At 44.5% G+C, this 72,089-nt stretch overlaps 2 protein-coding genes and 1 pseudogene across 4 annotated transcripts in view; 2 read left to right on the top strand and 1 right to left on the bottom strand.

The window, feature by feature from the left end:
• Positions 1 to 11,415, bottom strand: part of LOC146041838 (C-X-C chemokine receptor type 3-2-like) — an 11,891-nt gene extending 476 nt beyond the window's left edge. Inside the window, exons 1-2 of the mRNA XM_083161721.1 lie at positions 11,265 to 11,415; positions 1 to 722 (exon numbers count right to left, since the gene is read on the bottom strand). The exon at positions 1 to 722 is cut by the window's left edge and continues 476 nt beyond it. Of these exons, the coding sequence (XP_083017847.1) occupies positions 1 to 722; positions 11,265 to 11,303 (761 nt within the window). The 5' untranslated portion in view covers positions 11,304 to 11,415. The remainder of the gene's footprint in view (positions 723 to 11,264) is intronic.
• A 6,407-nt stretch (positions 11,416 to 17,822) lies between these two features.
• LOC146042529 (sulfotransferase 2B1-like) lies at positions 17,823 to 70,901 on the top strand. Of its 3 annotated transcripts, none has more exons than XM_083162577.1 (7): positions 17,823 to 17,905; positions 37,018 to 37,159; positions 55,210 to 55,418; positions 56,753 to 56,879; positions 58,818 to 58,912; positions 67,363 to 67,543; positions 70,565 to 70,901. In XM_083162577.1, the coding sequence occupies exons 2-7, from the start codon at positions 37,024 to 37,026 to the stop codon at positions 70,681 to 70,683; spliced, it is 867 nt and encodes a 288-aa protein (XP_083018703.1). In that variant the 5' UTR covers positions 17,823 to 17,905; positions 37,018 to 37,023; the 3' UTR covers positions 70,684 to 70,901. The 3 variants fall into 3 exon arrangements, with proteins under 3 accessions (XP_083018703.1, XP_083018702.1, XP_083018704.1); XM_083162576.1 differs by lacking the exon at positions 17,823 to 17,905 and adding an exon at positions 32,059 to 32,223 and having other exon boundaries at positions 70,565 to 70,900; XM_083162578.1 differs by lacking the exon at positions 17,823 to 17,905 and adding an exon at positions 33,106 to 33,281.
• LOC146043814 (5S ribosomal RNA) lies at positions 63,537 to 63,655 on the top strand (annotated as a pseudogene).
• Positions 70,902 to 72,089: the final 1,188 nt, after the last annotated feature.

The following is a 72,089-nucleotide window of genomic DNA, read 5'->3' as shown; positions in this document are numbered from 1 at the left end:
ACAAACACAAAAAGAAGAACACAAATGACCAACTGAGACCTTCTTGAGTGATTTAGCCTGGACCTTTGAAGTGTACAAAATATCTGTGAGTAGAAGAACAACATGAAAACCAATGGAAAGACGAAGGCAAATGCAAGGTCTATCAGCTGGAGTGCAATCCTCCATGAGTCAGGTTGATCTGGGTGAAAATTGTAAAAGCAAACTGGTTTCTTGGTCAGCGGGTTAACTCCGGCCTCTCGAAAGTAAAACTCATGCCAGGAGAGGACGCAGGAGAATCCCCAGATGAGAACACAGATCAGTATTGTGTGGATGGGTCTTTGATTTTTATGAACCTCCACCGCGTGAACAATTGAGAAGTAGCGATTTATACTGATTGAAACCAAGAAGAAAATGCTGCTGTACATATTTATAGTAAACAAGGCTCCCAATAACTTACAGGGCACATAGCCAAACATCCAACCATGGACATACTGGACGGCCCAGAAGGGAAGAGTAAGTCCAAGCAGGAGGTCAGATAAGGCCAGCTGGAATAAATAGTGATCAGCCAGATGCCAAGGAGAACGTCGGCTCATGAGTACATTGAGCACCAGTCCATTTCCCAGTAGATCCAACACGAACACCACTGCTATTGCTGCTGGGATGACATATTTTATAAACGCACTGGTTGGCACGGTGTCACAAGGCGAGGTGTCCGCAGAAGGTGGGTCCTCATAGGTTTCATCCTGAAGACATAATAGAGTAGATTATTAGCAGTACTATTTTTCTGGAAAAATAGGTGCAGGAACTCCAGGTCTGGGGGTGGATCAATTAAATAAAAAATAATATATATATATAATAAAGAGAAGGAGGGAGAGATAGATGTATATATTGTATTTAGAAACAAAGGCACTCACAGGTGACTTTTAAAATAAAACTTATCTTATGGAAAGTACATTTTTAGTTCCTGATGATGTCATATTTAATTAGAGGTTCAGGAACTGTGTTCCTGCTGGTTCCTGCTGAAAAATAGCACTGGTTATTAGCACTCAGCTGCATAAACCAACCTGCTGCAGGACACCTGAAATGGGATAGGTTCGGTGAAGAGAACATTTCATCATGCAAATGAGTTCAATGTCTTACTGTTGTTAAATACTACAGGTGGTAAAGAGATTTTTACATTTTACACTTTAAAAACACAAAATTAACAAAATGACAAAATAATCTGGGCAATTAGATACTAATTGTAAAGTTAAAGTTAAGTTCATATTTATTGATCAAAGGAAATGTGTAGGATATACCCGCCAAATACCATTTTCGGGAGTATCCGAAAATGTTAAGGATCCAAAGGACTTACCATATCTTTGCTATATGTCATGGTTCATACATTTTCGATTACAAATCATCACCCATAGCTTTCTATGGAGGTTGCTATGCAGCCAGATTTGCCAATTTCTGGGAATGCAAAGCTTTCTAAAGATTGGCCTTGGAAGCCAATGCCATGGGATACTATTGCACAGATTCTTTTCAGTGAGGGATCCTTCAGAACCCTCTCCGTCAGTTCCCAATAATGCATGTGCATTAGCCACAGAGGTACTGAAGCTATAACTATGCCACAGTCTCCTCTCTGGGACAGGCTCTCATTGGAGCCCATGTTCCAGCAGGAGGACACTGCTAAGTTTTCACATTGTGCATTTAGGTGACTGATCTCCACTGCTGTGCTCTTAAAAAGTTCCCAGAGCAGCACTACGTGACCACCACATGGCATCATGCACTCCTTAGGTGCTGCCAGCCCCAGCAACAGCTGCCACTGCCATCACCATGGATGGAATGGGCTGCAGGGTATATGGCTGGACCAGCATTTTCTGCTGAGCTGCTCTCTGAGCCCCGCAAACCCCTACACTGAGATAATGCAGCTGGACAACATCACATAACTGCTATTTGGAGAGTTTCCTGGACAGGAGCGGCTCATACATTGTCACCAATATCATACCCTCCAACATGACCCATTCCATTAGGTACAAAATTCTCTGTTCCTGGACTTCCCTGCCAGTGGCAGTTACAGTCCAATATTCAAAAAGGGGAGCCACACCAGCTGCCATCCCAAACATCACTGAGAGTTGATGTGACCCCCCCTCTTTGAATATTGGACTGTGCTGTAGGCTCACATCTGTAACTGCCACTGGCAGGGAAGTCCAGGAACAGAGAATTTTGTACCTAATGGAATGGGTCATGTTGGAGGGTATGCAATCTCTTGTCCCACTTTGCGTTCAAGCTCAGTCTCTGGCTCTCCAGAATGAGCACGAGGAGCTTTACAAACATCTCCCTTGTCTCTGCTTGTCAACATTATTTACCAGTAGGCGCCTTGTGCACACAAGAAGAATTACAATTTAATTAATATAAAAATAAATAACATACAGAAAGGAATTTGAAAGGAATTCTACCCCCTGGTTGAGACCGAGGACCAGGAGAAGAATTTGCCCAGTGTGAGCTCCGACACCCTCCTACACAGTGGTCCCCGCTAGAACTCACCAGCTGAGACACGGAGTGTCGCTTTTGACGAGACACCGCCCACTTGCCATCCCGGCGGCGTACGGCAGGAGCGTTCACGTAACAACACCGAGAGGACACTCCCGCCCGCCACAGTGTTCAGCGACTCACACCCGGCTCGCTGGCCGGTGTAGCTGCTTCCCACCATCAAACACTGCAGGCGTGTGGTGGAAGAGTGCACCCACGCACCCCATTGGGACCTGCTGAGAACCCCACGACATAGATCAGGGAGGCAAACCATCACTTTGGTCCATACCGGCCAAAGGTAACAACCAAGTGCCGATTTCAAATCTAACTCCATGGTCAAGGAGTTTTTCAGGAACTTACTTGCGGATTACAGTTCCACGTTTGGGAGGACTTACATAAAATCCCCCCCATCCCCCTATTGTTGCCCCCCATTACAGCCCTGGGAATTCCACTCCCATCATTCAGGACAATAACACCTGTTCAATCTGTGCGCACACCTGAGCATTCAACCGGGACCTGGTAACTATATGTTACTTTTAAACAGCACTATATTGATACATATGTTTTAAATTGTTTATTGCATGCATGCATATTATTCTGTATGTTATTTATTTTTATATTAATTAAATTGTAATTCTTCTTGTGTGCACAAGGCGCTTACTGGTATTTTTCCTTAAATCTTGTTCTCCTTTTGAGGGCAGCATCCCTCTCCCAGAGGGCAGCCATTTGCACACAGCACCTATACACTTGCCCCTAGCGCTCAAAGTTTATTGTTCTTTTTTCTGCTTGTCCACATTACCCTAGAACAGTGGTTCCCAAACTTTTTTGTATCACGGCACCCTAGAGTATCAGAATTTTTTTCATGGCACCCCTAGGCCAAAAGTTAGATCCCAAGAACTTCATAAAAAAATATAATTAAATGTTGCACTTATATAACATCCTTAGGTCCAGTTATGTGGTGAGGAACATGATTCACTTCTGTTTATCCACATATTTTATAATTGGAAGCCACAAGCACTGATTTTCCTTATTACATTGACCATATATAATTTGAATTTGTCCTGGACCACCAACCCAGGGCACCCCTGCAAGTGCTCCGAGGCACCCCTGGGAGCCTAGGTGCACAGTTTGGGAACCACTGCCCTAGAAGATGTCAAAAATAATTTCTCATGTCATTAAAATCTCTACCAATAGATATTAATGTATTGGATATTTCTGTTGATATAATGTGATCCAAATTGATATAATATAACACAATGAGAATCATACTTACCTACTTTTTATCCCCCCCCCTGTCAGAGGGGGAAGCCTGGTGTCGTGGCTCTGCCCCCCTGCTATACAGCACCATAAAAACAGGCACTGTATGGGCAGGGGTTAATATGACACAATTCAGCGTGAATAAGATCATCAGGTCCCCCCTCGAGCCGCCCACATGTGCTCTGTACATGGGAAACTATGGGTGATGCAGAAGACTTGCCCACCAGGCCAGAGGTGGATTGTGACCTCTTATGACTCTAGGCAAGATATCGGATTGGGACCCTCCAACAATCCATAGCACTATATGTTTGCTGCTGATTGCAGGCGGCATGGATAGAGTACCACGGTGCGTGCACAGTCTACCAATAAATGCTCAGCCGCGTGAACATCGGCACTGCAAATATATCTGAATCCGGGTCTTGGTCTTTTGGAATTAGCTTAATACCTGTGTCACATTTAAAGTAAACTGACTGCCTGCTTTACTTAACATTTTTTATCCTATCAAAGAACATGTGTAGGCGGGTTCATGTGATGTGATGATGTCACACGGTAGTCCCATAATGCCCCTCTGGGAATGTTTTGGATAGCCAGGATATCTTTCTGGGGCCTGCCTAGGTTGCTTTGTGGAAAATCCGCCTCTGTTCCCGGCTGTTCCTGGAGGGTAGACACGTAAGTGAGTATCCTATGATTAATTTTTATAAGGAACCATGTTGGTGTAAAATAATGGTCATCCTTTCTGCTATATTAAGTGCAGGGATACACAGCCAATATAATATGATATGACATCTTGAGAAAGGTCCACTAACCGAAATGCGTCGATGCCACTGGAGAAGAGTGAACAGCCATAGACCCTCGGATGTATGTATTGGACTCTTTTTAAATATTTTTCGTTTTTTATATATTTTTTAGTTTTGTTTTTATTATATTGTTTTTTTTAAAAACAACTGGTCTATTTTATGGTACTTGCTGTACACTGTGGATGCCCTGGATGGGACATTTTTTATCTTATGGATTGTCTGGATTAAAAATTGGAATTTTTGATATCTTTCTAAAAAATAGTTTGGGCTACAAGTTCTTTCATGTGAGACCCTTTGATAAAGAAACTGCTACACGCTTTGTATCACCGTGCTAAGCGGTGAGTAAGGTGCGTCACCTAAACCTTTAGCTTACCTTACATCTAAATTAGTACTAAGGTGATTACCTATACACTTTGGCATATCTTTCTTCTCCACATATATATCGGATGAGGGGAATGTGCCTGAGAAGATTTTAGGACTTCATCCTTGCAAAGAAACCTTGATGAGCGGACCACTGAACCCACAAGGGTGAGTTGGGTTACGCCCATCAATTTCCCACTATAAGACCATTAGCACTAAGGGTGAGGTGTACTGTAAAGCCTGTACAATAAAAACCTCAATCCCATATTTAACAACGATCATCTTCTGATATATGGATTATTGATTTTTCTTCCGAGAATCTCTGGAAAAGTACATCGTAATGAGACACATGAGAACGGAGAACAATTAAAGAAACCTTTCTATGTTTTGATACCACAAAAAACTCAGTGAGTAGGGGTACGCCCACATTTTTCAAAGATACCTTGATATACGTTTTATATATACACTTTTGGTAAGCGAGGTACGCTAAATTTTGGCACCTCACATATCAAATTTTTCCTGGTGCACTACAATTCTACACATTGTATATTTCTCTTCCTCTTTCGAGCACATTGGAGAAAGTATTCTTCACATCAAATAGAGGAATACCATATAACCACTATCACGAGAAAAGATACCTTTACAGGCTTCGTACCACCTCATTTTAACGTGAGTCTTGTACACTTAACCAATTTCACTTCACTGAAAAGTACCTACAGTGTTTCACTATAAGGATTTAAGATAAATAATCACACACACTAACATCAATTTTTTATTTATTCTTTCTTTACGGACACTTACGTTGATTGGAAAACGGACACTGAGATTGGATCTCGACACATTCAAAAATTATATCAAGGAAGAAGACCTCAAAACAGCATTTGAGTATACCCTGCGCCTCATTGTTTAAACGTTCCATCTTTTTGTGTTCAATATGATATGCTTGTCTGTCAGTGTAATGTGATGGCCACTTTTACTGGAATTATATGTAGGTCATCACAGCAGCAGGTCTATCATACAGTATGATATCAGGGCCATTATGTTTTATTTTTTCGGTACTCTTTACCTAGCACGGCGCCCATCGTGGGGATCGCGGGCAGTACATTAACGGCCGCGACGCAATGCCCGCGATCCCCACGATTTCCCATAGGGTTCAATGTTAAATTTAGTGCTGGCCGCGATTTTACATTCAATGCTTCAATGGCCGCGATTTGGCCATAGGAATCAATGTTAAATGGGCCACAGAGCCCAAATAGGCACAATTAACACTTAAATGTCCCCCCAAATTTGTAACGCCACCCCACGATCCACGCCAACCCGAAGCGTGGCGAGCGCAGCGAGCCCGCGAGGGGTGGCGGTACGCGTCCTCCGACCTTTTCATACCCCCACTATCCACGTCGGCGTGGAGTTGAGAATAGAATAGTGTGGCGAGCGCAGCGAGCCACCGAGCCCGAAGCGCGGCGAGTGGACGCGGATACCTGTGAAGCCCGCGTAGGGCCACGTTTACCTGTGAAGGTATCCGCGTCCCCTCGCGGGGCTCGCTGCGCTCGCCACGCTTCGGGCTCGGTGGCTCGCTGCGCTCGCCACACTATTCTATTCTCAACTCCACGCCGACGTGGATAGTGGGGTTATGAAAAGGTCGGAGGACGCGTACCGCCACCCCTCGCGGGCTCGCTGCGCTCGCCACGCTTCGGGTTGGCGTGGATCGTAGGGTGGCGTTACAAATTTGGGGGGACATTTAAGTGTTAATTGTGCCTATTTGGGCTCTGTGGCACATTTAACATTGATTCCTATGGCCAAATCGCGGCCATTGAAGCATTGAATGTAAAATCGCGGGCAGCACTAAATTTAACATTGAACCCTATGGGAAATCGTGGGGATCGCGGGCATCGCGTCGCGGCCGTTAATGTACTGACCGTGATGCCCGCGATCCCCACGATTTCTTTACCCGCGACGCCCGCGATGGAGATCGGGGGCGCCGTGCTAGGTAAAGAGTACCATTTTTTCCTACTAAGGGCAATATATTTGAATGTTTTCTGTAATATAAAGCAGTCCTCTCCACTCCCCACCTCAAACAATCAATCCTATAGGAGGATGGGCTCTTTGGGGAGAGGACGGAGCTAAAATGACGCAAATCTCGTCATTTAGTAACACCCCCTCCCCAAAGAGCCGTGAATCATGACATTTAAAGGAGAGGAGGCAGGTCTTAATGATGGCAAGCCCCACCCCCACACCACGGTAAAAGCGTCAGAAAGTCTCCTCTCTGGACTTCTCCCAGAGCGGAGAACTTTAAGGTAGGCAAGTATGATCCACACTTATTTCTTAATGCCTTTTTCCTGTCTCTGTGGGGCAGATGTATTAAGCCTGGTGCAGAGATTAAGTGGTGATAAAGCATACCCTCCAAGATCTGAAGGGCAAAAATCGTTACACATTCGAAAAGGGGCATGGTCAATGTGTAAAGGGGCGTGGTCATGGGAAAGTGTTGTGTTGTGTGTGTGTGTGGCCCGATCCCCCCCATTTTATATGAATAATGCATCAGGGTCATATAGGAAATAGCACCTGGAAAGGGTATTTATCAGAACACTATTTGTCTTCTAACTCATTTTTAATTAAAACTTGATTTTTATATGAATGCACTTTATATAAATATTCAAAAGGATTTAAGCTATGTGTATGACTGAGAAAGTAACTACAGTATCCACATGACTGTCTTACCAGATCAGCAGCGCACACAATTGCCTGTAATATATTACTTACTATTAGCAGGCATGTACAGCTTAAAAAAATTAGAATGAAAACTGCTGCTTAGAAATGTCTCCTATTCACAATGCGGACACTATGGTACCGGACATTTTACCGGACACAGGCTGTGCCAACTGGTGTTCCTGGCTCCGGGAAAATGTCTGTGCAGCGGGGACAGAAAATCTATCATTTTCTATACTCATTGGTGAGACGTTTCCGGCAAGGTAAGCATTTCCCTCTGTCCGACCTGCAATGCACCCTTGGGAATGGGTGAATTGCGGGCAGAAAAAAGGTACATTCGGTACACTTGAATTTTGCCGGTACAGACCGTTAAAAAACGGTACTGTACCGGCAAAATCGGTACTGTTGGAGGGTATGATAAAGTAGAAGGAAATAACGCACCAGCCAATCAGCTATGTTTTAAAAATGACAGTTGATTGGCTGGTGCATTATCTCCTTCCACTTTATCGCTTGACTAGGCTTAATACATCTGCCCCTGTGTCTTTATTGACTTAAGGTTGAAGGTCATGTGATCCATACACAGCGCACAAAATAATGTTAGGAGTTTTATTTTACCAGACTGTAAATTGTACTGTTTCATTTAGTTTACTGGGTCATTAGGCTTCAAATGCTAAGTCTGTAACCCGGAATATGTCAGGTATTCACCACAAGTGATTTAAGTAGTACAGTAAGTGGAATTTTCAGAATGACTCACCAATAATCCTAGACTCGTGTAAAGTAAAAAAATAAATAAAATATAAAAAAGGTCTGGCTAAAGTCTTTTAATAGGGATGAGGCTATTGTCAAATTTGTCCAGGTGACAAAATAAAAGCCAGGACAATGAATAGCCCACTTTCCTAGAAAGATGATCCACAGTAATTCATTTTAACTTTAAAGGTCCATACACACTGGACGATTTTGCCCAGCGTGTATGCTGACCGATGATGGGCTTTCATCCGTTTTACTGATATTTCCAGGGATGGATGACTTTCCATAATAGGATGCTATGGAAAGCCGTCCACCTCATCTCTCATCTGCTGGTAATACCAGAAGATGAGAGGCAGGAGCCGGAGATGGTGCGGGAGCAGGGCATAAAGTGGTCATGCAGAGGTAGGGGGAACTCATTTCGCTATGCCACCTAATTACGCACCCTCCCCCCATTAGGCAGAGACAGGGCCATAGGTAGAGTTTTTGGCATCTCCCCTGAAGACTACAATGCTTTTATGTGAAAATTACTGTGGAGGCTAAAATGTTTCACCTCACCGTGAGGTGGTGGAACTCAGTTTAACCCCTGTGCGGGAGCGTGCATAAGCGATCACCGCTTGTCGCTTGGCTGTACACAGTGGCCGACTTTTGTGGGTCAGGAAAGCAAGATATGGCAAAGTTGCATAACAGTTTCACAGCCACTAACACTAGCAATTCCGACACCGCCAGGGTCCTAAAAAGAGGTCAGTGTGTCAGGTCATCATAACATAAAGGAGGTAGAGGACATAGGTTTTAAAAAAAAAAAACGGTGGTCAGATCCGGGAGCCCACCACAGACAGGTGTATGCCGATCACACCATGGGCCCGCCACAGAGAGGTGTATGCCGGGCACACCATGGGCCCGCCACAGAGAGGTGTATGCCGGGCACACCATGGGCCCATCACAGACAGGTGTATGCCGGTCACACCATGGGCCCACCACAGACAGGTGTATGCCGGTCACACCATGGGCCCACCACAGACAGGTGTATGCCAGTCACACCATGGGCCCACCACAGACAGGTGTATGCTGGTCACACCATGGGCCCACTACAGACAGGTGTATGCTGGTCACACCATGGGCCCACCACAGACAGGTGTATGCCGGTCACACCATGGGCCCACCACAGACAGGTGTATGCCGGTCACACCACGGGCCCACCACAGACAGGTGTATGCCGGGCACACCATGGGCCCACCACAGACAGGTGTATGCCGGTCACACCATGGGCCCACCACAGACAGGTGTATGCCGGTCACACCATGGGCCCACCACAGACAGGTGTATGCCGGTCACACCATGGGCCCACCACAGACAGGTGTATGCCGGGCACACCATGGGCCCACCACAGACAGGTGTATGCCGGTCACACCATGGGCCCGCCACAGACAGGTGTATGCAGGGCACACCATGGGCCGACCACAGACAGGTGTATGCCAGTCACACCATGGGCATAGCGAGCGGTTAAGCTTAAAACAAAAGAAGGGTACCTTAGCTAGTACAATCTTAAACAATTCTGTTCATTTGGAAACAATATTAGCCAGTTAAATATTTCATATCTTCTGTACTCTCTGCTATCTCAGCTGTGGCTTTTTTGAGGTGCAGGATGATTCCCCCACTTATTGCAGCCGTGAGTAATATCTCATTCACAAATCTGCTCCTATTTGAATTGAAACATAAATGTCATATTTATTTGGTTTTGTTTCACCTTAGAAATAAACGTTCATTATAATGATCAGAATTATTTTAAATATACAGACTTGCTTAATGTAAATACAGAGCACTTGCTATATATTTATGATTAATAAGTGAAATAAAACACTATCGCTAAGGGTGCGTTCAAAATTGAGACCTTCCACACCATGAAAAATATCTAATATAAAAATAGTGATTTCTGTATTTGACGTCCACACTTGTTGTTTGTTTACAATTATATTGTACATATCCCGGCATAACATACTTAGGGGGTGATTCAGTCCTGGTCGCCCAGGTCTGAATTCGCTCCCGCGGCCGAAGGGACAGACCCCCTGCACAAATGCCTTCGGCTAGTATCACACTAGCAGGGCATGCAAATGCTGGGATTTGCATGGTGGGGATGGGCGTACAGTTGGCCGGCGGCATTTACCTACAAACATATGCAGCCTAGCGAATAGGTCTGAATCAGGACCTAACTCTCTTATACTTACCCCAAGCTCTTTCCTGGACAACAATACATTGCCAATTAGGAACAGCCGTACTCTAATAACTTCCCTGCCTACGGATTATGGGTAATTCACTATAGCTTCTAAACATGGAAAGAGGTGATCAGATTCTGTCTAACATTTCTCTATTGCATCCTAGAAAACGATAGACATAATTTGATTTGTTGTTATCACCTTCTTTTATTTCTAGTAGCTTTAGCAGGGGAATAGCTAGAATTTTGTGGGCCCCTTAGCAAAATTTTGAAAGCCCCCCCCCCAACCTTTAAAAACACCAATGCTTTTTTTTTTTGTATTTAGGAATGGTGGCGAGGATAGGGGCTGTCCGGATTGAGCCGCCAGTAAATGATATAGTAATTAAACGTACAGACTCTCTCCCTCACGTCTGAGGAGGAAGCCTGTTTGTGCAGTGCAGCTGCTTTGTCATCTTGAGGATGCTTAAAATGACTGACTATGGAGATAATGTTAAAAATAACAATGTGGGTTTACAAAATAAGCATTCTCATTTATTACCCACAGTGTTGTGTACATATATATATCTATGCATTCACGCTGCTGCCTTTTTGTGCATCCCCACACTTTCTTCTTCTAGGCTATAAGCACATTGTACACCTTCCTCTTTTTTTAATACTTCCCAATACTACAGTATGTAGCTTAGATCTTAAGTACTTACTTCATAGTCAGCAGTGTTGCCTATAGTGATGAAATCCATACTTCAGTAACGGCCTGTGGTATTGTCAGAAGCTGATGAGAGAGAGGACACCTGTACTCCTGCAGTCAGAACAGAAGACTGAGGATATGATAACAGTGGGAGTCTATAAGAGGGAAGTGGCTTGTGTCAGAAACATTGTTTGATGTGGTCAGGGCCGGTGCAAAGCTTGTCAGCACCCTAGGCAAATCTTTAGCAACCCCCATGTGGATGATGACGATGTTGAGGATGATGTTGTTTGTTTCAAGGCACCAACGGAGACAGTTGTTGTCCGGGGTATGAAAAAGCCCATTCTCATGCCAGGGCAAAAGAAATCCACCTCGTATGTATGGAATTATTTCTACCCAAATCCGGACAACAACTGCCAAGCCGTGTGTAGCGTTTGCAAAGCTATTGTAAGTAGAGGTAAGGACGTGCAGCACCTTGGGACCTCCTCACTGTTACGTCACTTGCAGTGCATCCATCAGAAGTTTTTGTCAAAAGAAACTGTGAACAAACATGTAGCAGCCCGCCTAGCATCACCGTCCTGCTCCCCTGTCTCTTTTAGCTCCAAGGGCCTGCAATCTCCTCAAACACCTGCATCATCCACATCCTCATCGATTATCGGATTGGGAAGTAGTCCTGCACCCAATGTCATGAGCCTGACTGAATCCTCTCCTATCCTGGATTCCTCAGAACATCCTTAAGAGCTACACCTGTTGCTTCTGCTGCTGCTGCTGCTGGTGCTGCTGCTTCCAGGAAGGGGACCAGGAATGGTAGTCTGGATCAGTTAACCAAGCAACTGACTGTAAAGCAATCCTTTACAAGGGGGATGAAGTATGCCAGCAGTCACCCCGTTGCACAGCGTATTACAGACGCCTTAACAACTATGTTGGTATTAGACGTGCGTCCAGTATCCGCAATTAATTTTGTGGGTTTTACCGAGTTGCTTGAGGTCCTGTGTCCCCGGTACCAAATTCCATCTAGGTTCCACTTCTCCAGGAAGGCAATACCCAGACTGTACATTCCCATTGTCATTCAGAGGCAGACTACTCTGTGTATCACGGGTTTCAGTAAAAGGCATACAGCTGAAAACCTCCTAGAAAAACTACGGGAAGTCATTGCGCAATGGCTTACCCCACTTGAACTCTCCACGGGATTTGTGGTATCCGACAATGCCACCAATACATTACATCTGGGCAAATTCCAACATGTCCCATGTTTTGCTCACACATTAAATTTGGTGATGCAACATTTCTTGAAATATGACAGGGGTGTTAAAGAGATGTTGGCAGTTGTCCAGAAAATTTGTGGAGATTTTTGCCATTCTGCAAGTGCGTGCAGGAGATTGCAAAACTTGCAGGAAATGCAAAATTTGCCCTGCCATCAGCTGAAGCAAGAGGTGGTCATGAGGTGGAATTCCACCTTATATATGCTTCAGCGGATGGAGGAGCAGCAAAAGGTCATCCAAAGCTACACCTCGACCTATGACGTAGGGAGAGGAATGGGAATGCACCTGAGTCAAGCTCAATGGAGAATATTTTCCATTTTGTGCAAGATCCTGAAGCCCTTCGTGGTTGCTACACGCGAAGTTAGTTCTGACACTGCCAGCTTGAGTCAGGTCATTCCCTTGATAGGCCTTTTGCAAAAGCAGTTGGAGAAATTGAAGGAGGAGTTGAAGCAGAGTGAATCTGCTAAATATGTAGGACTAGTAGATCACGCCCTTAATTCACTTTGCAAGGATCCAAGGGTTGTCGATCTCTTAAAATCAGATCATTATATTTTGGCGACAATACTGGATCCTAGGTTTAAGTCTTACATTGTGTCTTTGTTACCAATGGGCACAAATCTGCAGAGGTGCAAAGACCTCTTGGTCCAAAAATTGTCAGCTGAAGCGGAAAGTGGCAGGCACACAACTTCTCCTTCAGTTTCTCACACTGGGGTTGTGAGGAAAAAACTAAATTCCTAAGAGACCCACTGCTATTCAGTCCGGATTTATATTTGACATCTGGTCTGGACTGAAGGAGCTTCCTACCATAATGGACATGTCTACTGCTACTGCCTATGATGCTATCACAATTGATAGAATGGTGGATGATTACTTTAGCAATAGCATCGATATAGGTATGTCAGACTGTCCATTCTATTGTTGGAAAGAAAAAAAGGCAAAGTGGCGGCCTTTGCACAAACTGGCTTTGCTTTATTTAAGTTGCCCAACCTCCAGTGTATATTCTGAGAGAGTCTTCAGCGCAGCTGGGAACATTGCTAGCGATCGGCGTAGGAGGTTACTTCCACAAAACGTGGAGAAGATGATGTTCATAAAAATGAATTTCAAATTCCAACAACTGGACCTCCTTTACCAGCACTTATGTCCTAATACACACAGTCCTCCTGTATTGGTTGACTCCAGCGCCGACAAATTAATTGGGTGTGAAGAAGAGGATGAGGGTGTGGAATCGGATGCTGAGGATGACGTCTCGTAAAACCAGTTTGTGGACTGCCCATTGCCAGCTTGTTGACAATTTCATCTTGCACCTCTTTGTATTTTTTGCTCTTTGGAGCATTTTTTTTCTTTTTTTTATGATGACATCTTGTAAAGCCAGTTTGTGCACTGCCCATTGCCAGCTTGTTTTGTGGGAGCCCAAACAAGTCAATCGTTTCAGCCATATGTGACAGTCCCTGCCGCTGATTTCCCTGTCGCTGAAACGATTGGTTTGTTAAACTGTGCATGCCCTGTATACAACATAAGGGTGGGTGGGAGGGCCCAAGGACAATTTCATCTTGCACCTCTTTGTATTTTTTGATCTTTGGAGCATTTCTCTTTTTTGGGGGTAGTTTATTAAACTGCCACCCTGTAGTGCTGCTCTGCTTCCAAGATGTGCCAGGTTGGAAGTGTAAGGTCCACATGTATGTGATGCCCACTGCTGTCGCTTAGCTTAGTCATCCAGCTACCTCGGTATAACCTTAATGAGTGGAAACTAATGTTGCTGAGGTCAATAATACTTTAGGGGCATAAATAGGCCCGAATTCTGTTATTTTAGCCATTTTTAGCATTTTTTTAAAAAAATCCAAAATCAAAACCAAAACCCGCAAGGGTGGTTTTGCCAAAACCAATCCAGATCCCAAAAACACAAAGGGAGATCCAGATCTAAAACCAAAACCCGAAAAAGTGGGGCGCCGCACATTTCTACTGATTACCTGGTGCTGCTGGCCTGAAGGCACTGGTCGTCGCTGCTGCAGCTGGCGCCCTAATTCCGCTGCCACTGATGATGGGCGAGCGGCTGCAGCGCATGGGGAGGAAGTGCTTCCATTCATCCTGCTCCACCACAACTGTGGAAATATGTTTAAAAAAACAACAAAAAAGAATGGTGCTGGGTGAACTACTCACGGAACCCACTGCTGCCACCAATGCTTAATGTAAATGTTAAATGTTGGGCTGAACAAGGGGCGCCTTCCAGTGACCGCCACCTTAGGTATCTGCCTAAACTGCCTAATGGTAGCTCTGGCCCTGGACGTGGTTCTAAAACAGCATATATACGTAATAGTTGTCTACCCTCCTGCATTCTGCAGGAGACTCCTTGAATAGTAGCAATCTCCAGACTACCTGCAATCTCCTTGATTTTACCAAGTTATGCAGCTGTTTTGGGGGGAAAAAAATCAGAGAAATCAGAGATTTAAATGGAATCATCAGTGACATTTCCCGGCATGTGGTTATAAAGCAAAATGATCCATATGGCTACCTGCATTTTAAATAAGGTTTCTCGTGGCCACTACCATTTGTAAAACACAATGGGGGAAATTTACTAAGATGTGTATTCTACTTCACATGTGATGTTGCTATGGGCAACCAATCAGAATCTACTTATTTATTTAGCTCCCTCTAGAAGATAGTAGACAGGATCTGATTGGTTGCCCATAGCAACATCACATGTAAAGTAGAATACACACCTTAGTAAATTTCTCCCAATACATGAACAAGCCCTGACATGTAACAGTGTGTTTTTAGATCAGTGGTTCCCAAACTTGTTTGAATCATGGCGCCCTAGAGTATCATAAATATTTTCATGAAACCTCTACGCCAAAAGTTTCTTCTTAAGAAACTTAGAAAGAAATATTAAATTATTTAAATTGTGTTTATATGTCATCCTGGGATTCCTTTATGGGGTGAGGAACAAGATTGGCAGCCACCATCTCTGCGTTTGCTATTTAAATTGACCATTGACCTTTTGGGAAGGGGTGGGGGTGAAATATAATAGGGTGAGAGAATCAGAAAGTGAGAGCTTTGTAAGAAATCTCCAGGTTTTTTTTAAGCAGCAATCATTTACACTGCAAAACCAGTTTGATCTTGAAGTGTAAATGATTGCCGCTTTAAAAAAAAACTGCAGATTTATTACAAAGCTCTCACTTTCTGAATCTCTCATCCTATTACATTTCGCCTAAGGTTTTTTTTTTCATAGAAGATTTTTAACACTCAAGCACAGAAGAACAAAATACAACATTTTAAAAATGAAATATTTTAAAGTGGAAGACCATGTAAAATCGCAAAGCGGGCTCAATGACTGCTAAGACGTATATGGGCCAAATGTAATAGTTTTTTTTTGAAGAATCCAAAAATCATTTGCTATTTCTGGCAAGTTTTTAGTAACGTGAATGTGCGATTTTTTTTTTCATATTGTGATTTTTTTTTTTGTAACGGGAATGTGCGGTTTTCCTGTGAAAGTTAAAACAAAAGCGTGCCCCCCCTCCCCAACGAGCATAACCAGCCCCAGGTTCTTTGAGTTGGTCCTGGTTTCAGAAATATGGGTGAAAAATTGATTAGGGTGCCCCGTATTTTAAAAACCAGCTCCACAGGGCCGGTGCAAGGCACCGGAGCGCCCCAGGCGAGTCGGGCTGGGGGCGCCCCGGTGCCGGGGGGGGGGGGGGTACGGTACCTGGCGTTCGGCGCTGTCTAAATCTGGCGGCGGAGGCAGCGGGGGTCCCTGCAGTCTATTAAAAATCATGAGCGCTATCCGCCGGGCTATGCGGAAGCGCTTCTAGTGTGAAAACACTGGCAGCACGCTGATTGGCTGCCAGAGTTTTCACACTAGAAGCGCTTCCGCATAGCCCGGCGGATAGCGCTCGTGATTTTTAATAGACTGCAGGGACCCCCGCTGCCTCCGCCGCCAGCTTTAAATAGACAGCGCCGTAGCTAGGTCAGGTAACCGGGCGGCATTTTCCGCCCTCCAGTGGCCGGCGCCCTAGGCAAATGCCTAGGTTTGCCTAGTGGTGGCGCCGGCCCTGCAGCTCCACACAACTCCCAGCAGGTCCCGCTCCCCGGGACTTAGGCTGATTGCTTGTACAGTATCTGAGAGATATGCAGAGAGACACACAGTAACATGTGTCTCGCTGCTAATGCCGCACAATCCCGTTATACCTAACTTTCATTTTTGGGAGTGGAGATTTCCACGAGTTGCCGGCAGTGGAATGTACTATGGACCAGGGCCGGACTGGGACCAAAAATCGGCCCTGGCATTTTGAGCACACGGGCCCACCTGCTGTGGCCACACAGTCCCACCTGCTTGTGACCTCCATTCACGATATTGTGGCAAGCTGGTGGGGCAGTGGCGTAGCTATAATGCGGCAGCCACCGCAGCGGCTTGGGGGAGCCAGTGCTGGCTGGGCGCACTCAAAGTACCTAACCCGAGCAGCTGTTGTGAATGCTCCAGTCTACAGAATACTGCTCTCTTGAAACCTTTTTACTCTTTGTGTAGGGGGCATGGAGGCAGCAAGACAGCAGGGAGACCTACAGATGGGGCAGGTCCCATCTTGGCAGCCGCCATCCCCCGCCAGCGCCATATCGATGGCGAGAAGGGGACGCGCGCACACGAGAGGCGCGCGCGTCCCCTTCCGACGGCGCTTCCGTCGCTTCCCCCGGGTCACCACCGGCTTGTCGGCGGTCACCCGGGGTCCCCGCCGCCTGCCCGCACCCCCCCCCCCTAACCCTGTCCATCTCCCTGAGGCGGAGACGGACAGGGTTTCCGACGACGGAGACTGAGACGCGCGTGCGCGTGAGACGCATGCGAGTCTCAGTCTGATGGATGGCGAGGCTGCTGGCGGATCGCCAGCGGGGACGTTCTGGCGATCCGCCAGCCAGGATGTAGCCTGCCCCATCTGTATACTGCAGGTGCGGTCGCTGAAACTTGAAGCAATTAAGAGGCAGAGGCTGCCTCACAGTTGCGTAGACAAGTATTTGCAGCTCCCCTCTGTGCATTTATTTCTGCACAGAGCTTCTGCTGCATAATAGGACACCCACATTTTCTTTTTTATTGGTGGATGCAGGGAGAGAGGGGCTGGAATATTGCAGGGTTGCCGACTTTATAATTCCCAGAGAGGATAGTTCCAGCAGCCGCTCAGGGGGTGGGGCTTAAGTGTGATGTCACTATATATATATTACCTGTAATTGGTACGTTTCTGATAAAGCAAGTAGCTATACAATGGGGAGGAGTATAATTATCTTTGTCATCTGAGTTATTCTATGAAGTGAATACAGAGTGAACTCTTCTGTAGTTCACAAGTACAAGGTCTACAGCAAACAAGCAGCTTATCCAGTACTTGGGAACCAGGAAAACGAAGTCACTGAGCTGAAGGTAAATCATTCTATTATACTTTTTCACTCTTTAATCATAATTATAGTTTAACACACAGTAATAGCCACACTACTGTTAAAATATATTGTGTATTCAATCTTAGAATTGTATTGACTTTTGACTAATGATTTATTTAAGAGTACATCTAAAGGTGTGTACGCACGGCAGGATATGCCGCGAGATGCGAGTCCCGACGCGATCAGATCGCATCAGGACTCGCATCTCACGGCATGACAGAGGGGAACAATTTACACTATATAGTGCAGATCTGCACTATATAGTGTTGCCTGCCCTCTCTATCTGGCTGCCAATATGCGCTCACACGGGAGCACGCATCGGCAGCGCATCGGGATCGGAAGCCCTAAAAAAGCATGCGATTTGCATGCGATTTTGCTTCCGATGTTCCCTATATCGGGAACATCGAAAGCCAAATCTAACCATGTGTACACACTATGGGCCTTATTCTGATCGGATCGGTGAAACGTGCGTACGGTTTGTCACACCCTGCGTTTCCCGTGCGCTCACAGTGAGCGTAAGTCCGCCCACAGAACAGCCGCACACGGACGGTAACAGACACTGACAATGGGGAGTGGCATTCACTTGAGCATACGCCACCGTGCACGGACGGATCTCATCCGTTTTCACACCGACACCTTCCGTATATCTGAGCGTACGCCACAGTGCAAGTAGAAATTGAGACCAAAAACCTCCTTGTTGCTCTTAGATGTGGTTTATGTGTCTTTTTCCTAATAAAATACTGGTATGTTTGTGTTACAGTGAAAAAGTTGACACATGTCGACTTCTGTAAATTGAGTGTTCTGCTTTTTACAGTACAGTATACAAAAACACTTTCTGAATGGGTGTAGATGGTTATTGCAGCATTGCTTATTGCATTCAGGTGTATGTAATTTACTTGTATTCGGCATTAATTAGCAGACCCAGTTGTATGTCATTTACTTGTATTCGGCATTAATTAGCAGACCCAGGCGTCCGCTCTCATGCGGTAGCTCTAAGAGTGGTCAGGAGCACTCTTTGGCGTCTGCCTGTTTTTGTGCCAAAATGCATGGTACGTTCACCGATCGAGGCGGTTGTGGCACTGTGCATTTTGTGTGCACACCCCCGTGTACACCCATGTTTACGCCCAGTTTTCCTCATTATTCCGGCCGCTCCCATAAAAACGCCCACATGCCGCCCACAATGACTGTACTCTTGTGGACAGGTTTTTTCAAACCGTCCGTGAGCGGTGTGAGGTCGCCGCACATGCGCATAGCAAAAGCTACGCATGCGCAGATGAACCGACCGCGTACGGTAAAGTGCTTATCTTATGTGATGGTAGGAGGTTAGGTCACCTAACCTCCTACCATCACATAAGATAAGCACTTTATTGAACTTAACTGAACTTTTTTACAACGTGCCTTATTGTTTTTTATTTTTACTCATATATCCTCTTTTTTTTATTATATGTGCTTTTTATTATATGTCCATCTATACCTTTTAATTGTCATCTAAATAAATGTATTCTTTATAATCAATTTAATTTCTTAAACGCACAGTAATTGGTCGCCGTTTTCTTAGTTTTATGCTATATGCTTTATCCACCCAATTATAGCTTCTTGATACTAGTGCTCTAAACTGCATTACTATATATATTTTCTTTAATTCTGCAGGTGTGTATTTAATAAAACTTTTGTGCTATTTACTGTAGGGCATGCAAGTAATTGTTGTGGCCTCATCTAGAGTTTTCTTTTACATATATATATATATATATATATATATATATATATATATATAGAGAGAGAGAGAGAGAGAGAGAGAGAGAGAGAGAGAGAGAGAGAGAGAGAGAGAGAGAGAGAGAGAACAGACTCTAGTTTCCCGCCACAGATATTTTAGTTGGGCTGCCTGGCTTACAAATTCCCCTGTTGGATGGGGGATGGATAGGATGTGGGAAACAATTGTAAGATGGCGCCCTTTAAGGTGACCTTACAGATTAGGTCAAACAAGCCTTCAAGTAATCCTTAAACTTTCTAAAAGTAAATAAAGTAAAGTCCATGAATTTTCAAGCGTTTATTAAAAGTCTCTTTTTTTCCACTCGGTATTGGTGGTTGGTTCAGACCATTAAAAGGTTTGGATATTTGAAGATAGCAAACAAATATTCCCAACGCGTTTCGTCCCCACACGGGACTTCATCAGGGGTTCGCAGATTGTGTAAAAAATTACTTTCTACAGCTTTCACAGAAGTTAATTTCAACAGATTTCGTAGATGGAGTAAATCCGCAATAGGAAGGTTCAATTTGATAATTAAATGTCACAATCTCTGGGATACATAGTGACTCAGGCTAATTGCATACAGATGTTGAGTCCGTGTGTGAGCCTCTCAATATTCATACATGGTCTTGCCCTAAAAGGTTAAAAGTCTGTAGACATCACCATTTCTTGGTTTAAATCAGACAACTGATTTATCTTAAAGCCAGATAATATTCCTAGTAGGATATATTGTCTCTATGCTTGATTAAGATACAGGTGTATATATATATATATATATATATATATATATATATATTATACACTTATTATATAATGTCCCGTGGCAAAAACATTACCTCTATGACTGGTCAGCCCAAGCCAGGACCCTGGGCTTTGGGCTCTGGGGGGGGACGGACATAAATAAACATTGATGGATAGTGTTATAGTGTCCCTCGCCCCCCTCACTCTAAACATGTAAATGTTGGAGATATAGGGGTCCGCCCTCTCCCCCAAACATGTTAGTGGTATAGGGGTCACCCATCCCCAAACATATTAACGTTGGTGGTATAGGGGTCCCACATCCCACCCCCAAACATATAAACGTTGGTGGTATGTGGGGTCACCCCCCAATGCAAGCATTGGTGGCACAGTGGGAAGAAAAAAAATACTTACCAAAAGTCTGGAGTCTTCAGTGGCACGTCCTTCTCCACTCCAGCAGCATTGCTGAATGAAGATGCTTTGGCGGCTCCAGGGGTGGGTTCCGGTGGCGTCACAGGGGTTCCTGGCAGCTTCCATCGGCTGGACTGTCACTGATCGCTCATAAGGCCACCACACAGAGATGTATGGACCTTCTGAGCGAGATTAACCAACGGGATCCGCGCATCCCTGTCGCTGTGTGGGCTACACACACAGCAAGAGCCACTTTCTGAGCGATTATGTAAACCGCTCAGAAAGTGGCTGAATATCGCTCTTTGTGTAGGACCCATTAAGTAGTAAATGGTAATGGCTGCCTCCACACGGAGTGATTTCAGGGCATTTTCTAAGCGATCTAAGTACATTGTTCCGATTGTAGGGGCCAATGTGATATCGATGCACAGCCCTGCACGTCGCTATGGCCTGGCGATTAATATCCAGCATGCTGGATACATCTAGTTAGATTGCAAGTCGGGGCCAGTGTTCACACAGGGGAACACTGGCCCTGACAGAACGCTCAGCATTCTGAGTGATCTAGCTTTGATCAGAACGCTCAGAAAATCTCCTCGTGTGTAGGCCGCTTTAGTCATATTATCCTATTTGTTCAAAATATAATAATATAATAAAGTGTCATATACAGAAAAAAGAGCTACATGCTTAATATAAAATATAATTAAATACAAAAACTGGTTTAAATAAAATAGAAACCTCTGTTGTTTCCTCTGTAGGAATGACAGGATAAACAATTGTGGAAAGTGTCTGTATTACATAATTTAGTCCAAATAGAAGTATTAATTATTTTAGAGAAAGAGATATCTGTGACATCATCCCATATATCATAGTTGCCCACTTTTTGGCTGCCCTCTCCGGGAGAGGGCAGCCAGTTCAGTAAAGCAGGGGGCGGGGCCATCCCCGGGATGGGAAAAGGGGCGGTTCGGGGGTGGAGCCATGGGGGTGGCTGCCCTATTAGGGGCATGTCCATAGTGATTAATCATTTTAAAATGTCAATTATATTAAAAAGAACATGCTAGGGTATATACATACTGTGGGTGAAATTTAATAGGATGAGAAATTCAGAGAAATTCAGAAAGTGAGAGATATTGGGTGACATTCTATGGAATGAGAGTTGTGTTTTTTGGCGATTTTTACTCCAAAAAACGTCTAATTCGCATTTTTCCTTGAATTCGCATATTTAATGTGATTCAAAAAGGTCCCTAAATCGCATATTTTTTGCGATAAGTCATGCGTACTGAAAGTGCGGTAAAAATTCGCACTTTTATCGCATCCAGATGTTTTCCAATAGAAAAGTATACAATTCGCTTATTTAATGGAATGTGATGTCGCAAATCGCACTTTTAAGGTGTCTAATAATCACAATTTTTTCAGACCAGGTTCTGTTGGGCGATTTGGCCCAGAACTCAATTTGGTCAAGTGCACACATGGTTAATGTCATCACAGGTGTCCTTAATTTTACTCACAAACACTCCTACATATACCCCCACATCATTAAGGACACCTGTGAGGGTTTGAGACATGGAGATTGTGCAGAGTGGATTTGAGTTGCTCATTTTGGATTTGGCCCATTTTGAGGAGCTGGGCAGGAGGGAGGAAGCTGCGCACCAGAACCAGGTACCACCCCAAATAGTGCGTACCCCACGTATGTATCGAGGTTGTGGGGATGTTTAGGCTAAACCGCAATAACTTGTTGAACTTATATGAGCAGGTGAGAGATGATTTGGACCCTTTTGGGGGGGGGCAACTATGCAGTGTCTTGGCTGCAAAAATTAATGTGTACCCTCTACTATTACGCCACTGGCTCCACTCAGTCCATGACCTCATGGTCCTTGGGGGTATCACAAGCCACTTTCTCAAAGCATTTTACTCAAGTGTTACTTGCTTTTAAGAAGTTGTGGTGGACATGCATCAGATTCCCCAGTTCAGAGTCAGAGTGGCAGGACCACAAGGTTGCTTTCTATAGACTCTCAGCATTCCCTCACGTGCTGGGAGCTATAGACTGCACACACATTGGGATTAGGGCACCACAGACGCCTATATTCTGAGACACTCCGGCCTCTGGAACCGATTTACCCAACAACAAATGCCAGAGGGCTGGCTACTTGGTAAGTACATTTTTACATATTACCCTCTCTATTCGTGTTTGTACCTGCTGAAATGTGTGTGTGTGTGTGTGTGTGTTTCAATTTTCACCAGCCTACTACTCTTGTCCAAGTAAATACTATTTGCCCACTGCACATACCTTACCATATAAGGCAATAACTTCCTTTCTTTGGTTTAGGTGACTCAGGTGTCTTTCCTGGCTCATGACACCTTTGCGCACCCCCGATGGCCCTGCACAGCACCGGTATAATGAAGCCCATATTCAACCCGCAATGTGGTGGAGCGTACGTTTGGAGTGTTGAAAAGTAGATTCCGGTGTTTGAACCGGTCATCTGGTTTGCTGCTTTACCACCCTGCAAAAGTAGTGATGATCGTCCAGGCTTGCTGCATGTTACACAACATAGCCCTATACCAACCAGCCTATGTGGATGAGGATCATGCAGCAGTCGTGCAGGAAGCCCAACCTACCACACCTCGGGTAGTGAGGGGTACGCAGAGGGGGAATCTGGTGCGTACAGACATCATCAGGCACTACTTTACTGGTAAGCACATGTGCCCTCTATTCCTACATGTACCTTTGCTGGAAGTGAACTCACCTACATTACATTTATCACTAACATCTTTTTGCCCCCACATTTAGCCCAATAGACACAGTCCAAGGGTACAGTTGGTGGTGCAGACCTATCCCTTGCTGTAAAAAACCTTGTAAGTATATTCACAACATGTATGTGATTTTTGTGCAATCAACTATGGCTCACCTGTTGTTGTGGAACTACATAGCCCAGCATGCCCTGACACACTGTAAGCATGACAGCTCAAAACATGACTGCCACAGCTTGCTGAAATATGTAGTTCCACAACCTCGGACGGGCCAGATTTGAGACAACAGCATCTTCCACCAATACCTTGCCCATATATCATTACATTATGGAACAGATCACACAACAAATGTTTGAAGAATAACACACAGACAAAATGGTATGCATTGTGACATTTTTACTACAGTATATTATGTCATACATAACCTGCATTTGTCAGTCGCAAACAATAGAAATGTGTATTAATGTCACAAAAATTCAAGCATAGTACATGCATTATCAATTTATTTTATGTAAAATAATTTTTTTTCCCTCCATCAGGCCGCGCACTACCACCTCTTGACCCTGCGCACACGCCACCCCGGGTCCTAATACTCTGACGGGGTGGGGAAGTTGGTGAGCCACTTACTGGTGTGCTAGATACACTACTAATTGTAGATGTAGTTGCACCTATGACACCTGACACCTCCATTTGATGGATTTGTGCCTGCATAGCGATCAACGCATTGGTCTGCGCAGTACACGATTGACTAATTGAATGAATACTTTGTGCAAGGCTGCCAATATGGATATTCTGCTCCCTTACAGCAGAACTAAGTTCAGCAAGACGGGTGTCTATGCTATTTGCCCAGAGCTGCAAGTATGGCGGTACGGGGTGGTACGGCGTACCGTTAAAAGAAATACTGCCGGTACCCCGTACCGCCATAACAAATCTGCCCCAAAGTGTTTAATGCGCATGCGCACATATGTTAGTGGCGGGGGGCGTGGTTTTCGCCGCCCCGCCACAGCTAATTGCTTTCGGAGCGGAGGGGAGCGCATTGCGCTTCTCTCCCTCCCCTCCCAGCCTCTGTTATATGAAAAATAAGCGCAGCCAATCAGCCGCTTAGCCTCTGTTACAAGGCACCTTGTAACTGAGGCTAAGCGGCTGATTGGCTGCGCTGACTTTTCTCACGCATTGCATGCTGCCGCCGCTGTTTAAAGTCTGTAAACAGCACAGCGGCGGCGTGGGTCAGGTGTGCGGGCCGCGGACGGGAGCTACGCGGACCACCTGACCTGACAGCTGCAATGGCAGATAGCACCTCCTCCCTTCCTCTCCTCCCCATAACCCTGCACCCGGACCGCCGCTCCTTCCACGGCCCCAGCAGTCTTGTCGGATGTAGGGGATACCATGACAGCCGTCCCCAGGACTCCGCCGCCGCCCCCAGTGTTCCTTGCTACCTGGAGAGATAACACCAGACCTGTCCAAGCTCCCGGGCACCTCTGCTGCTGCTGTTGATGAGGTATCTCTCTCTCTCTCCTTATCTCTCTCTCCTTATCTCTCTCCTTATCTCTCTCTCCTTATCTCTCTCTCTCCTTATCTCTCTCTCTCCTTATCTCTCTCTCTCCTTATCTCTCTCTCTCCTTATCTCTCTCTCTCTCTCTCTCTCTCTCTCTCCTTATCTCTCTCTCCACCTCTCTCTCTCTCTCTCCACTTATCTCTCTCTCTCTCTCTCTCTGTCTCTCCACTTATCTCTCTCTCCTGTGTCTCCCTTGCCTTTGTCTTTTTGTTTACAGTATGTTTATTTTGTGTATATATGTGTATGTGGACCTGAATGGATCAACAGCTGGATCCACCCCTTCTGATATTCATTAATAATGTTCTATACTAGGTTGTAAGGGGCTGCGCCCCTTTTACCGGTGAAAGGATGTATTGCGTGGGGTGCTATGGGTGGTGGCGGAGATGTTGTCGGTGGGAGGTGGGTGCGTGTGGGCATTATGGCATGGGTCATATGTATTGGGTGTGTGACGCGTAACAGGCATTACTGTGTAAACTTTGGCCGTGTGCATTCGACGTGCAATACTCCAGCCACTCCCCCTAGTGTCATATGACCACACCCCTGGTCACACCCCCTGACCACGCCCATTTTTCGGCGCGCGCCTTTGGCGCGCGGCACAGTACCACTAAGACCTTTTTCCTACTTGCACCACTGTATTTGCCATACGCACCTGAGTGCCTACACCAACCCGTACACTCCTAGACAATTTTCTCAACTGTAGAAAGGTGTCACGCATGTACCCCTTAATGTTGCCCATTTCCAGACTTTGGGAGGCCATAAATTCTAGTTGTTTGTCCTTGAAATGTACCAAGGAGGTAGCTACTTGGGCAGCAGAAGCAGCTGTAGGGGGAGTATTTCTGGGTGGGGGTGGGTTTGGAGTCACCCCACTTGGTGGAAGATGTGTTTATTTCCTCCTCAGCCGCAAACGTGTCCACTGGTTCCAGAATTATCTCGATGTCATCCACCGGCATATCAGAGGATTCTGTGGATTGTTGTCCTAGTTGTACAGTACCTGTGGATACAGAGGAAGAGGTAAGTACAGATGCATATATTGTCCTTTCTGTCGTCAGTTCTGTTTTGGAAAGGGTCTGAGATGGTAGACGCCCATACCTAGGGGTGCTATGTAATTACAAATGGACCCCGATCCTGCATGAAACATTGACAATAATCTTCATTGACATGGCTAGGCCACATTACATTCATGTCCGTTGCAATGTAGCAGCTGGAGATGACTGTAATGTGATTTATTATTTGATGTGACATGGGTGTGTGTACTATATGTGTAATGGCCTGTGGTTTGAACATTTACCTGCTTCCACAGATGCGGCACCATGGGAGCTTCTTCTCTTGGATGCTTGATCACTTCGGGACGGACAATCTGTGAAAGGAAAGATCGGCAGACTTTATGTACCGAGCAATGGAGATGCTTTTGTGTAAAATCATCAAATAAATTACAATAATCGACAAATTTACCTTTGGTTTAGGGCTATATTAATTACTATTCATATTTTTACATTGATGTTTTGCACCTGTAGTCAGGCAAAAAAATTAAAACACTGCTTGACACATTACAACTGTTGGCAAATCTGTGGTATGTAGGCGTGACTGCTAAACCACCAGTACACCAATGTTTTTGGGCCACATACATATGAAGCTGCTAGAAAAAATGTTACAGTGTGGAACAATAGATATGCAGTTGTGGAACTACAAGGCCCAGCATTCTGATCATTTTTAAAGTAGGTGTAAACTATTGCCATTGACAGATCTTGCAGGGCTATGTAGTTCCACAGCACCACATTAATTAGTATAACAATACAAAATAACATTGCAGTTTAAATACATTGGCATGTATGTTTCATATTGCATGTGGTGACACTTACCAGCTCGGGGTGGGCTTGCCGGCCTATCGGTATCCGCAATGTGCATCCTAGACAGGACCTCAAGGGGTATAATTCTTTGGAGCTTCACCTCATATGATGTGTAGGTTATTGTGGTGGGGCTTCCTCCGCCAGTCTTGGTGGCCTCCTCCATCTCCATGGCCATGTTCTTTTTCAGCTGCCGCTTGATGTCGTTAAACCGCTTTTTAATGTTTTTGATGAGCCTCTTGCGGTGACTGACAGCATTGACCGCCTGGATGATGTCCTTCCACATACCACGTTTACGATGTGAGGTGGTCTTGTGCTGGTTTTTCCCCAGTAAGCGGTCATACAGGGGTATGATGGCCCGGACAAGCGCCACATTCTCCTCATAGCTGAATCGGACCTTTTCCCACTTTTGGTACGGCCAGCTTCACCCTCCTCCTCATCCTCTATATCTTCCACATGCATGTCAAAATCCTCCTCCATGCCAGTGTCTTCCTCCTCCTCTTCCTCCTCACCTCCATCTTCCTCCATCTCAGACATGTGGCCCTCCTGCAGCTGCTGTGGGGTATGGGCAAGGTCCTGGCTATAGGATGGGGATGCCAGTGGATCCTCCACCTCCTCCTGCTGGGCCTGGTCCGCCAGGGCCTGGTCTGGGGCTGCCCTTGCTGTGGCCATGGTGGCTGCCACACTGCTGCTACTCCCTGTAATGGAGGTCGACCTCACCAGTCCTCTGCTGCCTCTCCCACTGGCTCCTCCTGCCTGGCTGCTGCCACTGCTCCCTCTGCCACTGGCCCCTCTTCCTCTGGTCACACTGCCACTGCTCCCTTTGCTACTGGCCCCTCTGCCACTCCTCACTCTGCCACCAACACCTCTTCCTCTTCTCACACTGCCACTGCTCCTCTCCATGCTCCTTACTTCCTATCAAAGAGTGAAATGGCGCCAATGCCCCTTTATATAGGGGGTGTGATGCAGAATGGAGGGGACCTAGGTGGCCCAATAGGTTAGGGGGTTATTTGTCATGTGGAGACAGTCTTGTAAATCGCACTCCGGTTGGTCTAAAATGCGCACATGACCGGCGGAAGAAATCGCACTTTTTAGTTACATAATTTTGCATCAATTCGCCGCAAATCGCACTACATCGCACTTTTTATCCTCTAATACGCATACCATTAAATATGCGAATTATGACAAAAAAATATGATTTCTGAAAGTGAGAAGAGCGGCGATGTGGAGTGCGAAAAATATATGCGCTTTTCTCTCAGCCCATAGAATGTCACCCTTGGAGAGAAATCTCCAGTTTTTTTTTAAAGCAGCAATCATTTACACTGCAAAATCAGTGTGATTTTGCAGTGTAAATGATTGCCGCTTTTAAAAAAAAACCTGGAGATTTCTTACCAAATCCCTCACTTTCTGAATCTCTCATCCTATAAAATTTCACCCACAGTATGTATATACCCTAGCATGGTCTTTTTAATATAATTTACATTATTTTTATTTAGACATAATCCCCATAAATCAGTCCAGCATTACATTTATACTAGAGATGTGCACCGGCCACTTTTCGGGTTTTGGGTTTTGGGTTCTGATTACCTTGAGGTTTCGGGTTCTAATGGGTTTTGCCAAAACACCTCCTAAGTGTTTTGTGTTTGGATTTCTTGGGTTTTGGGTTCTGATTTTTTGTTAAAAAGCATAAAAACTGCTAAAATCGCAGAATTTTTTTTTTTTTTTTTGCTCCTACGCTATATTAACCTCAATAACATTCATTTCCACTCATTTACAGTCTATTCTGAACACCTCACACCTTACAATATTGTTTTTAGGGCAAAAGGTTGCACCGAGGTAGCTGGATAACTATGATAAGCCACACAAGTGTGCGGCACAAACACTAGACTGATATGGCACACTTAGCATACCCTCTAGGCTGATACTGCACACCTAGAATTACCCCTGGACTGATATGGCACAGGTAGCATCACCCCTGGACTTATACGGCACATTTAGCATCACCCCTGGACTGATATGGCACACTTAGCATCCCCCCTAGTCTGATACGGCCCACCTAGCATCACCCCTGGACTGATATGGCACAGGTAAGCTCACTCCTGGACTGATAGGGCACATTTAGCATCACCCCTGGACTGATATGGCACACTTAGCATCCCCCCTAGTCTGATACGGCACACCTAGCATCACCCCTGGACTGATATGGCACGCTGAGCATCACCCCTGGACTAATACAGCACACTTGGCAGCACCCCATGAATTATACGGCAGACTTGGCTTACCCCAGGAATTATACGGCACAGATGGTGGCACCCCTGACCTGATACAGCACACATGGAATTATACGGCACAGATGGCGGCACCCCTGGACTGTTACGGCACACATGGCGGCAGGCATGGAATTATACGGCAGACAAATTCCTGCAGTAAAAATAAAAATGTGTATTCTTTTAATTATAAAAAAGAGCAGCACACCTTACTGAGCAACACCCCATGAATTATACAGCACTCTTGGCTCACCCCTGGACTAGAGCGCATTTAACAGCCCTTGCAGTAAAAAAAAAAAACTTAATTTTATTTTCATTAAAAAAAAAGGGCAGCTCCCCTGGTCTGATATGGGACACATGGGGCACCCCTGGAATTATACGGCACACATGCGGGCACCCCAGGACTGATACAGGACACATGGGGGCCAGTGGTGTAGCTAGGTGCCACGGCCCCCGGATCATGGGCATGTTTCACGCCCCCCCCCCCTAATTTGTTGTAGGCGAGGATCTTGCGCAGTGAAAAGGGCCGCGGCCTAACATTATACCGCACACCATAATGCACATTGCACATTTAAGCAAATATTGTAATACCCATTACACATAAAGCCACATGTCGTAATGCCAATTACTCATAAGGCCACACATGATGCCTATTACATACTATATAACAAACCGTAATGCTCATTACATACTTATAACAAACCGTAATACCCATTACACATAATGCCACGCACAGTAATGCCAATCACACATAATGCCTATTCCACATAATGCCACACATCATAATGCCCATCACACATAAAGCTACACACAGTACTGCCACACACCATAATGCCCATAACACATTATGCCAGGGCTTGACAAAGTTTTGTAAAATAGGGACAATGCGCGCAGAAGGCATGTGCCAAAAACGTACACCGTAATGTCTATTACACCTCACAGAGCCATTACATAGCATACCACATGACCTAATGCCCATTACACATTATACCACACACCGTAATGCCCATTACACGTTGCGCCTCACACTGTGATGCCCAATACACCTCACACCGTAATGCCAATTACATATTAGGCCACACACCATAATGGAAATGACCTATTATGCCCCACACTGTAATGCCAATTACCTATTATGCCTCACACCGTAATGCCCATTACCTATTAGAACCCACACCAAATTACCTATTACACATTATGCCACATTCTGTAATGCCCATTACACATTATTCCACTCACAGCAATGCCCTTTACACATTATGCCACAAACCAAAATACCCATTACACATTAAACAACACTTATATGGTGTATACATGTATATATTACATATTATACCACACACCATCTTGCTCATTACACATTATGTTACACACCATAATGCCCATTTCATATTATGCCATAAAAGTGTGCTTACCTACATGCTCGTTGTCAGGAGTTTCATGTTCGATGCCATGGTTAACATGCTCCTTGCCAGGGGGGGGGGGGTGTACGCTCATTGCCACATGGACTAAATGCTCATTGTCAGTGGTAGTTACATGCTCATTGCTGGGAGGGATTACATGCTTGTTGCCCAGGGGGATTACATGCTCATTGCCCGTGGGATTACATGCTCATTGTCTGGGGGGATTACATGCTTGTTGCCCACACATAATTATTTCTACACACATAATGCCCCCCCCCATAGTGCACCATGCATAAAGCCCCCATAGTGTTACACCTATAATTCTCCCAAAGAAGAATACCTCTTTGCTGACCTGCCTGCCTTGTGTGTCCTGACTCCTGAGTCCTAACAAGCAGCTGGACAGGAGCAGTCAGAGGGCACAGGAGCACTGATTATATGATATATCTGGCAGATTGAACTTGGAGACTGTGACTGGCTTGTACCTGTAGCGTGTACCCCACACACTACAGGTACAAGCCAGGCACAGTCTCCAGCAGCCAGCCTTCGGGTCCAGTGCAGAATGCAGGTGCAGGATGCAGCTGCGGTGCCAGGGGGGTCGAGGGGAGGGGTTGCAGACTTTTGAGCATTTAGTGGCTGGGTGCAGTGGGGAGCTGCGGGCCTTGAAGACAGCTTGGAGTCCCTGCGCCCTTGCCACTGCGTAGTGCACTTGAGAGGGAGGGAGGGGTCGGAGGCTAGGGCAGAGGTTGCATCATGGCTAAAGAGCTCTGCCTTTTGCTCCTGCACCTGCCACTTCCAGCAGCAGCAACCTGGACCAGGCGCTCCCCACAGACGGAGGCAGTGGGTGGGGGATGTGGGGGATGAGGGGAGGGGAGGGGAGGGGGGGGCCCAAGGTGGAAGGAGAGCTAGCGTCTCTGGTTGCCTGGCAACCAGAGATGCGGCGCGGGCTGACTGGAGTGCCAGAGCTCTGTCAGCCTGCACAGCCTGCTACCAGCAGCGGGGAGTGGGGGAGCAGGAATATAGCGCAGCAGGGAGTGGGAGAGCAGGGGACCTGGCGGCTCCGGCGCCTTGTGCTATGTTGGCGCCCGGAGCATGTGCTCCAGTGGATCCACCCTCCCTACGCCTCTGATGGGGGCACCCCTGGACAAATACAGCACACATGTGGGCACCCCTGGATGGATACAGCACACATGTGGGCACCCCTGGACTGATAGTACTGGTAGCCAGTGGAAACAGCAGATTGGAATTATATACTGCAATAAATACTTGTCATGTCCCACGAAGTATGTGTCTTCATATGCTGTTCAGTTAATGTCATGTTATTATTGCAAAGCTTTGCATTCTTGTGAAAATTGCCCTTCCTTGTTCCTGTAGGGCTCTGATGTCATTAGCCCTGCCTTCTTCCCATCTCTATCTCATTGTATGTCTGCCATCTTAACCTTCAGTTGATTCCTGTTGAGCTCTGGCAAATTATTATCTTTTCACCTACTGTTTTTGTGCATTATTACAAGAATATCAGCTTGAAATAAACCCTCATCTGGATTCTTCATACATGCCTCTTCAGTTGAGTTGACACTGTCTGACAAAGTCTCCTGGTGTAAGTACTGGTTCACTATAGACATACACAGATGAACTGTCTTAAAGGCCTTACATTTACAGCCTGGTTATTGAGTCAGAACAATACTGGTAGCCAGTGGCAACAGACTGGAATTATATACTGCGATAAATACTGGTAGCCAGTGGAAACAGCAGACTGGATTTTTATATACTGTGATAAATAATACTGATAGCCAGCGGCAACAGCAGACTGGAATTATATACTGCGATAAATACTGGTAGCCAGTGGAAACAGCAGACTGGATTTTAATATACTTTGATAAATAATACTGGTAGCCAGCGGCAACAGCAGACTGGAATTATATACTGCAGGACAGGCCAACTTGTGGCTCTCCAGATGTTGTGAAACTACACATCCCAGCATGCCTTGCCACAGTTTTAACACTCCCTTATTGCAAAACTGTGGCAAGGCATGATGGGATTTGTAGTTTGACAACATCTGGAGAGCCACAGGTTGTCCAGGCCTGATATACTGCGATAAATACTGGTAGCCACTGGAAACAGCAGACTGGATTTATATACTGTGATAAATAATACTGGTAGCCAGTGGCAACAGCAAACTGGAATTATATACTGTGATAGGTACTGGTAGCCAGGGGCAACAGCACACTGCATACTTGCCGACTCTCCCGCAATTTGCGGGAGCCTCCCGCTTTAGACACCATTCTCCCGGTCCCCCGCTAAGCCGCCACAATCCCCCGGAATTTCAAAGCTGAGGTAAAAAAAACGGACTGCGCATGCGCTAGTCCGGTGCGATGTGGTCGGGGCTTGGAAGTACTACGCGTCGCAACATCAGTGTGAGAGCCTGCTAGCTGTCAGCAAGCTGGGAGACTCCGAGCAGCAGTGAGTGAAGCCCGCCCCTCTGACCTCTTCCCCTCTGCCTCTTCTGAGAGCTGCTGCTGCTGCATGCTGGAGACACAGAGGAGGGGGAGAGACGGGGACCGGGCATAGAAAGCAGCTGGTGTGGAAACTGACAGACCTGCCAGCTGGGAGCTCGGAGGAGAGGCTGGGGGAGGAGCAGGAGTGCTCCGTTCCCAGGTTAGTAGTAGTAGATGATGTTGTTCTGCCACAGAAGCTCCATGCTGGCTGGTCCTGTGTGTAGGCAGCTATGTCATGTGATCTGTTTGTTTTTTTGTGTTTTTTTAGCTTGGCACTGACTTTAATGTGTGTATGTAGGTGACCTATGGGTGTATCTATTAAACCTGGCACTGTGTGTGTATGTGTGTGTCATTGTGTGTGAATGCACTGTGTGTGTATAGCCTAACACTGTTCTGTGTGTTTGTGTGTGTGTGTGTGTGTGTGTGCACGCGCGTTTACTGGCAGCGATTCCTGTGAATTTTAGGCTGGCACTGAGCATTTGTTCATATGTGTAGGTAGGATCCCTGTGTGTGTGTGTGGGGGGGGGGGGGGTGTGGGGGGGTGATGGTAAGGTAGTGACTCCTGTGTGTATTGGCAGCTAATGACCCCTCTGTGTGTGTGTGTGTGTGTGGGGGGGGGGGGGGGACGGTAGTGACCCTTGTGTGTGTGTGTGTGTGTGTGTAGGCTGGCAGTGACCCCTGTGTGTGTAGGCTGGCAGTGACCCCTGTGTGTGTGTGTGGGCTGGTAGTGACCCCTGTGTTTATTTAGGCTGATAGTAGGTTGCCGACACTCCTGGATTTTGCAGGAGGCTCCCATTTTAGGCGACAGTCCCCCGATTCCCTGCAAAGCCCTCCCAATACCCCTGAATACTCAATTCCCAGCTAAAAATCCAGACCGCACAGTGCGAGTCTGTCCCCAATGGGGACATGATCATGCCTAATAGGCCACGCCCACTTTGCTGTGGAACCCCCCCCCCCATTCAGGGTCGGCCGCGCCTCCGGCGCGGCAGGTCACAAGTTGGGAGGTATGGAATCTCCCTGAAATCCATTTCAAAAAGTAGGCAAGTATGGCACACTGGAATTATATACTGAAATAGGTACTGGTAGGCACTAGCCAGTGGCAACAGCAGAGAACAGACTGCAGCAGATACTAGGCAGTGCAGGGCAGGCAGTGGCACTAGCAGCACCAGTGGACTATCACACTGTGACTGACTATACAGGAGCAGACTCAGCAGAGGCAGGCCCCAGCACAAAGGAGAGACAGAACACAGCACCAGTCATCCTTGCAATGGTGATGTCTTGATCACTGAGCAGAGACACAGTACACAGCAGCACGGGCCCCAGCAGAGACCACACACAGCAGCAGCACACCCTTCCCTACCCTTCTCCGAGATTGGAGTGAAGATGGCGGCGCGAGGTTGCGGAATTTAAGGGTTCAGTGATCTCGCGAAAATCCAAAGCCGGGCGATGACGTTTTGCCCGTGCGCCCGGATTCGAGTAAGGCGGGAAGCGCAGAGCGCTGCTCGTATCCGGGCCCGGATTGATGACGTCCGTGCTGGCTCGGATCTGAGGAATCCGAGCCCGCACATCTCTAATTTATACCATTCATATTTAATTCAGAGACCTATTTACCAACAAACAGCCCCAACACTAAATCGATAGCACCCACATTTAATAAACAGCCCTGCTCTTCACCATCGTAACTTTTGGTGCAAAGCCAAAAAAGCCCCCTCCCCCCCCCCCCCGAAAAAAAAAAAACACCTTTCTGCACCATAAATGAGGTAAAGATGAGTTTTTCTATTTTTTTCCCCGAATGTCACCACAGTCGATATGGACACTGTCTAAGTGTACCACGTCCCCTCGCATGGCTCTCTGCGCTCGCTGGCTGGATAGTAGGCCATGAAATATAGCGTGTCCGCACATGTCGGCTAAATAAAAGTGAAAAACTCATGACGACCTTTTGAGTGTTGACCTAGCCATTGTCGACCTACTGCTTGTGTCGACCTTCCAAACTTGTCAACCTTAGCCATGTCGATCTATTGCATGTGTCAACCTAAGCCATGTTGACCTTCAGTGGTCGACCCAATGCGTGTCAACCTAATTTGGGTCGATCTAATGATCTACCATAAGGGCATAAACTGACTGTTTATATAATGGTCACATAGCCCCCACTTTACTGCTACATAAATCTGTGTTCTCGCACATGCATTACCCCATCTGGAACTTTATCTCTATTGCTCCATGCCTCTCTAGTAACTACATTGTATAAATACAGCCCAGAGCCCAGGTGCTCTTAATCCCCTACTGCCTGGCCTATATTTAAAAAAGGAAACAAAAGCATCCGGGATACAGTTAATTTGCCGGCGGTCGGGATCCCGGCGGTCGGAATCCCGACCGCCGAAATCCCGAAACTTTCTCCCTCTGTGGGTGTCCAAGACACCCATAGAGGGAGAATAAAATAGCGTGCCGAGCGTAGCGAGGCACCGGGCCCGCTGCGTGGCGAGCGCAGCGAGCCCGCAAGGGGGGGCGATCCATGTCCCCCCCTTGTCGGGATTTCGGCGGTCGGGATTCCAGTGTCGGGATTCCGACCGCCGGGATCCCGACCGCCGGCAAATCGTATCGGATCCAAGCATCCATACAAAATCAATGTACTTGTTAAACTGAATTCTAAAATATATTGTGTGGCAGGAATAACTGGATTAAAGCATAAGAATCTGTACATGCCTCTAAGTAGCGTCACATGTGAATGACGTGTTCTGGCCACTTCTCTATTCATTCTGCACAATGGCTATAGTGTACATATTGGATATTTTCCAAAAAATATGTAATAGTAATCCATGGGAAAAGAAAACTATGAAAGCTAAGACTGCACTCGTGAAATAGGTTTTTTTTGTTACTAATCTTCTGCTAATTAAATTCCATACATTTTGGATCAGATTTGCTCGTGTTTAATTGAAATGTATAATTTAGTAACAGTTTCTTATATAGTGCACGCATAGGACCTTATTCCGGTCCATATGTAACGCTGGAAATTTTGCAGCGTTTTGTGTGAACTAAACACAACCTGCCATTCGCACAGTGACCCGCCCCTCACTTGCTGAGTTCCCTGCATGGCTGCGAAACAATGTTTTGCATAAACATCCATTCGCAGCCTTGGGTGCGGGAACCAAATCATTTGATGGTCTCCAACTTTCGAATGATTTGGAAGGAGCACTCTCCGGTGTCTTAGCTTTGCGTGCTCCCTGTAAGGGAAGGCATCCGGTGATGTCAGCTGCCCGCCCTCGGCAGTCGTGTCACTGCCTAATTTCCATGGGAATGCCCATCGTTTTCATGGGAACACCCATGAAACACTGGGTGTTCCCAGGGCGCAACCCCTAGCCGCCGCCCCCCTGCCCACACTGGTGGGTGCAAACGGGACGACGAACTAGCAGTGCGCCATGCCCGTTTGCATCCAACGTATGCACAAGTGCAGAAATGAGCATATGCAGTATGAAAACATCGCTCCCCCGTGCAAATGCGCGGGGGAGCGAATGAACTAAAATCAGGCCCATATTCAGCAGCGCTTTACAAAAATATTTGAACATTCACTTAAGTCCCTGCCCCACTGGAGCTTACAATCTATGTTCCCTACCACATGTACACGCACACACAGTCATTCTAGGGTTAATTTTTGTATGGAGCCAATTAACCTACCAGTATATTTTTGGGACGTGGGAGGAAACCAACGCAAGCATGGGGGGGATATACAAACTCCACACAGGCCATGGTGGGTATCAAACCCATCACCTCAGTACTGTGAGGCAGTAATGCTAACCATTACACCATCCGTGATGCCCAAATGTAAATGCCCAAATGTAAATGTATCTAAATTGTTGAAGATTTTAATATTCATTAATTAATATTTAATTTGTCTGCAGATAAAAATGACATTTGATTATTTCACGTACAAAGGAATCAGATTTGAAACAAAAGTATATTCAGAGGAGAGTCTCAGTTATGCAGAAAATGGATTTGAAGTACAGGATGATGACATCTACAATGTAACCTTCCCCAAATCAGGTAATATATTGTACAGTATATGCTGTACACTATTTGGGCTGTTTTTCCATAATGATTATTGTCATATACAGGTCTCAGCCATAGCTGTGAGTTAGATAATGGGGTAAACAAAAACAGAGAAAAATTGGAGCATCATTGGCACACACACTTTTTCACCTCTTGAAGTGCTTACATACTCCATCCATTCCTCCTGTTTCCTCTGCTATGTTAGCAGGGCCACTGAGAGGTATGCCGGGCACTTTAGACAGGGGGGCCCGCTTGTCATAACTGGCCGCAAACTGCACAGGAGTATATTTCACTGTCAAAACACACAGTAAAGGCAGTATAAACTTGGTCAATGCGTAACTGCAGGGGGTGGGGGGATTAATGTTATATATACATACCTCCCAACTGTCACGATTACAGCGGGACAGTCCCGATTTTCGGGTCCTGTCCCGCTGTCCCACCTGCGGCAGGCATCGTCCCGCTGCGGGGGGTGGCAGTTGGGAGACCCCCCAATCTAGTAGAATAGACGCTGTGCGCATGCGCACAGCGTCTATTCTCGTATGAAAATGAGGTTGCGGCTAATTAGCATAAGCCACGTCATTTGCATACGCCCGCCCCCTTTTCGGGCGCTCGCGCATCAGGACAGAAGTTGGGAGGACGAAGTCCGAACCTGTGACGAAACGCGTTGGGCATGGCTTCCAGTGATCCCGACGCTGTGGCGTCTTTGCAGTCCATGTCGATCTGAAGGAGTGGATCCGAGTGAGCGGTTGTTTGATGAGGTTCCTGCCGGCGACTGATCACCGCCTACGGCTGTTTCCATTCTGACCGTCCTGCCGCACTGCCCGTCTACTCCCTGGCAAGCATTGCTGTTTTTACCCTTAAATGTACGTCAGTATTTTATAAGTAAAATTGTGTTATATATATATTACTGACTGTGCGCTTCATTTACCTTCTTTTTGCAAGCATACCTTTGTGGATTCGTGGTGGATCCGACAAGTGGAGCAGCACACATTGCGGGACTTATTGGACATTGTTATATGCCTAAAAGACATTGGACTTAATGCGCTGGGTATCGTTCTTCTATATATATATATATATATATATATATATATATATATATATATATATATAAACGATGCAGTGGGGGGGGGCGGCACTCAGAAAAAAACGACAGGAGACGGCAGCTTGTGACCGACGTTTCAAAAGCCCTTGGGCTTTTTTTATCAAGGTGCTGTGAAACCTTGATAAAAAAAGCCCAAGGGCTTTTGAAACGTCGGTCACAAGCTGCCGTCTCCTGTCGTTTTTTTCTGAGTGCCGCCCCCCCCCACTGCATCGTTTGTACAGAGCGTCTTGTACGCTCCTTCAGGAGGGCACCAGACCTTGCTATATCCACCACGTTCAGTGGTGACATTACGGAGTGCCACCACAGTCTCCCCCGATATATATATATATATATATATATATATATATATATATATATATACACAGCAGTAATAAGCGGCACTCGGAGGCTGATAAATGGTGAAAACAGCAGGAACTTTATTCCTTGTGCAGGAGTGAAAACGTTTCGGAGCTCGGGGGCCCCGTCGTCAGTTCAGGGAATGCTAAAAATTGCTAAAATAACAGAATTTGGGCCTGTTTTTGCCCCAAAAGTATTATTGACCTCAATAACATTAGTTTCCAATCATTTCTAGTCAATTTTGATCACTTCACACCTTACAAAATTGTTTTCATTTACTGTAGTTGGGCCAAAAGGGTATACCAAGGTAGCTGGATGACTAAGCTAAGCGACAGCAGTGGGCATCACATACATGTGGACCTTACACTTCCAACCTGGCACATCTTGGAAGCAGAGCACCACTCCAGGGGCAGACAGGGTGGCAGTTTAATAAACTATCCCAAAAAAAAGAGAAATGCTCCAAAGAGCAAAAAATGCAAAGAGGTATCGGCCTTGTCATGACTGGTGGTAGCAGCTTCAGCACTTCTATCAGGTTGCTGATCTCCCACTATTTCCTCCTCCATCATCCTCCAAAAATGTGTTTTTTATTTTATTTATTACTTTTATTTATTTTTCTTACTATACACTGGACACAGCCTGTCACACTGGACACTGCCCCTGGACACAGCCCCTGGACACTGCCCCTGGACACTGGACACAGCCCGTCACCCTGGACACAGCCCCTGGACAATGGACACAGCCTCTGGACACAGCTCCTGTACACTGGACACAGCCGTCACACTGGACACAGCCCTTGAACAATGGACACCGCTCCTGGACACAGCTCCTGTACACTGGACACAGCCATCACACTGGACACTGGATATATGTCGTCACACTGGACAATGGATATATGTCACGCTGGACACAGGATATATGCCGTCACACAATGGTTGCATGTCACACTGGACACTGGATATATGTAGTCACACTGGACAATGGATATATGTCACACTGGACACAGGATATATGTCGTCACACTGGACACAGGATATATGTCGTCACACTGGACACAGGATATATGTCGTCACACTGGACACTGGATATATGTCGTCACACTGGACACAGGATATATGTCGTCACACTGGACACAGGATATGTCACACTGGACACAGGCTATATGTCGTCACACTGGACAATGGATATATGTCACGCTGGACACAGGATATATGCCGTCACACAATGGTTAGATGTCACACTGGACACTGGATATATGTCGTCACACTGGACACAGGCTATATGTCGTCACACTGGACAGTGGATATATGTCACGCTGGACACAGGATAAATGCCGTCACACAATGGTTAGATGTCACACTGGACACTGGATATATGTAGTCACACTGGACACAGGATATATGTCGTCACACTGGACACAGGATATATGTCACGCTGGACACTGGATATATGCCGTCACACAATGGTTAAATGTCACACTGGATATATGTCGTCACACTGGACACAGGATATATGTCGTCACACTGGACACAGGATATATGTCACACTGGACACAGGATATATGTCGTCACACTGGACACAGGATATATGTCACACTGGACACTGGATATATGTCGTCACACTGGACACTGGATATATGTCGTCATACTGGACACTGGATATATGTCGTCACACTGGATATATGTCATCACACTGGACACTGGATATATGTCGTCACACTGGACACATGATATATGTCGTCACACTGGACAATGGATATATCTGTCACACTGGACAATGGATATATCTGTCACACTGGACAATGGATATATCTGTCACACTGGACACTGGATATATGTTGTCACACTGGACAATGGATATATGATGTCACACTGGACACAGGATGTATGTCGTCACACTGGACACAGGATATATGTCGTGACTCGTGACACTGGACAATGGATATAGGCCGTCACACTGGACACAGCCCCTTGTATTACTGCAGCCACTGTACGTGATGACATATTTCTAGTGTCCTGTGTGACGACATATATCCAGTGTGACTACATATTTCTAGTGTCCAGTGTGACGACATATATCCAGTGTCCAGTGTGACGACATATATCCAGTGTGACGACATATTTCTAGTGTCCAGTGTGACAACATATTTCTAGTGTCCAGTGTGACGACATATATCCATTGTCCAGTGTGACGACATATATCCAGTGTCCAGTGTGACAACATATATCCTGTGTCCAGTGTGACGACATATATCCAGTGTCCAGTGTGACAACATATATCCTGTGTCCAGTGTGACGACATATATCCAGTGTCCAGTGTGACGACATATATCCAGTGTCCAGAGTGACAACATATTTCTAGTGTCCAGTGTGATGACATATTTCTAGTGTCCAGTGTGATGACATATTTCTAGTGTCCAGTGTGACGACATATATCCTTTGTCCAGTGTGACGACATATATCCAGTGTCCAGTGTGACGACATATATCCAGTGTCCAGTGTGACGACATAATTCTAGTGTCCAGTGTGACTACATATATCCAGTGTCCAGTGGGACGACATATTTCTAGTGTCCAGTGTGACGACATATTTCTAGTGTCCAGTGTGACGACATATATCCATTGTCCAGTGTGACGACATATATCCATTGTCCAGTGGTGTGACAACATATATCCATTGTCCAGTGTGACAACATATATCCATTGTCCAGTGTGACAACATATATCCAGTGTCCAGTGTGATGACATATTTCTAGTGTCCTGTGTGACGACATATATCCAGTGTGACTACATATTTCTAGTGTCCAGTGTGACGACATATATCCAGTGTCCAGTGTGACGACATATATCCAGTGTGACGACATATTTCTAGTGTCCAGTGTGACAACATATTTCTAGTGTCCAGTGTGATGACATATATCCATTGTCCAGTGTGACGATATATTTCTAGTGTCCAGTGTGACGACATATTTCCAGTGTCCAGTGTGACCACATATTTCTAGTGTCCAGTGTGACCATATATATCCATTGTCCAGTGTGACATACATCCATTGTCCAGTGTGACATACATCCATTGTCCAGTGTGACGACATATATCCAGTGTCCAGTGTGACGACATATATCCAGTGTCCAGTGTGACATATATCCATTATGTGACGACATATATCCAGTGTCCAGTGTGACGACATATATCTAGTGTCCAGTGTAAAGGGCTGTGTCAATAGGAATAATAATTAAAATTAATAAAATAAAAACTAATTTTTGGAGGATGATGGAGGAGGAAATAGTGGGTGTTCAGCAAACTGATAGAAGTGCTGAAGCTGGTACCACCAGTCAGATTCATGATGGCAAGGCCGATGGTCAAAGGCCTAGAGGCCATGTAAAAGCAAAGCAGAAATCTCATTTTACAATGGTCCATAAAAAAAAATCTAAGACCCCTGCAGAGAAAAATAAAAGTGGCAATATGCCTTTCACCACACGCAGTGGGAAGGAAAGGCTACGGCCTTGGCCTTTGTTTCTGACTGATGGTACAGCATCTCAGAAGAATGATGGTAGCCCTTCTGCTACTATTTCCAAAAAAAAGAAGGAAAGTTTTTAAGACAAAGGCGAGTTCACAAATGTCACAAATCCCTGAGGAGAGTCTAAGGACCTTATTCTGGTTCGGGCGGCCAAACGTACGTACGTTCCGCATCACCGTACGTTTCCCGTATGCGGACGGTAAGCGAAAGTCCACCCACAAAACAACCGCACACGGACGGTCACAAAGACCGACAAAGGGGAGTGGCGTACACTTGAGCGTACGCCACTTTACACGGATGGATCTCCTCTTAGACTCCGATAACTGGCGTACAATAGAGCGTACGCCACCGTCTACGGACAGGTCTCGTCCCCTATCACACCGACATCTTACGGCTGTCTTAGCGTAAAGCCACCTTGCACGGACGGGTCTCGCATGTTTTCAATGGAAAACTCAGCGTATGTCACCGATCGTGAGCGTACGTCCGTGCACGCTGGCATATCCTTCACATATATGGCCCTGCTAATCTAGCCTTTCAACTATGATTAAGGCAATTAAATGAATTATTCTAATTGTTAATCAATTATTGTTTTCTATTACCTCAATTGTCTACCTTAATGAACACCCTATTAAAAATAAATTTTAACCCTCCTTACATGTATATTTATTATGTTCTAATGTGGCATTTTAATCACTATCTATGTGTCCCCACATTGCTTTTACTTTTAAAGAAAGTTATGTTGGTGTTTGTGTGTATGTCCTAAATTATGACCATAATTAGTTGGATCCGAATTTTTAACATGTATACCTACCCTGATGTTATGAGTGATGTTTTCATCTAACAACATTAAACATTCATGCATTTTCACTATGTGTTATTTAACTCAAAAACACAAACATTCACACATCAATCACTACCCCTCACCTCAAATTAAAAATATAAATTACATTACACATCTGTATGTACTGCCCTTACAAACCCTCTAACATATTTATGAATAAAAACACAGGCAACTTCTAACTGAACACAAACATTTATTTATATAAAACATATTAATGAATAGAAATAAAAAATTAAAGGAGGGCCTCCAGTCGGGCAAAAAGCAGGTTCAAATACACCAGAGTGAGGAATATTTCCTGGAGAATCTGGCCCACATCATCCTGGTGCTGTTCAGTGTCTGTAGTGAAGGGAAAAAAAACATTATATTTAATGTATAATATACACAAATGTTTGTTGTATTTTAACATAATAATAAGTTGTGAGTTAAGGGTGAATGCCACACACATTTTTCAACTACATTGAAGATGGGTATGCTGTAAACACGGTACTAATTCGTATTATGTTTTCACACACATAGTGTACATATTACATAACATTAAATAATTTCCTCCTTCTTGGATGAATGTATGCTGCATCACAATTGGGAGGTTTGTGCTGGTGGAATCACCTCAAACCTCACAATTAACCTGTGCTATTTAAGGGTAATGTTGCGGCTTAAGCACTCTTTACTATTTAAAAAGTAGGACATTGCTGTACAAATTATAGGCCTAAAGCTTTTTGTGAAAAGCATGCAGCCGCATGGCCACACACACTATTAACAAACCAATCTATAAATGAATGTTGCACATCATGCTGGGAAGTGTAGTTATACAACAGCTGAGCCCACATAACTTCAACACCACTACTGTAGGATATGTCATTGGATGTACTGTTATGTCAAATACTCAAGGGGTGAGGCGTGGCCACACCAAGGGGACCCTTGTTCCTGGAGGAGGCCAGGCCACAGCTATGGCTCTCACTGCATTAATATGTTGCAACTAATGATGATGTTGGATATACTTATGTGGGTGCTGTGATTGTTTATGTGTACAAATGTGTATGTAAACATTTGGCACATTGTTTACTTATGGCTACTTCTGCCATCCTGTTCTTCACTGGATGGGTGTCCAGTAGCAGCTGACTGGTGGAGGCAGATTCCTGGCTGGGGGCAGATGCCTGGCTGGGGTGGGTGAGTGGCTGGGGGTGGGTGAGAGGCTGGGGTGGGAGACTGGCTGGTGGAAGTGGAGGGGGAGATGGTGTGGGTACCAGCAGGCCCCAAGGTGGTCTCCACCAAATCCTCCTCCTGCAGCTGGGCCTCCTGCAGCTGGGCCTCCTGCAGCTGGGCCTCCTCTCTGGCCCTCATGCGTGCCCTTGCGCGTGCTGAAATGTTCATGTTGATGGTATTGATATTGAATGTTGCGTTTCATGAAAAGAAGTGAAAGAAAAAATTACATTAGTCATGGTCATATAAATATAAATGATACATTTACATTTAGATTTAAAAAAATTTCGTGAAAATTTTAAGATCTGCTACACACAAAATTCAAACTTATCCATGTACACCTCTATACACCCACATACACCCCTATACACCCACGTACACCCCTATACACCCCTATACACCCACATACACCCCTATACACCCACATACACCCACATACACCCCTATACACCCACATACTCATGCACATTTTAAAAGTAATTCCTGAAACCATTGCTAAAAAACGCATACATATTTGAGAATAAATATATACTTACATCGTCTAATATGCCGCCGAAGTGTGCATAGAAGCACTAGCTGCCGGGTGCGCAGGTCCGACCAGCGCCTCTCCACCTGCCCCAGGCTTCTCTGGACGTGGGTCCTGGCGTAAATTAAGCGCCGGGCAGCGTTATACACCCGGCGCTTCTCCATATTGGAGACATAAGGGCCCCTGGCCCCCAGGCGATGGTCCATAACATAGACCAGGGCCATCAGTTCCTGGGTGGAGAATGGGGCAGCCTGTGTCAAAGACATATTGGCAATGGCGCAGTTATTAATTGTTTTATTATTGTTTTTAATATTTATTATTAAAGTTATTATATAACTTTTGGTGGTTGCTGAATGGTCTAAAACCTAGTTTTTTTTATTGTTAACTTTATTAATCCATCTTACATCAACAATATGTATGCGAATAAAAACTTTCGCGGACCATTCCGATATGCACACCATAACATACATTATGCTTTCAATGTAGAGAGACACGTACTGTATATACAGTGTGTGAAAAATTATACACACAACCATCTACTAATACACACGCTTATAGCAACGCACATACAACATGTTGGTGTATGACAAATCAATCCTCATAGCAAGTGTAAGGAAAGCATTGTAACGTTGGTATGTTTATAAATTTGTTTAAGAAAGCATACACGTACTCCAACAGAGACCACCTGAAAACACTCATCATTGGAATGACATGTGCACACATTTCAACATGTAGCACTCAATGGTCAACAACCTGTGTATGTGCATGTACAGGTGAATGCTCAGGCGCGTGGAGACCTGCGTAATTTAAGCAGTAATTATCTGCAAAGATCATCGGCGGGAAATATCGGCGTAAATTAGCTACTACATTGCGGGGAAAAATATACGCCCCTTGTTCAAGGCGGGAGTTTTGAATATAAATATCCACTCAGATGCAGGCCATAATTGATGCAAACATGTTGTAAGGGAATAGGGACCACCTATCTTGCCCTACCTCCGTTGCCTCGAGCTGGAGTTGGCGGACGTGTGCGGAACTAGGCTTCGCCAATAATAGCCGCGTCCGAAGGAGCTGGTTAGTCCAGCTCCAACCCCGATGCCACCTGGTCTTAAGAGTGACAACACGCCCACCAAGACCAGAGGAGAGCAAGGGGACAACTAACTCACCTGACACTATGATAGGGGTCCCCGGATTCCCCGAAGGGTGGTGATGCTAGGTGATAACCCTTATAGGGCGCAACCATGCGTTATGATGGATCAAGGAATGAATGGCAACAATGCCCAAGAGGTGTAATATAAAGATATAGCAACAACGCTCAGAAAAAGATATAAAAACGGCAACAATGCTTGAGAGATGTGATTGGTGGCATCTTACATCCAGTAATAAAGTGTAGTAAAATCCAATTCATAGCACATCAGAAAGTGGTAAAGTTATGTATTTTGGGTACAATACAAAGATTGTGTGCAAAATAGTGGCCATGGCCTTAAAACATTGCTGAAACATCCTTGTAGCTGTTAGATGTGGTTTATGTATTTTTATCATAAATACAAAAAATATGTTTGTATTACAGTTAAAACGTTGACACATGTCGACTTGTGTAGATTGAGTGTGCTGCTGTTTAAAGTATATGAAAACACTTACTGAATGTGTGTAAATGGTTTCCAAATAACTACCTTGGCATATATAAGCAGGTCTTAAAAAGAATCTTAACTAAAATTAAACCAACCTTTACATGTAGAGAAGTGTAGAAAGATAAGCTTCCAATGTGGTTGAGTGCTGTGTGTGGCTTGCAGGTAGTGAAATAATGGTTTGGACTTAATAGACTGCAGCATTGCTTATTACATTCAGGTGTATGTTTTTGAGTAGTAATCAGCGTTAATTAGCAGACCCAGGCGTCCGCTCTCATGCGGTATCTGTAGGGGTGGTCTGGAGGTGGCGGTGGCGTCCGCCTGTTTTGTGTCCGAAATGCACGGTGCTTTCGCCGATCGAGCGGTAGTAGCACCGTACATTTATTGTGCACACCCCCGTGTACGCCCATGTTTACGCCCAGTTTCCCTCATTATTTCGTCCGCTCCCCTCAACACGCCCCTATACCGCCCACAATGACTGTACTCTTGCGGACAGGTTTTTTCGCACGGAAAGAACCGTCCGTGAGCGTTGTGGAGTTGTCGCACCTGCGCATTGCGGAAGGTACGCATGCGCAGATCAAAAAAAATCCCGGAACGTACGCGTACGGCCCAACCGCCCGACCCAGAATAAACCCCTAAGTGTGTCCGCGGATGCCATATGTGAGCCGGACCTTTCAAATACTTTTCATGAAGAGGAGGTTCATTCCACTATTTGCGTGCCCTCTGCAAGTGTGTGCAAGAGCATCCACAGTAAAGATGCTGACCTGGTTATTAAGGATGCTTCTGAGGAATTGGATGAGGATGTGGATTCTGTTGATGTAGCTGACACACAGAGGGATGTGAATGATAATGATGTTGAGGATGATGTTGTGTGTTGTTTAAAGGCACCAACGGAGACAGTTGTTGTCAGGGGTTTGAAGAAGCCCATTGTCATGCCTGGGCAAAAGACAAAAAAATCCACCTTGTATGTATGGAATTATTTCTACCCAAATCTGGACAACAACTGTCAAGCCGTGTGTAGCGTTTGTAAAGCTATTGTAAGTAGAGGTAAGGACGTGCAGCACCTTGGGACCTCATCACTGTTACGTCATTTGCAGTGCATCCATCATAAGTTATTGTCAAAAGAAAATGTGAACAAACATGTAGCAGCCTGCCAGGGTCACCGTCCTGCTCCCCTTTCTCTGTTAGATCCAAGGGCCTGCTATCTCCTAAAACACCTGCATCATCCACATCCTCAGAGATTATGGGATTGGGAAGTCCTGCACCCAATGTCATGATCCTGACTGGATCCTCTCCTATCCTGGATTCCTCAGAAGCATCCTTAACAGCTACACCTGTTGCTTCTGCTGGTGCTGCTGCTTCCAGGAAGGGGACCAGGAATGCTAGTCCTGATCACTTAGCCAAGCAACTGACTGTAAGTCAATCCTTTGCAAGGGGGATGAAGTAAGCCAGCAGTCACCCCGTTGCACAGCGTATTACTGATGCCATAACAACTATGTTGGTAATAGACGTGCTTCCAGTATCCGCAATTAATTCTGTGGGTTTTAACCAGTTGCTAGAGATCCTGTGTCCCCGTTACCAAATTCCATCTAGGTTCCACTTCTCCAGGAAGGCAATACCCAGACTGTACACGGACATTAAAAAAAGCATTGTTACTCTCCTTAAAAATGCCTCTGTACCCACTGTCCACTTAACCACGGATATGTGGACAAGCGGAACAGGGCAAACAAAAGACTACATGTCTGTGACTGCTCACTGGGTGGATGTTTTGCCTTCAGCAGCAGCACCAACAGCAGCAGCAGCAGCAACATCATCTCCCATTGTTATTCAGAGGAAGGCTACACTGTGTATCACCGGTTTCAGTAAAAGGCACACAGCGGAAAACCTCCTAGAAAAACTACGGGAAGTCATTGCGCAATGGCTTACCCCACTTGGACTCTCCATGGAATTTGTGGTATCCGACAATGCCACCAATATTGTGAGTGCATTACATGACTGGGGTGTTCAAGAGATGTTGTCAGTTGTTCGGAAAATTTGTGGACATTTTTGCCATTCTGCAAGTGCGTGCAGGAGATTGCAAGACTTGCAAGAAAAGCTAAATTTGCCCTGCCATCTGCTGAAGCAAGAGGTGGTCACGAGGTGGAATTCCACCCTCTATATGCTTCAGCGGATGGAGGAGCAGCAAAAGGCCATCCAAACCTACACCTCGACCTATGACATTGGGAGAGGAACGGGAATGCACCTGAGTCAAGCTCAGTGGAGAATAATTTCCGTGGTGTGCAAGATCCTGCAGCCCTTTGAGGCTGCTACAAGCGAAGTTAGTTCTGACACTGCCAGCTTGAGCCAGGTCATTCCCTTGATAGGCCTTTTGCAAAAGCAGTTGGCGAAATTGAAGGAGGAGTTGAAGCAGAGTGAATCTGCTAAATATGTAGGACTAGTGGATCACGCTATTAGTTCACTTAACAAGGATCCAAGGGTCGTCGATCTCTTACAATTAGATCATTATATTTTGGCGACAATAATGGATCCTAGGTTTAAATCTTACATTGTGTCTTTGTTATCAATGGGAACAAATCTGCAGAGGTGCAAAGACCTCTTGGTCCAAAAATTGTCAGCTGAAGCGGAAAGTGGCAGGCACACAACTTCTCCTCCTTCAATTTCTACCACTGGGGTTGCGAGGAAAAAGCAAAATTTTCCTAAGAGACCCACTGCTATTCAGTCCGAAAATATATTTGACATTTGGTCCGGACTGAAGGAGCTTCCTAGCATAATGGACATGTCGACTGCTACTGACTATGATGCTATCACAATTGAAAGAATAGTGGATGACTACTTTGCCGATAGCATCGATATAGGTATGTCAGACTGCCTTTTTTTCTTGCCAATAATAGAATGGACAATGTGGCGTCCTTTGCACAAACTGGCTTTGCTTTATTTAAGTTGTCCACCCTCCAGTGTATATTCTGAGAGAGTCTTCAGCGCAGCTGGGAACCTTGTTAGCGATCGGTATAGGAGGTTACTTCCACAAAACGTGGAGAAGATGATGTTCATAAAAATGAATTTCAAATTCCACCAACTGGACCTCATTCACCAGCAATTACGTCCTCCTAATACACACAGTCCTCCTGTATTGGTTGATTCCAGCGACGACGAATTAATTGTGTGTGAAGAAGAGGATAAGGGTGAGGAATCGGATGCTGAGGATGACATCGTGTGAAACCAGTTTGTGCAGTGCCTAAGGACCATTTCTTCTTGCACCTCTTTGTTTTTTTGGGTCTATGAAGCATTTTTTTTTTCTTTTTTAAAAATGACATCTTGTAAAGCCAGTTTGTGCACTGCCCATTGCCAGTTTTTTTGTGGGGGCCCAAACAAACCAATCATTTCAGCAACAGTTGACAGTCCCTGCCGCTGAAGTCCCTGTCGCTGAAATGATTGTTTTGTTAAACTGTGCATGTCCTGTATACAACATAAGGGTGGGTAGGAGGGCCCAAGGACAATTTCATCTTGCACCTCTTCGGTTTTTTTTTTTTGGCTCTTTGGAGCGTTAAATTCTTTTTTTGGATATGATGATGAATGGTGGGGAGATGGGTGCTTCGCTCTCCACATCATCTATTATTGATGGAAATATTTCCTCCGGGACATCTATGATCTCATCTATAATTAGCGTACTTCTTTTTTTGGATAGGATGTCCAGGATGGATGGCTGGTTGGGAGGGCCCAAGCAAATTTTTATCTTGCTCTTTCTTTGTCGTTTTTTGGCTCTTTGGAGCGTTAAATTCTTTTTTTGGATATGATGGATGAATGGTGGGGAGATGGGTGCTTCGCTCTCCACATCATCTATTATTGATGGAAATATTTCCTCCGGGACATCTATGATCTCATCTATAATTAGCGTACTTCTTTTTTTGGATAGGATGTCCAGGATGGATGGCTGGTTGGGAGGGCCCAAGCAAATTTTTATCTTGCTCTTTCTTTGTCGTTTTTTGGCTCTTTGGAGCGTTAAATTCTTTTTTTGGATATGATGGATGAATGGTGGGGAGATGGGTGCTTCGCTCTCCACATCATCTATTATTGATGGAAATATTTCCTCCGGGACATCTATGATCTCATCTATAATAAGCGTACTTCTTTTTTTGGATAGGATGTCCAGGATGGACGGCTGGGTGGGAGGGCCCAAGCAAATCTTTATCTTGCTCTTTCTTCGTTGTTTTTTGGCTCTTTGGAGAGTTAAATTCTTTTTTTGGATATGATGGATGAATGGTGGGGAGATGGGTGCTTCTCTCTCCACATCATCTATTATTAATGGAAATATTTCCTCCGGGACATCCATGATCTCCTCTCTATCCTACTTCTTTTTGGATAGGATGTCCAGGATGGATGAATGGATGGGTGAGTGGGAAGAAGGAGGCCCAACAGATGGGAATGGTCATCCAATTAGACCGAGTGCGCAGCTTCGGGAGGGACACATGTGAATTTGTGAAGTGGTAAGGGAGGAAAGGGAACGCACGCCTAGCCAGTCATATCAAACGAATTAACCTTAGCGATAAATTGGGTGACAGATGTCGCAGACTGATAGACCTCACAACCTAGATAGGGGTCTATAGGGGTAGATAGGGATCTCCAACCCAGGGGTTCTAGAGGGGTGGAGGAACTCGTTCATGTGCCACCAATTACCCCCCTCCCCTCTACCCATTAGGTAATGGATTAAGAAGCGACTGGTAATAATCCCAAAGTTGACCAATCAGATTAAATTAATTAATAATCAATCACTCACACAATCACGCCAGATAGGGGTCTTATTGGATATTAAACTGATCAAAACAGATAAACACTTGCAGACAAAGTCAGTGCTGCACCAAACGCCCACTGCTCCTTGGCTGCACACGGTAAAAACAGTGCACAATCAAGCCACATAGGGGTCTTGGTACTTGTTTTAAGGTTCTAACAGAGGAGCGCAGCTACTAGTAAAACTATGGGTGGGTGGGAGTTTCCAAGGACAATTTGAACTTGCACATCTTTGGATTCTTTGCTCTTTTTTTTTGGGGGGGGGGGGTAGTTTATTAAACTGCCACCCTGTCTGCCCCTGCAGAGCTGCTCGGCTTCCAAGATGTGCCAGGTTGGAAGTGTAAGGTCCACATGTATGTGATGCCCATTGCTGTCGCCTAAGTCATCCAGTTACCTCGGTATAACCTTTTGGCCCTACTACAGTAAATGAAAACAATTTTGTGAGCTGTGAAGTGATCAAAATTGAATAGAAATGAGTGGAAATTAATGTTGTTGAGCTCAATAATACTTTAGGGGCAAAAACAGGCCGAAAATCACTTATTTTAGCAATTTTTAGCATTTTTCCCCAAAAATCCAGATCCAAAACCAAAACCCGCAAGGGTGGTTTTGCCAAAACCAATCCAGATCCAAAACCTGAAGGGAGATCCAGATCCAAAACCTCAAAAAGGGCCCGTCGCTCATCTCTAATATATATATATAGATGGCAGTTGTAAGTTGGCGCCCCTTATTGAGAACTTTAGTAATTGGGTCTGGATAGCCTTAACTCAGATTTCAAAACAATAAAAGTAAAGTCCAAAATTCATACAAATTTATTAAAATGTCTCTTGTTCCACACAACAGTGGTGGTTGTTTCAGACCATAAAAAGTTCAGTGGTATAATTCATAACAGCACATAGATGAAGCCAACGCGTTTCGTCCCTACACGGGACCTCATCAGGGGTTCGCTATAAACATAAACATACATATATTCTTAAAAATATACATAACAATTCCTACATCTATTACTTTAATAACAACATAAAAAGGACTTTACTTTTAGAGATATTATTAAATTAACATTTGATTGGCCAAAATTGTCAAAAGAACATTCTGGGAAGATGGAAGAACAGGTTATAAGAAGAATAACAAAAGAAAAAAAGAAAAAAGGAAAAATTCAGGTTTCCATGAGGTTTGAAGATAATTTGAACCATTGACATACCAAGAGGCATAGATACAATTTCCACAGTTTTCTTGAATAGGATAACTCCGACAAGACGTTAAGCACTAAGTCCTTTAAAATTCAGAGGTGCCTGGTGGAAAAGATGTGCCATTTTTTAGAGATCACTCTGATAACTCGAAATATCATTGGCTCTAGGGTAGAGGATTCCTTATGGGAAGAGATATTTACAAGTTTTATCATTTTCATTGGGGTTATTACACCAGAAAGACACTTACGTTGTAGCTTTAGGGCTTTTTCACAATGTTTCAATCAGTACAGAGAACTTTTTAATCCGCATATATATGATTGGATAGCTGTGGGCATACATACAAATAAAAATATAGTGAGCATGATATTACAATCGTACCCCCTTCTGGGGCTGAGGTTTATTTATGAACTTGAACTTTTACCTTAGGGTTTAAGGGTTCTAGGGTATTATCCCCGCTAATCCGTCCAAAAAATGTTCCCCTTATAGGGATGGTTCTGTTAGGTGATAATCAAATTAAATTAAATTTCTTAGTTCAGGCCAGAGGTGTGGAAAACTATTTTGTATATCAATTCACAAAAATATATACCTACTGGTATAGGGTCAGTTGTATATACACTCGGTATGTTGTTTCGGACTGGTCCGATTAACTCATCTGATGGACACCCTCATGCAGAGGCCACCCTGGATCTGTTGGGAATGAATTATTTTTAATCAGCTAGCAATATTTAACTCCGTGTCAGAACATCTGAATCTGCTTAATAGTTTACTTAAACAGGTTCTAGATTCATGGTGTGTAACCTTATGTGCTGAGTCTTCCCCACAATTGGTCGAACTCAATGAACAAATTACTGCTATTCAATTAAAGTTTGTTTTCCAGTATAAGATGGCCCATTAAGGAAGTGTTTCCCACACTAGCTCCTACTCCAACACAACAACAAAGAAACAATGATTGAATTGGCATACATACCAATATAGACTCCAGGAAAGGTGCAGCCAATACACAGTCTTATATTGATCCCGTTGCCAGGCAAACAGGATCTAGTGTGCAGGTGGCTGCTAGGAGATGTCATACCCCAGAAGTGACCCGCGCTCTGAATTCGGCAAGCGGCGGGCTTCAGCCTGGGATAGACGGCATACGCGGCGTGGTAGGAGGAGGCGCCCTAAACTCATTCACAGATATAAGGTAGGACCCTAAGCTTGTATTTTTATTATGCTGTCTGCCTGAGGAAGGGGAGTATGTCCCCCGAAACTGTTGCACAAATAAAAGTTTTGCACCTGTACTAAGACCCGGAGTGCCACGCTGGTGTTTATTCTCCAAGGAGTTCTATTCACCTTCAGCCTACATACGTTTCTGCAGAGGCACCCGGGCCATCATCTACTGTTCCAGGAGTGCCAGGTCGCCCCCACTATATATATATATATATATATATATATATCCTGTCTGTTAGGGGGTCTGCATTATGCACATGTGCTGACACACAGGGACTTTCTTATCTGTACCGGTGTGTGCTCATCCATAGCATACTGCTGCTAGTGAGACTCAGAGGCAGAACTACTACTATTGGTGCATCAGGTGCAGTGTATCTGGGGCCCCGAGAATTAAGGGCCCACTGCTGCCCCTGTAACCCTCTACTGCCTCCCAATTTTCACTGTCATACTCTGCCTACCCCTTTCACCCTATGCCTCTCGCTGTCACCCACTAACATGTTACATATTGTGTTGGGTTGGGGTGGAGCAGGGGCTCCCAAATTATATATTTGCACCTGGTCTCATCAGCCACAAATTCTGCCACTGAAGTGACTTAAGGTGCATACACACTGAGCGATTTTCACCAGCCCATGGATGGCGGTGGCCAGCGATGATGCGGGAGCGCTCATCAACACTCACTGCTCGTCACATGCCCATACACACTAGGAGGTTTTTAGCTCAAAGTAGCTCAAAATGGGAAAGTGAGCTACTTTGAGCTCAAAATTGCATTTACTAAATACTTTTATACTGTTTGAGTATGGCGTCGCCCAGCGCTGAGTCCTGGCAGGACTTGATCAGTGTGCACACCCACCGCTGTGCAGAGCCAAGGCCCGACTCACATCTAGATGGACTTGTGGCTCTACCGCTATACTTGTAACAGACACTGCAGCATCTGAACAGATAGGTGTCACTGACCAGTCTGCACACTCTGCTTAGGCGCGATACCACATTCTTGACCATTCCTTTAATACCTTCTGGTGTATCTACCATGTTGCATATATTTGCGTTGTCTGCAAAAATACAAACTTTCCCAGCAATACCATTTTCTATGTCACTAACAATGAAATCAAAGAACACTGGTCCAAGTACAGATCTCTAGGGTTCTCCACTGGGAACATTTCCCTCCATAGAATGAACTCTATTTACTACTACTGACTACTTTCTGTCCTGCATCCAGGTTCCTATACATTCAACAGTTTTATAATCCAGTCCTTAGCTTTTGAGTTTATTTAATGTGGGACAGTGTGAAATGACTTGCTAAAGTCTAGATATGCTACATCTACGCTCCCGGGCCGTGCGTGCTATAGTGGTGTGGGGGATGGGTGATGCGTCTAACAGCGGGGAAGGCGGGCGGTGCAGGCGGGGGGCTGAGGGGCCTGCGCAGCGTGACCTCTGACAAGTACCGCTGCACAAAGCCACACAGCTGTGGTGGGACAAGCCGGGCAGTGACTGAGTGGGTGCTCACATGCTGTTCTGCATTAGACTGTGCATGAGCAGTCTCATTCCGAAATCCTGTGATTTTTGGGGCCAAATCCCGGTATCCTGCCGATCCCCATCTCGGGATTGGTCACCCTACTCTCCACCCACTTCTTATATTATAGTCAGGGAGACAAAAAAGATTTGTTTGTTTGATTAAATAATAAATTAGAACTAATGATGTTATGAATGTCATTATTTTTAGGTACTAACTGGATGATACAGATCCTGAACCTAATAAAGCACAAAGGAAATGCCGCACTTAGTAACAGTGTACCAATCTACATGAGATCGCCATGGTATGAAAATATCTATGGTCAAACACAGATCAAGGACCTCGTTGCCCCAAGAATTATCTCTTCCCATCTGCCCTACAACTTGTTTGCCAAATCTTTTTTCAAGTCTAAAGCTAAAGTAAGAACAATTAAGACAAAAGAATATTCGGAAATACAGTATATGGCCAGAATAATGAGATTTGTTATAGAGCTTATATTATTAAATAAGTAATTATACAAAAAGTGATTTAAACTGATCATCTAATATTATGTTAGGTCATGTTATTTTTAAGATAAATTAGACTATGGTCAAAAAAACATATTCAGCTTGTCTCGCGTGTTTCTATTGTGTTTCTCTTTTTTTTAACAAATTATACACTTAAGTCATTCACTCCCCATATGTCTGGTAGACTACAGAGTTTTCTGGGAGTCTTAGGGCCCATATACACAGGGGGCGATTTTGAGCTGAAAGCAGCTCACTTTAACCACCGAGTGTGTATGGCCCGGCGATGAGCGGTGAGCTGCATCCTGCACCATCGCCGGCCGCCTCCTTTCATTTGCTGGTATTACCATAACATACCTCCCAACTTCTGTCCTGATGAAATAGGGACACTCGCGCGAGCGCCCGAAAAGGTGTATGCAAATGAGGGTGCGGTTTATGCTAATTAGCCGCAACCTCATTTTCATACGAGAATAGGCGCTGTGCGCATGCGCACAGCGTCTATTCTACTAGATTGGGGGGTCTCCCAACTGCCACCCCCCGCAGCGGGACAATGCCTGCCGCGGGTGGGACAGCGGGACAGGACCCGAAAATCGGGACTGTCCCGCTGTAATCGTGACAGTTGGGAGGTATGCCATACAGTACTCTTCACATATGCTGTGCATATACGATTATTATCAATGCAATGTCAACGCAATGTGTGGCAGGATGAACCAGCGAGGGTTAGTGCACCTTACCCATAGCCAGAAGGTGCAGTGATCCTTGCTCTACTTCGGGGCTCCAGTCATGTGATCATGACTCCTGCACTGTGACCAAGTCAACTGCTGTAAATGGGCATTTACAGCAGTTTACAGCATCAGATGACCAGGGTGACAGTCATAGGTGCTGATTCTGTGGATGCTTGAGGGCCCGAGCACCCACGGAAATTGATGAGCACCCACCCGCTCAGCAGCGGCCCACCCGTCCGTGTCCCACTGCACTCCCCCTCCCTCGTCGCTGGCACAGGTACTGTGGGGGCATTTATGTACCTGCACTGTGGGGGCATTTATGTATTTGGCACTGTTGCCAAAATTTGAATATTGTGCTGCGTAATATAAATCAGTATTATTTTGTGGCCACACCCCTTTCCCATGAAGCCACTCCCCTATATTTTTGGCTTGAGCACCCACCAGCAAAAACATAAATCGGCACCTATGGTCACAGTGCATATATACAGTATATATACTAAATTAATTCTTCTTGATTTGATTTAGATTATCTACACAATGCGAAATCCTCGCGATGTCATTGCATCTTTATTCCATTTTACCAAGATTCTAAAAATTTATTCAGAAGTTGGACAGTTCCAGGATTTCTTAGATGATTTCTTGCAGGGAAATGGTGAGTTTATTCACTGCCCTGTATATGTATAAATAACACTTTACATATAATTATGCCGCTGACATCTCATTGGTCTGTATTCATGGCTACTGGTAGGAAAACTGCACTATAAGGCCGGGCCACACATTGCGTTTTAGCAGGATGCAGTCGAACAGAACTTGTTTTTGGTAGGATACACATTTTGGGTTGGGTATGGGTCATTAGGTCAAAGGTGTATAGACCGCCAGTCAAAAGGTCGACCACTATGGGATTATTAAACTGGGGTCTTCAAATTATTTTAACTGGGGTCTTCAAATAAAATATTACCTGTCCGTCACTTGCTAATATAATAGCTTTATATAAAGAGTCAAAGGCACATAAATATGGTCTCTATGTCATGTTGCAAAAATGATCATTTAAAAACAGTTATTAAAAAGCGTTAATGTATTTATACTTCTTTGTAAATATCCTATATATAATACAAGGCCAATTCTGCTCCTCACCTCTATAGAGGGAATTCAAGTGTTGTGTGCGCCAGCAGCCACTAGATGGTGCCCAGCTGAGCAATTCCATTGTTTCTCCATTGGAGCATGCACAGCCGCCAGGGCTGACATTACTTACTTACAAATGGGTGCTTACAATGTTAAATGCACCCCCACGCCACCCCCCACTATAAACGTGAACCCGAAGCGTGGCGAGTGGCGGCACGCGTCCTCCGACCTTTTCATACCCCCACTATCCACGTCGGCGTGGAGTTGAGAATAGAAAGTGTGGCGAGCGCAGCGAGCCACCGAGCCCGAAGCGTGGCGAGCGCAGCGTGCCCCGCGAGGGGACGCGGAAACCTTCATAGGTATCCGCGTCCCTTCGAGGGCTTCAGAGGTATCCGCGGTCCCTCGCGGGCTTCACAGCTGTCCGCGTACCCTCGCGGGGCTCGCTGCGCTCGCCACGCTTCGGGCTCGGTGGCTCGCTGCGCTCGCCACACTTTCTATTCTCAACTCCACGCCGACGTGGATAGTGGGGGTATGAAAAGGTCGGAGGACGCGTACCGCCGCCGCTCGCCACGCTTCGGGTTCAAGTTTATAGTGGGGGGGTGGCGTGGGGGTGCATTTAACATTGTAAGCACCCATTAGGGTGCTTATACAATGTTTAATCGCATCGCATCGCATTGTATGGCATTGTATGCCATATACAATGTCATACAATTTTAAAATTGTATGACATTGTACAATATCGCGCGATATCGCATCGCATACCATCGCATGGCTTCTGGTATGCGATGCGATGGGCGCCGCCAAAATACACAAGTACCTTTTTTTCTTCTTTCAATTAGCAGGGAAATCATTGGCAGCTGCGGAATGGCTGTGCATTTGCAATAGATTAAAACAAACAAAAAAAACGAAAAATGTAAAAAAGAAAAATGACAAAATAAAAGCGTAATTTAACTTTTACAATATAATTAATGCGTAAAGTCGCTGATAGGAAGGCCTGTCTGTGGGCCCAGAAGGGGATCCAGTGCTGCCACAGTGGGAGACACATCCCTATGTGACAGTACATGGTTTTATCCATTAGAGAAAGATTTGCTTTTGCGAGTGAACCAGAATCATGCCCCATGACCAAGAGCCACTATAGTATACAGGCTAACCTTTCTCATGATGCCCTGTCAGTATGCTTCAATGCGTGGCAATTGTACATACTTGGAAGCTATCTTGACTATACTGTAGCTATACTATTTCATGTCAACCTAAGCCCTCTCAGCCTTTAGTCGTCGACCAAATGTATGTCGACTTTCAATGTGTCGACCTAGTGACCATATCCCCCATAGCCTTAGGTGACAACCCTGTTTTTGTCCCCACCTGCTGGTTATGATTTTGCTAAGCTGGTTCTGTGTTTATTGTGGTCACAAGAGTTTCACTGTTGTTTTGGATGATGTAAGTAACTGTTCCCTTGGCTTACTTTCAGCTATGTATGGCTCTTGGTTTGAACATGTGACAGGCTGGATGCAAATGAAGGATGACAGCAGATTCTTCTTTATTACATACGAGGAGCTGCTGCAGGTACGGTTACACTATAACATTGACACGTGGGCCATGTGTATGTTCTCTCTGTGTTACCTCTAGGCAGACCAGTTTCCTCATACATGCCAAAAACATGGTGGTAAGTTATTTGGCTTATGGACAAAAAATTGCAATAGTGCATGGTTGTGTTTGTGTGTGAGTGTATGTGTGACGTGTCTGTGTGTGCCCATGTGTATTCTGAAACAGACAGATCTCTACATTCAGATGCAAATGGTGAGATTATATATATATGTTTCTATGTATGGAATTCGTCTGGCACGGCAATCTACAATGAGATGGCCACAAGACGCATTGGAAGCAGCTATCATATGAGAAGAACCTTCCACAAAATGGCCGCCGGCACCCGCTATCATGGACAGATCCACAAGAGCTGTATGATGAAACTCCGTCAGCTCCACAGTCCCCCGGCGCATGCGCGATAAGAAGAGAAGGCCACCACATCTCCGGGATACGAAATAGCCGGGCATGCGCAGTAGCGCTCTAAGGATGCAGGAAACGTGGCGGAAGTGCCGCGAATCACGGACTTTGTGAAATTAAAATGATTTTAGCCACTGCAAAATGTTCTAAATATAGCGATCCACTCTACCTATTGCTCAGCTCACCCCTTGATATTTGTTTAGTCCTTTATCTATGTTTTTATATGTATAGCCACTTTTAATTGAATAATAGCAGGAAGTGATGTCATAGATCACCCTGACAGGCATACAGGTATAAATATGGGTCTGAATTCATTTGCCCTCCACCCCTTGAAGAAGTCACATCGACGAAACGCGTTGGGCTACCTACCTCCTATCACCTCATAAGCTAAGCAAAATTGTTTTTATTAGCATTTTTCATTCCTGATTCCTTTACGTATATGTATTTCTTTTTTATATATATATATCCCCCTTCGTTTTTATATCTATAATAATTTTTTTATATATAAATCTTTTTATATATACATTTTTTTATATATACATTTTTTTATACATCTCGTACCTTTTTCATGTCTTTTATCATCATGCCATCTGTTTATTGTCATCCTATTAAATAATTTATTTATTATCTAAATGATCTCATCCGCAATAATTAGTCGCCGCTGTCTTTTTACATTGCTATCTATTAACCCCCCAAGTAACATACCTATACTTTTACTAAAAGACAGGCTGACACCTTTCTAACAGAAGGGAATATTATTGTTTGGTAACATTAATTCAGCACAAGTGGCGCCTCTCATCCGCAACTAACAGACAAATTCCAGGTATTACTTAGGAGGCCACCTGGTGCTAATTAGCTCTGAACATAGTTCTTGTTGGAGCTTATGAGCGCACCAACAAAAGAAATGATTGGTGCCAAAAAATTTTCAATGAAACTGCGGTTATCATTGAACACGAAAATCCATGTGATTTGGACGATAAATTCTGGACAATGGAAAGAATATTGGCCAAAGAAATGAAAACACGGTGGGACATAAAAGGACTTGAACAATACATTTCAGTGGACAGAGTTCCAAGAGGTCTGAGATTGACCAAGCAACCAACTTTTGGAAACACAGACACAGAATTTATCAGTAAATGGGATGCAATATTGCATAATTGCTCAATCAATCTAATGAGATTGATAGTAAGTGAAAAAAAGAAATCTCTAAAACTACTGGAGGAGGAAATCAGGAACAAAGAGACCGACCTTGAGCCTTTCAAAGATAACAAGGTTAACGAAAAAGTTCTAAACAAAAAACTTGAAAGAATGGAGGAGGAGGTCATCAAAAGTAAGGAGAAGAAATTCACAAGGGACAAACACGATTATGAACAAGGCAAAGTAAAAAACTGAAGCAGATTTACTAACGCACCATATCAACAAAGAAACTACCAAAGGCCATCCAACCAAACAGCGAGAAATAGAAACAAGAATTTCGACAACAGAAACAATGAGTCTCCTAGAACACCACACTGGAGAACATTCAACCGATACACACCACTTCAGAGACTCAAGTCGTCAGGAGATGATGGTTTTTTATCCACGGACACAGCGACAAGAATTCGGGAAACCATAAGAATAAATGTGAAGGAAGATGTCAAACTAGCCTTCCCACTGAAAAGAAGGTTCATAGAAGAAGAGGAAAAAGGGGCGGCAGGAGGGAGAGACCCCAAAAAAAGAACGATCCAGTAGAAGTACAACCTAAAGGAATCTTTAATCTCTCCAAACACGTACTATCCAAAGCAGAAACCACACTTCTTAACAGAGGTCTATCCTTCGCCCCGACAGGGGGCATGAATAAATTTAAAACCTACATCGACCTGAACAAATTTGTAAGGAAATTGACTTTGAAAAGACACTTTGCCAAGAATGAGAATGCCACTATACAAAACTACTAAAGTAGATCAAAATCTGGGCTAAAACCAGTGTCTAAGTACTACCCGCTCGAATCAAAAGGCAACAACATTGGGATCTTTTATGATCTAGTAAAGAAAGATCTATGTGAGAAAGAAATGGAACCAATTGTTCAGAAAAACTGATCCAATGCAGAAAGAGAAGCTCTGAAAAATCTGAAAGATAACCCGGAAATCATCCTGAAACAAGCAGACAAAGGGGGAGGTCTGGTGATTATGGACCGTGATGCATACGTATGTGAGGCGAACAGACTTTTGGGGGATCAAGCATCATACACAGCTCTGAGTAAAGATCCAAAGGAGGAATTCATAGAAGATCTAAGACTGCTACTCCTTCATGGACTGCGTGAAAAACTAATTACCAAAGAAGAATACCAATATTTAATGAGGTCCAATCCCATCACCCCTATTTTTTACTTCTTACCCAAGATACACAAGTCTTTGCAAAATCCACCAGGACGACCCATAGTGGCATGGATTGATTCCCTGACCTCAAACCTGTCAGAATATGTGGATATCTTTTTATGTAAATATGTGACGAAGTTGCCAGCCTATTTGAAAGATCCCACCACGGTTTTAAATCTTTTAAAAGATTTTAAATGGAAGGATTCCTTTTATTGGGCCACAATAGATGTCAAATCGCTGTACACCTGCATTGAACATCAGCAAGGGGTAGAAGCATGCAAAGAGTTTATGGAAGATGACGTAACACTCACCCCACAACACAAAACCTTCATATGTGATATCATGAATTTTATCCTAAGTCACAATTATTTTAAATTCTTGGACCAGTTTTATCTTCAGAAATGCGGGACAGCGATGGGCACGATTTTTGCACCCAGCTTTGCGAATCTTTTTATGGGAAGTTGGGAGAAACGTTTTATACACACAGACCATGATTTTAAGGACAATATCAGGTTTTACAAGAGATATATCGATGATATTCTAATTATATGGGAAGGTGATGAAGAACTTTTTAGAGATTTTATAAAATACATTGGAGACAACCAAATGAACTTGCGTTTCACGTCAAACATCAGTAAAACTAAAATAGAGTTCCTAGATTTGGTATTGATGGGTGAAGACACAAAAGTGAACACAAAGAACTACATCAAGCAAGTCGACACCAACAGTTACTTACAGTTCAAGAGTAATCACTTGCGTAAGTGGAATGAAAATATCCCATACTCACAGTTCAATCGTATTAAAAGAAATTGCAGTAGAGACGAGGAATGTGAAACCCAACTGGAGCTGTACAATAAAAGATTTGAAGAAAAAGAATATCCCACTAAAATCCTCCAGAACGCAAGGACTAAAGTGAGGAATGTCCAAAGAGAAAATCTCCTGGAGTACAACGCAAAAAAAGAGAAAAAAGAACAAATTGCCTTCATCACTACGTACAACCAACATGAACCAACAATTAAACAGAGCCTGAAAAAACACTGGAACCTATTACTCATGGATCCCATCTTGAAGGAGATATTACCACCTAACCCAGAAGTCATTTTTAGAAAATCCAAGAATTTGAAAGACATTCTAGCACCAAGTCTATTAACATCAAAACCCACCCAAACAAACCCTAGTTTGAAATGCACGGGTTCTTACAAATGTGGGAAATGTAACATCTGCAGATTCGTCCACCCCATCAGAAAGAAATTTACCAACCACAATGACACGAAAGAGTACCACATCAAAGACTTCATGAATTGCAACACCACATCCGTTATTTATCTTCTAGAGTGCCCCTGCCATCTGAAATATGTGGGCAAAACAAAAAGACCTCTTAAATTAAGAATTCAGGAACACAGCCGGAACATAAAGAATAAAATCGACAGCCACGCCATATATAAACATTTTGAGAACCACCATAATGCCAATCTGGAGGGACTGACCTTCAAAGCCATCGAATGGGTTAAACTAGGACCAAGAGGTGGCGATCTGGCGAACAAATTGTCCCAGCGGGAAATGTATTGGATTTTTGAACTAAACACTCTACATCCCTTGGGCTTCAACGATAACTATGAGATAGCGCCATTCTTATAAGGTCAATCCGGTTTATATATATTTTTTATCCACTTCTGTACAAACTAAAAGTAGTATTTTAAAATATCCACCCCTTTTTTAAATACTTTCCTTTCCTGACTAACTCTCCACTCTCTTTCACTACTTACACCAGATATATATATTGTATGTTTATAATAAAATATTAAAAACCTCCAGGTGTCGCTGCATTTATCTACAGTCAAACCACACTTGTTACGCCCAATCTCGTCCGATCTTGGAAGCTAAGCAGTGTTGGGCCAGGTTAGTACCAAGATGGGAGACCACTTGGAAAATCCAGGTGCTGTAGCACCCACTAGCAAACCTGTAATACACCGGAGAGATTTTATGGTTCACTATAGCACTCCAGCACTTTAGTACTCTCTTGCCTTTTCTCTGGCACTTATTCACTGTATAAATCAAACTATTAAATCAACACTATTAATTTTTACTCCCAGCATGACCTTTTTAGCTGGGTCTATTTCACAGTACTTCACATATCATAAGTGGCATTATATGTATATTTATTCATATTTATATATTTATTTATTTATTTAACAATAAATCACCATCACCGAAATACTTAAGATAATAAATCACTCTGGTATCGATCCACATTAATATAACCATGAATGGTCTGGTTACTATGTCCTTTCTTGTTTCTATGTATGGAATTCGTCTGGCACGGCAATCTACAATGAGATGGCCACAAGACGCATTGGAAGCAGCTATCATATGAGAAGAACCTTCCACAAAATGGCCGCCGGCACCCGCTATCATGGACAGATCCACAAGAGCTGTATGATGAAACTCCGTCAGCTCCAGAGTCCCCCGGCGCATGCGCGATAAGAAGAGAAGGCCACCACATCTCCGGGATACGAAATAGCCGGGCATGCGCAGTAGCGCTCTAAGGATGCGGAAACGTGGCGGAAGTGCCGCGAATCACGGACTTTGTGAAATTAAAATGATTTTAGCCACTGCAAAATGTTCTAAATATAGCGATCCACTCTACCTATTGCTCAGCTCACCCCTTGATATTTGTTTAGTCCTTTATCTATGTTTTTATATGTATAGCCACTTTTAATTGAATAATAGCAGGAAGTGATGTCATAGATCACCCTGACAGGCATACAGGTATAAATATGGGTCTGAATTCATTTGCCCTCCACCCCTTGAAGAAGTCACATCGACGAAACGCGTTGGGCTACCTACCTCCTATCACCTCATAAGCTAAGCAAAATTGTTTTTATTAGCATTTTTCATTCCTGATTCCTTTACGTATATGTAATTCTTTTTTATATATATATATATATATATATATATATATCCCCCTTCGTTTTTATATCTATAATAATTTTTTTATATATACATCTTTTTATATATACATTTTTTTATATATACATTTTTTTATACATCTCGTACCTTTTTCATGTCTTTTATCATCATGCCATCTGTTTATTGTCATCCTATTAAATAATTTATTTATTATCTAAATTATCTCATCCGCAATAATTAGTCGCCGCTGTCTTTTTACATTGCTATCTATTAACCCCCCAAGTAACATACCTATACTTTTACTAAAAGACAGGCTGACACCTTTCTAACAGAAGGGAATATTATTGTTTGGTAACATTAATTCAGCACAAGTGGCGCCTCTCATCCACAACTAACATATATATATATATATATATATATATATATATATATATATATATATATATATATATATATAATATATATATATATATATAACGACACAAGTAAGGCCAGCACTCCTCATCCAGTACAGCTTAGGCGGTGCCCTCCTGGTTACCCTGGCTGGGGTTTCCACAATATTCACTTCTTCGGCGGCACTCGCTCAAATAAATCGATCAAACCACTGGAGTAGCAATCAACGTTTCGGAGCTTTTATTTATGCCCCGTCATCAGGATCAGTGATCGATTTATTTGAGTGAGTGCCGCCGAAGAAGTGAATATATATATATATATATATATATATATATATATATATAGACATTGTAGGGGCTCTGCACACACTAAATTAACTGGTTAATTTAGTGTGTGCAGAGCCCCTACAATGTCTGCTTAAACAATGTGGTCACAAGCCATAGGGCACCCCAAAACTAGGAAAGGTGAGTGCCGATGTTAAGTGTGTGTATATATATATATATATATATATATAATATATATATATTTGTGTATATGTGTGTGTGTGTGTGTGTGTGTGTGTGTGTGTGTGTGTGCAGATAAGAGTTCCCATTTTGTTGGGCATGCCATTCACCTTCTGAGTCGTATGTTAATTATCTAGATCTGTTCTTCCACAAAATGTGTTGTTTTGGGCACAGCATCTGGGTGGTAACAAAGTGAGTACACATTCCCTCTGTCCACTGAGGATGGCATAGACATGGGAGGTGCATCAGGAGCTTTGTGCTAGACGTGAATATGAATCTCTTGCACCTAGCATGGGGCTGGTCTAATTTGATCGCGTTGACAACCATGAACAGGGCTGCCATTAGGGGGGTGCTGGGGATACAGCTGTCCCTGGCGTGGCCTCTCTGAGAGAGAGAAGGGTCCGAGGCACTCATTTTGCCCACCGCACCCCCATCCACTGCATACCTCCCAACTGTCACGATTACAGCGGGACAGTCCCAATTTTCGGGTCCTGTCCCACCCGCGGCAGGAATTGTCCCGCTGCGGGGGGTGGCAGTTGGGAGACCCCCCAATCTAATAGAATAGACGCAGTGCGCATGCGCACAGCGTCTATTCTCGTATGAAAATGAGGTTGCGGCTAATTAGCATAAGCCGCGCCCTCATTTGCATACGCCCCGCCACCTTTTCGGACGCTGCGCGAGTGTCCCTATTTCTTCAGTACACAAGTTGGGAGGTATGCACTGTGCTGTGCTGCCTGCGTTGCTCAGTGGCTTGGAGCGCAGGCTTCTTCAAATCAGGGCACTGGCAGCCAATTAATATGTGGCATCGGGTGTTGGTGATTGAGCTGGGTATGTAACTTGCAAGAAGCAAATCCCTTGCAAGAAACTAGGTACTGTAGGTCACTTGCAAAAAGCACTGATGCGTTTCATTGCAACGAAACGGGTCAGAGATTTTTCCCAGTGACCTACCCAGCTCAGTCACCAACAAGCCACCACAGTGTCCAGACCAGCCTCGGCATCCCCGCAGTTGGTTTTCCCAGGTGACGACTCATTCAAGACCCCCATCCCCTCTCAAACGAGCCAGTGCAGCAACATCTCAGGCTATTTCAAGCACACAAGGCTGCATCCTCCATAAAGCCTCAAACTAAATATTTCCATTTGCTCCCAGGATCAAGCCATATTAAAGATGCATTGCTAGGAATGGACACATAGCCTCATATGACCCATCGTGACTTTACCCACATATTCAGTTTTTCGGAGCTACTAGTCACTCATTAATTATTGTTCTTACCCATGTATATGTTCTATGTCAATTTTATTTTGTCAATATATATTTTTAATTAAAATTGTAAATCCATTGGTACCCACTTACATAGCGCAGTTTACCCCTTTCTTCTTTTTTGGTATCCATTAACGGGAGTGACACCCCCGTTCCACATAACTGCAGCTTAGCACAGCAGCTCACCACTCAGCGTCCCACCAGATACTTGTTATCTGTTTTTTTTTACCACTGGTTAGGTATAGACTGCGAGGGGGTGTTAGAGGATAGGCTGTGGGAGGAGTTGTACGACAGGGGGCAGGGCCACGAAAACGCGATTGCGTTGGCTACACTCCCACAATGGTGATCCGTCAGCCACAAGATGAATGGGCTTAAAATTGAATAGCTCCATACATTAAAGCTCAAGGCTACATTACGCCTTGTTGTAGTTTGTGAATACAACCCTTCTACTCTCATAAGAAGGTAATCTCTGCAATGTTAGTTATGTTCCTGTATTATTGCAATTAAGGATCACTTATATGGATAGTACAGTGGGACTAATGATATGAATGCCATGTAGAAATATGACTGTAGAACAACATGTTTTTGCAGGACCTCCGAGGCAGCGTGGTGAGAATCTGTAAATTCCTGGGGCAGGAGTTGGATGACGCACAGATTGACTCAGTTGTAGAACATTCGGCTTTTAAAGCCATGAAGGAAGACAAGATGTCTAATTGGACTCTTATGTCCCCAGAAGTACTGGATCATTCCAAAGGATCATTTTTACGCAAAGGTAAATCGTTCATCCAAAATATGAATGTTTCATTATAATTTGATAACTGTAACTGTTTGTACTGTACACTAGCTAACAGCGAATTGGATTTATGTTATATAGGTAAAAAAGTGTAATACAAGAGAAATAACTAAAGGTTGAACTGAAGGACTGAAGTCTTATTTCAGCCTAAACTACTATGTAACTAATACCGCGTTCACTTAGCAAAATGCAGAGTCGCTTTGGGACTTTGAAATGGTTCAGTCCCGAAGCGACCTTGCATTTCGCTCTCTCTGGGCCCTTCAGTGACCTGGCAATATTGCCGTTTCACTGGCATCATGCGGGGGCGGAGTGACATCGGGGGCGGGGGGGGGGGCAACGCTTTGAGCTGACGATGCTCCAAGAACTGCCTCCACCATCAGTGTGAACGGGAACCGGGTCGCTCAACCCGATTAACTGTTCACACTGCACAGCAACACAGCAACGAACCACGGGAACCTTGTTTTTTACTTGTTCGTAATACCTTTTTGCTGCCAGTTTGCTGGAACCGGTAAGCCCTTTCAGATTGCACCTATTCCCGTGTCGAATGGCAACAAACAGGCATGAACCCGGTAATTAGTTGCGATCTGAAAGGGTTATAATAACTATGAAAATATGTACATACATATTGGAACCTCCTGGAAGCACCTCTATAGTATAACGCCAGCAATAGCTGACATAAGCCAAGCACCCAGAACGGTACTTGTGTATTATCACGGCACCCAAAAAGTTTATGTACGATTTGCATGAGATGTGATGTTGCACCCCTGCCCGTGGATCGCATCACACGCAAATTGCATGTGATGCGATGCAATGCGATTTAGCACACCCCCACTATCCACATCACCCCGAAGCGTGGTGTGCGGACGCGGTACGCGTCCTCCCATCCTGTTCATACCCCCACTATCCGTGTCGGCGTTGAGTTAATTTTACGAAGTGTGGCGAGCATAGCCCTAAGTGTGGCATGCACAGTGAGCCCCGCAAGGGGACGCAGAAAATGAGCCTGAAACGTGCCGTGCACAGCGTGCTCCACGAGGGGACGCGGAATACACATCAAGTAATCTGCGTTTTCCATAGCCCGCTCACCACGATTCAGGGTGACATGGATAGTGGGGATGTGCTAAATCGCATTGCATCGCATCGCACGCGATCACATGCGATTTGCATGCTATGCGATCCGCGGGCAGGGGTGCTATGAAACTGCACAAGTACCATTGCATCGCATGCAAATCGCGGATGCGATGCGATCCTACTACGCTGAATAGGACACTACTTTAAGTACTTAACGGGTGCCGTGATAATACACAAGTACCCCAGAACATGCGGGGCGTTTCATTCCTCCTGAGAAGTCACGAAATTAAAAGCCATTGTCTCATACAGTATACAGTACCTACAGTGCCTTTTCTATACCATAGAATCAAGTAAAGAACTCTGAAAACATATGAATTATTGCTTATATGCCAAAGATATTTTAAAATGCCTTGGACTGATTCATTAGTATCCCTAGAAAAGTGATACACAATTGGATTATTGTGAAATTACAAAATAATTTCTTTCTTGAGTTAGCATCACACACGTCTGCAATCACTAATCATCAATCAGCCTATTTAAACGGACATGCTGTTTGGTATCATCATCTGCACCACACCGAACATGTACAAAAAAAAGCAAAGGAGAGAGCTGTTCGATGTATCAAAAAGAAAATGATAGACTAGCATGTAACGGTAAAGTATTTAAGACCATGTCCAAGCAGCTTGTTGTTCCTTTCACAATCGTTGCAAATATTATTAAGAAGTTTAAAATCCATGGGACTGTAGCCAAATCTGACCACAGATTAAACAGAAGGATGCTGAGACTAAAGAACAAAGGAAAACACCCCAAAGACATAAAAGCTGGATTCTACGTCCAAGGTGCGTCCCTGCCTGACCCACCATCCAATGTTTGTTGAGGACTGTAGGCTCCATAAAAAACAATACAGAAAAATCTATACTGGAATTTTCTGAAATGCATCTAAAACAATGCTTCTGGGAGTCAAAATTGAAATTTTTGAAAAATGAATTTTGGCAAGACGTTTATTTGGGTTATTCTAGTTAACAAACTTCCTTGTATGTTTGTACGGGGTGTTTGATGGTGAAGAGCTGCGCATGTGCTTAAGCAAATATCTGCATGTGCAGGTCTTCACTGCGGGCACCCTCGGAGACTTGCATAGTCTCCGAGGCGCTCACACCGGGGGGGGTTGCATGCATGAGGCGGGCAGGGGGCGAAACGTTGGGTGCACCCAGGAAAACGCTGAGTGTCCACTTCCAAATGGGGGCAGCCATCTGCATTACGGGGACAGGCGGCTGATGCCACCGGGTGTCAGATGCCCGCCCCGTTCTCAGAGCAGATCACAGCTAATCTAAATCACCAGAGAGTGACTTAGATTAGCGAGCATTACAGAAATAATTTGATGGTCGCGACTATCGAATGATTTTGAGCCCGCACACAAGCATGAGAATGGATGTTAATGCAAAACATCCATTCACAGTACTGCAGGGAAATTCGCGAGTAGCAAGGGTGGGCATTTGCATGGCCGCCGGGTGGCATTACATGGCTTGCAACGCAGCAACCTACCGCTGCTTTGTGAACCAACCAGAATCAAGCTCTTTACCTCTATGTATATAGATGGAAAATAAAAGCACACCTTACCAACTGTGAAACCTGAAGACGGCTTGGCTTAATCTGGAAGGGGGTGCCCTGAATTCAGTGACCGCATGTAATAGCATCCAAATTCAGCACTTGTGCCGGTTTCCAACTAAATTGGATGCTTTTCAGTTAAGTTCTTTTAGTGAAAAACATGAATTCATCTTTTTGTCATGGAAAGGTACCAAATAATTTGTTCATGTCTGTATAATAGTATAAAAATATAACATGGAGATGAGAATAATGTGGAAGTTTTGTTTAGACATTATCCTTGCATTTATACTGATGTAGATTTGCATATTTTCACTCTGTTTCTTGCAGGAACCTCTGGTGATTGGAAGAATTTATTTACCGTAGCCCAGAGCGAGTATTTCAATGAACTTTATCAGGAGAAGATGAAAGACAGCAATACAACATTTGGTTGGGAAAATGAGGATTGAGTCATTCTAAGTCAAACGTGTCTCAGTGATAGAAACAAACAGGCTGTATTTGAATTGATTACCTCTGATATTGCACTGTAATTCTATATATTATATATGCCTGATTAAAACAAATGTCAAGGTCTGAATACTGGGAGTTTCTCGATAGCCAAGGCAAAAACATCCAGACTACTCATAACTCATTATTTTCAATACAATTTAAAGTTTTACAAGTATATTATATTTCTAATACCCCTTTCACATCTGGACAATAACGCTGATTATTTCCGTGTTGTTGCCCTTGACCCAGGTCGAGGTGCGGTGTAAAAACACCAAACCTAATAACCTGGGTTAACTAACCCGGAAATTCGACCCTGGTTTTATAAAGGGTTAAACCTGGAGTAGCACTGTGTATGATGGGTGATCCTGGGTTTAGTGTAAAAGTGTCGGACCCAGGTCGGAGCGGGATCGAGATCCCGGGTCTAAGCTGGCATTGCTATGTGATAGCAGCATTAAGTGACAAGACTAAATTTTAGATTTTGGTATGTAATTTTTCCTGTTTAGAGGTGCCCATACACTAGGGTGACATCTCTGAGGGAGAAATCGCCCAAGATCCCCCTTGAGCTGCCCAGGAACTTCTCGGGTGGCAGGACTGCATATGATACACTATATGCAGTCCTTTTGCATACAACATACTTTAGGCAATCCCCAGCCAAGCCTACCGGGAGGCTTGGCGCGGCGATAAAACCATAGAGCAGCACTTTTGATCTTCAGGCTCCGATGTGATGCTCTTGGGACCGCGCATGTCATCGGACCTGATGTTAAACCCAGGTGATTTGGCAATTTTTCATTTGATTTATCGCCATAAAGTGACCAAATCAGAGTGGAACCACCCTAGTGTATGGACACCATAAGATTGCACACATATAACACCACTCTTTCCATCACTTATATTTAGCACCGTCCTGTGGTTGTACCTCGCTAGGCGACATGTGGCACTCCAGCTACTCTGGACTACAAATCACAGAATGCCCATCCCCAGATTTGCTATTAGGTCATGCTAAAACTGTGACAGGACATTCTGAAATGTGACGTTCTACAATAGCTGGAGCGTCACTGGTTGGCTACCCCTAGTGTCTAACTAGCCACACTGTTTATACAATCACTAACCATATTGCTTTTATTGGCCATGCCCCATTAATTATCTCATTCATTTTTCTCATTGATAACACCATTATCATACCATTAACAATTCCAACACTGTCACAATGATCTATTTATCACAATATTAACTGGACAGATTATACCCCTGATTGCCAACAACTCACTTGGATGAGGAGGACTCAAAATTGCTGGCTCCCCTGTAGTGACAGGTAGGGATGCCAATCCCAGGGCATTTTTTAAATCCCGGGAATAGGGATTGAATA

This window comes from Crinia signifera, chromosome 19 (genome assembly GCF_055691185.1).
Source record: "Crinia signifera chromosome 19, ASM5569118v1, whole genome shotgun sequence".
In the NCBI taxonomy this organism is placed as follows: Eukaryota; Metazoa; Chordata; class Amphibia; order Anura; family Myobatrachidae; genus Crinia; species Crinia signifera.
The sequence above is the reverse complement of the archived record's forward strand: the minus strand, read 5'-3'. Positions and strand labels throughout refer to the sequence as shown.

Excerpts from the sequence above, each read along its gene's own strand:
- LOC146042529 (XM_083162577.1), top strand. The coding sequence starts at position 37,024 with ATGACATTTGATTATTTCACGTACAAAGGAATCAGATTTGAAACAAAA. Across the intron at positions 37,160-55,209 it reads TGTAACCTTCCCCAAATCAG|GTACTAACTGGATGATACAG; the intron begins GTAATATATTGT and ends CATTATTTTTAG. Across the intron at positions 58,913-67,362 it reads CATACGAGGAGCTGCTGCAG|GACCTCCGAGGCAGCGTGGT; the intron begins GTACGGTTACAC and ends ATGTTTTTGCAG.